This window comes from Anas acuta, chromosome 1 (assembly GCF_963932015.1).
Source record: "Anas acuta chromosome 1, bAnaAcu1.1, whole genome shotgun sequence".
Lineage (NCBI taxonomy): Eukaryota > Metazoa > Chordata > Aves > Anseriformes > Anatidae > Anas > Anas acuta.
The window spans coordinates 27,935,290-28,002,705 of NC_088979.1; the positions used below are offsets into that span (position 1 = coordinate 27,935,290).

At 41.8% G+C, this 67,416-nt stretch overlaps 1 protein-coding gene across 3 annotated transcripts; it reads right to left on the minus strand.

The window, feature by feature from the left end:
- Positions 1 to 1,306: 1,306 nt before the first annotated feature.
- Positions 1,307 to 42,622, minus strand: FAM124A (family with sequence similarity 124 member A). Of its 3 annotated transcripts, none has more exons than XM_068674140.1 (4): positions 42,078 to 42,622; positions 32,821 to 32,852; positions 15,432 to 16,171; positions 1,307 to 4,687 (listed from the first exon to the last, which is right to left on the minus strand). In XM_068674140.1, exons 1-4 carry the CDS (start codon positions 42,155 to 42,157, stop codon positions 4,085 to 4,087), a joined length of 1,455 nt encoding a protein of 484 aa, XP_068530241.1. In that variant the 5' UTR covers positions 42,158 to 42,622; the 3' UTR covers positions 1,307 to 4,084. The 3 variants fall into 3 exon arrangements, with proteins under 3 accessions (XP_068530241.1, XP_068530231.1, XP_068530220.1); XM_068674130.1 differs by having other exon boundaries at positions 1,307 to 4,690; XM_068674119.1 differs by having other exon boundaries at positions 1,307 to 4,888; positions 42,078 to 42,621.
- Between the last annotated feature and the right edge of the window lie 24,794 nt (positions 42,623 to 67,416).

A 67,416-nucleotide genomic window follows, 5' to 3' on the forward strand; every position in this document is an offset into this window, starting at 1 on the left:
ATGGAAATCATTCTTCCTTCCTACGCAGGACTCCTCAAACCACATCCAGACTGCTGTGTACAGTTTTGGGCTTCCCAGTACATAAAAGATATTGACAACCTGGAGAGAGTTCAGAGGGGCTGTAGCCACTGAGATGGTCAGGGAGCTAGAGCTTGTGATGTGCAAGGAGAGGCTGTGGGAGCAATTGAGGTCTTCCACCACCAAAAGGGGGATCAAAGAGAAGACAGAGCTAGAGATTCTCAGCAGTACATAGCAAAACAAGAGATAAAGATCAGGAGTTGGAACATGGGAAACTGTGAGTGCAGAGTAGGAAATAATTCCTCACCATGACTGTGGCTAAACACTAGCATAGGTTGCCCAGAGACACTGTGAAATTGCCATCTTTGGAGGTTTCAAATGTGACTGGGCAAGGCCCTGAACAACCTGATCTGACTTTGAAGCTTTGAGGTTTGAGCCTGCTCTGCTTTGGACTAGAGAACCTCCAGAGGCCTCTTCCAACTTCTGATGTTTCTACAGTTCTATAACTGCCATATAAATATATAAAAAACCCATAACATTAAACCATAAAACCATAAAAACTAAACAAAGCCAAACCTACATAGCTTTGCGTGTACAATGTAATGTTGACATGCAGACAAATCTCATGAGGAGAATAAATATATATATATATAGTAGATAACACCACAGTGATGGAAATAATGGGGAAAAGCTGTTATGAAGACCAACATACATGGAACAAACCAAGATAGGGTTTAAGTATGCAGGGTTACCAGTATTTGTCACAGCTCCTATTGCATCATTCAGCTTTACTGGAGCAAATGATTTACAATAATAAAATGAGAAACAAAAGATCCGGTCTGCAGAGGCAAAGCTGAGTTGAACATAAAAATATTTTTGCTATGTTTATTTTGTAATTATCCCACTGACAGGCACTGCCAAGAGCTGGACAGCTTGTGTCATTGCATTCATTTTGAAGCCTAGTTAAAATAGTCAGCAAGTCTGCAATACCTCATAAATGAGCACATAGAAGGTTCAGCAAAATTGATTTTTTTGTCTCTATTTTATTTAACAGAAGCAACACGTTCTGGGGTGAGAAGAAGAGAAAGCCCAAGAAAAACCTGCAGTTCTCAAATGACATTGTTCATAAGTTAACCAAAATGATATGATACATAAATGTCATGAAATTTGTGCATATTCAGCTCTCTGAAGAGATCAGCCCCTTCCTAAATAATGGAAAGACAAACAATGAATACAACCTTCAGTGAAACACTCTTCAACTTCTGGCTTTCCCTGTTACAGACAAAAAGTACACTATCATCACTGCTTTTCCTGACAATGGTACACTCAGTTATCCCAAAATTTGGTTACAAGCACCATGAATGTAAACAATAAAAACCTTCATTTCTAGCTAAGTATCAGTAAACAGAACAGAAATATTTGAGCACACAACCAACAGGGACACCGTAAATTCAGAGTCCGTGGAAGTTCGTTCAGCTTTCTTCCTGTTAGGATCAATGGGATGAAATCTGGAGTTTAGATGTTTGTGGAGCTGCAGGTTAATACCACACATGCACCTCATGATTGACACTTAAAATTATCTTGTGCTTGTCTGTAGACTTCCAGTACCCACTTCTTGCCATGTCAGGAGATGGCCCCCAGATGCATGTGCTATGCTGAAAGCCATTTCAAAGCCTCCTCTTCATTAAAAACCCCAGTGAGTTTTTGTCAAGAGCTTGAGTGCTGGCCTGATTCCAGGGTCTAACAGATATGTCAGCTGAAAACAGCTCTCTGAAGACTTTTTGATTTCATGTTCAGATCAAATGTTATCTGTTATTAAAATATTTTGAGAAGATTTTTTTTTCCTCTTCCAAATAATAAACACTAAAATTTTAACAGTATTGAACCAACGTTATACTGTTTGTCATATCTGGAAGTGGTTAGTGTTGATGAAATGGCAGTCCAATAAACATGCAATGCTATTTCATCATTTACTACCATAAATGTGACAGAAAAGATGTGGAACCTGGGCTGTCCTGAGCATTGCTGCTCACACAGGGATTTCCAAGCTGCTGGAAACCATGGCTGGTCTGACCTCACAGTGTTTTACACATATTCTGACTATAGAGCAGGTAAACACATGCATACCACGACAAATCCTTCACTGGTGCCACTTCTGGTCCCAGACGTTTTTAAAGAAAATGATTTACCAAAAACTGCAGTAAATCTAAACAGTTATGAGGGCAGGAGAAGGCCGATAATCTCCTGTGTTCTTAGAGCTGAACAGAATTTCCTATTTATACATGGTATTTAGTACAGAAGACAACCCTACCTCTGGTACATGCTACGATAGCATCTCACAAAGAGACTTGGACTTCAGCCTGACGTCTCCTTCTCTATGAGGAGAAAATAACCGAAAAAGAGAAAGCCTTAGGGAGTGGTTTACTGGCTCTGACAGTCCCTCTGGCCCCTTCTGGATTTGGGCTACAAGTTTAATGGAATACTCCCTCCTCCCCTATAAAGCTGTGTTCAGTTTCCCTCAGACTTTCTTCCAGAATTGTTTGTGCAGACTGTGTTTTTACTTAAATCATTACAATGGGCCAGGGGAGCTGTTTCACTTCTTGTAACTACTTTAGAGTACATGTGTGTTAATTTATTTTTTAAAGCAGCAACTCTTCTGAGTAAAAATCCCTGGTAATATAACAAACATTTTTCTTCCCAAATGCATTTTTTTCAATGCTCTCATGGTAGGTCTTCAGCACGTGCACCTGCATATAGATTACATACAGCATTAAGCATATACCTTTTATCAGGGTCACTTTCCTACTGGCTACACCAGAATTGCAGTCAGTGCCACATCTCTGGCACCGAAGTTTTCAGAACTATAATCAATCCATAAATCTGACTTAAATCCTGCTGAAGGTACTTAGCTGCCATATTAATAGCTTTGTACTTACAATTTATTTATTCATTTATTTATTATTATTATTAATAACAATTCAATTGGAGCAAACCAGGTTATGAAGCAGGTGTCTTTTAAAAATATAACTTGAAAAGCCAGTCAAATCTGACTTGTTTTCCCTTTGGATAGATTTATTTGAGAGAAAATGTGTTTTACCCAAAACCAAGTATGCTTGCACTGAAAATATGTAGAATACATTTTTGCATCAATTATTTTTAACAGAAAAAATAACAACCCCTAAAAAAAGCAGGGAGTCGCTATATATTCAGGACTAGTGGTGTAGGAATATATAAAAATGCTGGGTTATGTCTCTTGTTTTGCATTCCAAAAAGGTAAACTCTGTATTGCCTGAGTTGGAAGTAGTAAACATTTTTTACTTAGGTTACCATTGACTGCACGAGTGCTTCAGACTACAGTCACAGCTGGAAAGAATGGGATTCATGTGGAGATGGGTAGAAAATGTTCTGTAAGGTTTCCTGTTTGGCACTTTCCATACCCTGGGCTGTCAAAATAAAGAGATCCAGTGGAGATTCCTCTTCCCTGTGGAAGAAATGGAGCTTCTCCCCCCTCAGTACTGTAAACTCTCAGAGGTCAGAAGGAACCATGTGTGTCCTCACTGAAAATTTGTTTGAGGCTACCGGAGATGTGCTGCTGGGACCTGCTGTCCTCAGAGTTGCCTTTGGAACCTGTAAAAGGGAAAGAAGATCTCTTTCTCCTGGTATCTTTCCATAGTTAAAATAATTTCCCAGAAAAGTTGAAGCAGTTTGGTGTCACAAATTACTCTTCCTTTTCCGCTGAAGAAAATTGTATTATTTTACATCTTTCTGGAATTTCCTTCACCGCCAGTCCAAAGGTCAGTCACAGAAACCATCCACCTTGCACTGCCACAGACAAGCCCCTGTACAGATCACCTCCTCCAGGACAGAGGTTTTGGGCACCAGCTCAGACTGCTTTACAGTACATGGTTTGGGGACACCCATCTCTGAAGGATCTGAGCGCTTTCGTCAAATATTTAGCATGCTCTGCTTCACCACCTTCTTCTTTGTGAGGAAATTTCTGTAAGCTCAGACTAGGCCCACCGTGGTCATCAGAAGAAGAACACATTTGCCCTGGGAGAGAGGAACCTCAGATGTAAAATTCTTCTTCATTGGTTGGTGAAGCTGGGTAAATGCTGCCATAGTCATCCAGAGAACAAGGGGCTGCTCTCGAGGGCTGTTTGGGCTGCCTGGAGAAAGATGCTGACCTAAATGAGCTGGAAGACCATTCAGAGAGAGAAGGCAGCGAACCATCCCCAGGCTCAAAGGTATTGCACATGACAGATACAGGCCTCCCACTGGTAGCAGCTTGTGTAGTCGTACCGAGGGTTTGCTTCTGTGGGGGAAGAGAGGCTTCCAAGTCACTGCAAAATCCATTCAGGGCAGAGTACGCAGAGACCACAGACAGGTCTGAGAAGGACAGCTTCCTCCCCGTGTCTACGTCAGTCTCCTGTGCACCCTCCAAATCATCAATGTTAAGCCTGGGGCTGCACCTCCATGTTTTCAACCTGGTTGCAGGTGACCCAGTACTTGAAAACTGAAACGGTTCACTGAAATGAGCAGTCTCTGAGGTTGGAGAGGTGCTCACCGTGGGCAAGCAGAACAGAGACTTGCTCCGTTGAAATGACCATGAAATGCTGGAAGCACTGCTGGATCTGCGAGTGAAGTCTCCTCCATCACCGTGCCTCAAGTCCTGCTGGGAGAAACCAAGATGATGACCAAGGCCGTTTGCGTGGTGTACCTTGTTTTGACTCTTTTCTTCTGGTTGTTCAGGGACAGGCTGGTGGCTCTGAGGAAGAAAGCCTGGCAAAGTGGTGAGGCGGGAATCTGTTGACACAGATGGATACGGTTGCTTGTTCTGCTTTGCAGACTTCCTACACCAACTGCGTGCTTGCTGCAGCAGGAGAGGGGGGAAAAGAAGATCATATTAATACACAGTTGGCAGCCTTACAACCGCTAAGTCTCCGTTGCTGAGTTGTTACTGCAAATAATTATGAAGCAGACTTCATTCAGTATGCTCACAGCAAATGTTTCACTTCAATAACAAAGAGAAACCACCCTGCCAAAATCCCAAATATTTACATAAGGAGCCTCGAAGACAACAAGAATAAATGGTAGAGGAGCCCTGCCTTGCAGGCTGAATTACACTAGCTCAAAATCCTCCCTTGCTATTGACTTGCTCAGATTCATTCATGTTCTGCCTTCCAACTTTACTGCCACAGAGACATCTAAAGAACAAAAATGAAGAAATCGCAGATGGATGGCACTACCATTCTCATTCCTTATTTCTTCATTACTGTGGTGAACGTTTTTATTTTTTCCTCTGAGACATCAAAAAGCAACTTTAGCAAGCAACTACATTCTGTCATCTCAATGGGAATACACCACTTCTTTCAGCTCTGTCTCATTTTCTCTTTTACATGTGGCTGAGCAGTGTGCTTCAGAATCCACTTGCTCTATAAAATATCTAAGGACAGCTTTATCATAGAATAATTGAATGGCTTGGGTTGGAAGAGACCTCAAAGATCACCTAGTTCCAACCCCCCTGCCATAGGCAGGGATGCCACCCACTAGATCAGGTCGGTGGTTGACCTTTAGACACCTAATTTTCTTTAGACTGCTAGAGTGAAGAGACCTGATGTTTCTGATCTGAATCTGGGCCTGAATCTCACCCCTTGAGCCAGATTCAGCTGTCTACCTGCCAGATATTTGAGCATTTGCACAAGGGTAGCAGCTGTTAGAAATGGAGAGTCAATGTCTTCAAGAAGCAGCTGGAGGTCAGGAGGCCTTCCTATGGGGTTAGACACTCTTGCAGATAACTAAACTGAGCCCCTAGTGTCAGAGCAATGATAACATTTTTCATCATCACACTTATCTAAGCAAGGCTTTTAGAAGTTTGCATTTTTAAAATTTCAATTTAGGTTCTTCTTACGAGAATCCTTCACATAATTCAAAACACTAAATTTCCATTCCAAAAGGGCGAGGAACTAATGGGAAAATGTGGAATAACACACCACTGAGAATAAACAATAATCTCAGCTACGGGACTTGTCAGTCAGAAACAGCAGAGGAGAAAGAATTAAGGATCTTGGCCACTAAAGTGACAAGGCTGCGAGAAACATAATTCTGGGCTGTCTCAAGTTAGTTAAAAAAGTATTAATGTGCTGCATACAACACTGGTAAGGTCTCAGCTGGAACACTTCACATGACTTTTGAAAAAAAAATAAAAATTCAAATTGATAAAGATGAAGCTTGATTGTTTTACGAAATAAGATTACATGGCATGATAGAAAGGGATGAGGCCTGGCAGCCAAGGAGGTCTTGTTGTATACTCTTTCTCTAAAAGAACTCCATACGTTGTTGCTTCTAACATCTCACTAGTGCACATCGTATTGTCTTAGTGACCCAGATCTGTCACAGCCATCTTCTCTTTTTTATTGAAGAGATTTTACAGGGAAAAAAAAAAAAAGATTTTTCACATCTGTAAAAGATTTTTGCTTGTTTGTGATTGCCTAGCTAGAGGTGATTTATAGGACAGCCAATCCCTAGGAACTCACTCAGGCATCATAGTTGAATATATACATTGTGATGTATCCATAATGAGGTATGTTAATCTATAAACTATTTCTGTGTAATAAAATAAGCTGTTTTCTTTAATGCCATAAGGACTTAAATGAATTCATGAATAAATTGACCACAGTACTACAGCAGTTTGATAAACTGATAAGGAATCAATACTGCAAAAGTATCAAATAAAATGAGTTAAATTGTCAGCAAAACATTACCAGAAGTCATGTCTGATGTCTACATGCAACTTTGCTTTATTTATGCAATTGGTGAGTTAATTAATTTAAGAACTCATTCAACAAGATAAAAGACTTGTGTCTATGAAGAAAATACTAGTTGTTTCTTAGCTGAAGACACTTCTGGGTAACCCAGAAATAATAATAAGATATCCTTCAAGTACAAAAGAGATCACCCCATTCAGACAAATTTATAGAAGAAGGTACCCCTCATTGTATTGCTGGTTGCACTAAGCAAGGGTGCTCCTTTTTTTCTGAGCAGTAGCTCTGATATCAGATACACTGCATGGAATCAGGCACTACTCCTGATGAACCAACAGAAGTACCTCATGTTTTTCCTACCTCTCAGAGAAAATATCACAAATTGCCTGATCTTGGTTTGTTTCCATGCTGTCTTTATATTTTAGCAGATTTTGTTGATAACAGAGCAGATCAGGCATCTAGAGAAACCAAGGATGCAAGCAAGTGCAGTCTTCTTGTTTGTGAAAGGGTAGGGTCTGTGGGACCACAAGCACTGGTAACCATTCAGACAAAACTACAAGGAAACACAAGGTTTTGAGGGACAGACCTAACACATGCACAAGAGCATTGGGCAGTATGAAAGCCTCTCCTTTACCTTGAGCAGACCATACCACCTGTCTGTATATGTAAAACAGATCCCACAGAAATCACAAGTAGGATTTAGTTGTCCAGTTAGCACAGTCAGTGGCACCTGGAGAGCAATTCAGTTTTCCCCAGATTGCTGCACCAGGTTAGCTGAATTGCTCTACAGATCCTTGGGCTGTAGTAAGTACCTACCCTTTGAGTACATACATTGACTACAATGAGAACACAGACTGTAGCCCACAGAAAAAAACATCTACAGTTATACACCATCCTGCAGAGATAACTCCCATGTGTTCATTTTGATTTGGTGTGTACAGGAGGTATTCTGCACACCACTAAGAATCTCATGTATTTAAACAATGGTAATAATTTGTTTTTCTTATTTATTGTCAAAAAATACACCTCATTGCTTTCTGCAACTTCCTGAGGAGGCGAAGTGGAGAGGGAGGCACTGCTGTCTTCTCCCTGGGAACCCACGGCAGGACACATGGGAACAGCACAGAGCTGCACCGGGGGAGGCTCAGTCTGGACATTAGGAAACCAATTCGTCTTAACCAATTTGGGAATAAAACACAGACACGAGAATAGCTGTTTTGAGCTGTTTCTAATAGTTACACATACTGTGGGTAGCGCTCCATCTCATGAAATACCAGTAAAAAAGATTACAGAATAATCCCGTATTGTGGGGAACCGGATTACGTGGACTAATGAGACTTTTCTATATCTACATTCTGTGGCTTGTCAGAGATCACAGAGAGGATTCCATGATTTAACAAGGATTCAAACTCAGGCAAAACTTGCTCCTAGCCCTGTGCCAAGCCCACTGACCATACTCCTTCCTTCCACCCCAGAACTGGATATGGATGTTCATGTGATGGATCCTCTTTATTCAGCCTTCTCCCTGCTCTTCAACTCTTCCTTTGGCTCTGAAGTCCCACAGGCTGTATTTTTAATGAATTCTTTTCTTTGTTTAAGTCTCTGCAGCCTTCTCATCATTTGCTTTCTGCATTGCCTTCTACATTGCCTTCTACCTTACCACAGCCTGACCGAGCTGCCTGCATTAGGAGCAAGCATGGTGGAGATGCTGGTGACAACATAGACTATCTAAATGGCTGTGTCACCAACACAGCTTCCACCACACCAGGAAAGTTGGTTTTGGTAAGGACTCCAAATACAGGGGGAGATCTGCCAAGCCCTGCCACAAATACGTGTATCAGAACTGGCTGAGGATTCAATCGATTAGCTCTCTAACAGAACGGGTTTTTTCATCTAGCGCTAATCTGCTCCTCATTTGTAATCTCTGCACAAATCTCTGTGAAGCCAGGAAGGATTTAGAGTCTCTGTGCATTACAATAGGTTGCGGAAGAATTTCATGACAAATATCCAGGAATGCAATAAACAACCTGGGGCGAACAGAGAGGTACTTTCAACTTCACATGGGCTGCCCATACTGGAGAAGAAAAATCCTAAATACTCCTGTAGTCTCTTTTAAGTTATCTGCTTTTTAAGGAAAAGATTATAATTAGTCAAATGGTCCGTACACAACGAGAAATTCAGTTGTTGCATTGCAAACTCAGATTTTGCCAGCATGTGCTCAGGAGCACAATGGTGTTTGTTTAGTGGTATTTAAACCAGTGGGACTGATATAGATAAAAAATTAAAAAACAAAACAAAACAAAATCAACTGGAGAAAAGGTGGCAAAATTTAGTCTTAGCATCACCATAAAAAAGTCTTATTTGTAAGGTACAATATATTCAGAAGGGCAGAATATCACAAGGCAAAATCCACAAATGTGATTTAAAATTGAACTGAAAATATTTGAAAAGTGGCATGTCATGTGTTTACAAAACCAGAATGGATGAGTGTTTTGTAACATTAGATATTCCCTGTCAAGAGATTTTGCTGGATGTGTGGAGCTATCAGAGATCTTACCACACCATGAAAGATAACTGCATTAATGGAGAAGACAAAGAAAAAGTACCTTGGGGTGAAGAAAAAAAATTAAAAATAACCTCCCATTTGAATTACTGACTGACTCAGCTGTATCCCCACCAGAAGCAATCATTAGCACTAAGAAGAATCGAACACCTAAGCCACTAAAGGAAAGGAAAAAAAAAGTGCAAGATTTTGAAAATGGGAGGCCAGCATTTGATTTACAGATTATTTAATTCAGATTAAGGCACTTGACTTGATTGAGTCAATTTTTGCCCCTAAAGAAATTTTTGCAAAGGTGACTTTATATGTCCTTGTTTGTCCTTTATGCTTTCTTGCCTTTCTTCTTTTGTGTTGGTTTGCTCTATCTGCACTATCAATTTAAGCAAGCTTGAAGCTCTTTACTCACCTCCATTTTCCTTCTTGTAGATCAAAGATTTATCTTCCAAAGTGCCCCCCCTTTGCCTGTTTTTGTCTTTCCTCTTCCCCTTCTCTGCTTCCTGGTTTACTTGCTTATTTTTCTCTCTTTTACATATGCTTAACCGTAGTGACACAAGACTGCAATTGTGAGGCCGTGCTTTCTTTCCTTTATTTCCCAGATTTTGAGTAACAAGGACTAGATAATTTAACAGAACGTAAGTCTATATGGATACACTTCTATCATCCACTCTGACCTGAGTTTATCATTTTAAAAATTGTTAAACCATTTCTTTACTGAACCTGTTGACACTTCAAGTAGACAAAAGCGTTTCAGTTTTCTGAAATTTAAGAGACTAAATGCTGTATGCTTCAGGCAGAGCCATACGACAGAGGTGCCACAAAGCCCAATGTTCTTAAAAGGAAGAAGATTGACTAATGCTCCTGGATTATTTATATGTTTTTTCAAGATCATATGAATGTTGAATGACCACCATGGTACCCAAAGTGTAAACTAAGGGAAGGAGAATTAACATTGCTTTGTGTTGGAGATAGGAATTGCAGACCCACATGAGGTCTGGCAGGGTTTAGAAGGTCTTCTGAAGTAAATTTCACCTTGACCACACTGATCTGTGTCCTGAACCTCTGAACAGAAACAGAAGTGGACCCTGAGCCTCTAAGATTTGGCTCTTGTTGGCCAAGATAGGCTTGACATGCAAACCCTTGTATGTGCTGCAGTGGAAAGTAAAACGTTCCTTTATTCTCAGCTGGGGCTGGGAGAATAAAAGGAAGAGCTTAGTCCTAACCTCGGATCTGGTAATAGGTTTGACCCTTAGCAGCTCAATAATGCCCATCCCTGCTGCCCATATATCTAACACAGGGTATTTTCTGCATTTTCAGCGTCCTCTTGTCTTATCTCCTGGCTTCAGTTACGGCCAAGCACTAGTGCTCTCCATGACAGCACTACCTCTACTCCCTTCCCTCAGCCTAAAATATGTTTCAGAATTTGTGGATCATGGAAAAATCTCTCCCTGATTTCTGCATTCATCTATCTTGACTATGAAGTTTGACTACAACAACACCTTTCATGAAGACACGTACATGTTTGAAGCAACCTGAGGAAATAAAGGCACTTTTGTTCTCCTCATGGCCCCAGACAAAAGGGGATGAAGTAATGAGCTCACAAGCCTCACAGACACCTGTATATCCTACACTGAATAAACATAGAGGTTTTCAGCTATAAGCATTTGAATCCCTTCTCTGTATAACGTATCGCTGATGTCTGTGTAGGCTTGTAACCTTCATGCTGTTTTTCATTTTCAGCAATTTTGCACTGCAAATGCCTCTCACAAAATGCAGGTGGGACCCATCTGCACACCCAGACTGCCTTCTGGCAACTCCAAGGACACGTGCAACAATAAGATACCGATCTTGTACATAAATGACTGCAGCTGACCTCATGAAACCATTAGGGGATGAATTTTGGTCAACCATAGATGTGTAATAGTAATTTTGTACACTCTGATGAGTGATGGAGAAATTTCCAAGGTAGCAGAGACCTGAGCTTGCAGGTAACACAGCAGCAGGTTAATGAGATGTAATGGTTGGGGCCACATGCAATGTTTTCTCAGAACCAACGCTTCAGTTAATAAAGCAGGTTTCCTGAATATGCTTATATCACTTATGAACTCAAGATTACAGTTGCCCAGTATAGGTAAGAAAAACATTGGTTGATTGCCTCAGCAAATCGGCTAAAAAATGCCTCTTATTAAAAGCTACAATCAGTTAACATTTGCACCATAATTTCAATAATGTTCTGTAAAGCAACACTAGGCAGAAAATAGCCGCTCCATAAACAATATAGGGTCGTCAGCATAATAAATAGCCTTGCAATGCCAGATCTGACTACATTGCTTCAGGCAGGATTAGCAAAGACTTACGGCAAACTGGACATTTCTTGGCATTTTTTATTTATCTTGGCTTGTTGGTAGTATTATCTGCTTCTTGGTACTGGAGATGGTGGAGGGGGAGGGATTTCAGCAAGAAACTGGTTATTACAGGATGACTGAGGTGCCTGAGCATAGGTGCTTGGTCCATTTTGATATCTCCTAGGGTTGCCTGCTTGGCATTCCTGTAGGTTCTGAGTCTAATCTGCCAGAAGGTCTCTTTTGGGTGTCTCAGGTACCCTTTGGCATCTAAAATGGCAGTAGATTTTATGCTTAAGCACTGAGTAACTACCTAGAGAGATATTAATTGTCTGTTGCCTACCTTCCCCCCAAATATGTCTGCATCCTCACTCCATGCAGAGTGTCTGGGAAATTCTGCCAAAATTATATTTTTATGTTATATTTCCTCATGCTACCCACAGACATTCTCCTAATTTAAAGAACCCATTTGTGCACTTTCTTTCTTCTCTCTGCTCACTACTCCTTGCTTCCCAACCAAGCCAGCCCATCACTTATTATCCTCTCCTGCTTCCCACATTGTACTGCCAGTCATGCAAATTCACTAGCACTCTGTGCTATGTCCAGAGGCAACCAGGAATTTGGACGACACCTATAAAGCTAGCAGTATGTTTCATATACCAAGATATGGTATATTCTTAGCTACTATATTTATGTATTCTTCCCACTGCTCTTAAAAGTGCCTCCACATCTCCTGCTTCTGGGTGTAGCAGTGGTGAAGCAGCATGGGTGTCTTCCTGTTGGGTGTGGACATGCTCTTAAGTCTTCCTTACCATTTCACCTTGGCTGGCACAGAGGTGCACCCCAGAGCTAACTTGCCACCATGGAAAAATTATTGTGACAAAGGAATTTTGAACAGCTTCCAAGCAAATGAAGGACTGAGGTCTATGATATTGAACAGACTTATCCTGCCCATGAATAACTTTATTTTCGCTTGCACTGACTTTATCTCTGCCCCTTGATAGTTCCATTTGCAAAATGCAATTTTGAAGAACATGGATCAACCTGGCTGGCAAGTCTCCCAGTCCCTGTAAGCACACAAGCAAAAACACAGAGGTCACATTTTGTTAGTCTAATCATGGAAGTATCTTCCAATTTCAAACATTAATCACTGCCTGTTATTAACAAGGATATAAATCAACCATTTGGGGCACAATTGGTAATTTTACTCTGTGGAAAGTACAGTACCAATATGCAGTAAATAAAAAAACACCAATGATTGCTAAGCACCCCTGATGTGCAGGCTGGAAACTATGATGAAGTCATTCTTTGGATTTGCATAATTGCAAAGAGGTGAAAGTTGTTACTGATGCTGTGGCATTGATAATGTTGTTAAAAGCACTGTTTCATGAGAAGTCGAAAGGTAGTCCTGTATCTTGCTTTAAAGGGTAGACACTATAATTTGTTTTTAACTCAGAACGAGTTTGAAGAATATAAGGAGTCCATGGATCACCAAATCAAATGCTTTCTATAACCCATACCCCATCACGTAATTCCTTTTCCTTAACTGAGCACCCTGACTCAAGTTAAGGTATTAACCTGTCCGCACCCCCTGGGTGGCTGCCCATCAATATGAACAACTGCCAACTTAAATCCGTTTATCGGCAGCTTTTTGTTCCCATGCCAGAAGAATCACGTAGGTGAAATTGCCTTTTCCTATTTCCTCCTGTTGAGGCTCTGATGTATTTTCAGAGCACAGTCAGAGCTCCCCTCAGACTGACCTTGTCCAGGCTCCCACGGCCCTACTCCTTCAGTTTGCACTGGTAAGGGCAGTCTCTATTCTTCTGCACATGCTGGGAGCCCTTCCCTGCAGCTGCACCTCTTCACATTCACCTTTCTGGAGGCCAGGACTGAGCACAGGTGGGACCCTCGGTACCCTGAGCAATGGTGCAAGCACTGCCCATGCTCCTTAGGAAAATACGAACTCTTAAACACACTGGAGATTGCATTTCCCTTGTCATGGGCAGGTTGCACAGTGATTTGTAGTTGTCTGAGTACAAACAGGACATTTTCCTGATTCTAATTCTGATTGTATAAAATTATTAAGTATGTATACCAGGGCCCAGACTTCATGACTACAATTTCATGTTAGACACAAAGTCTGTTTTTTCTCCATTTTGCTTATATTAAACTTGTATTGCCTCATCCCACTTCCAGAAGGTCTCTTCCAGCCTAGATGATTATATGATTCTATGTGATAATTTCCAGTTCTGTAACCTCAGTCCAATTTACCACTTTGCTCTCCTGTTCAGCATCACCACCCTCACTGAAAACAGAAATGAAAATCAATCACATTTGGAGGCCATACTTAACAGGCTTTCATTCTTCTCTTTTGTGCACATGATAAAAATCTTGTTTTAACTTTGCAAAGCTTACCTCAGCATGTTGTATGGCAATCTCACTTTAACTCTGTACTGCCCAGTGCCTGTTATTTAAGAAAGTTTGCTCTTTGGAAATTGAAGGCCTTATTTACAAGGTCTGTTTGCTTTCTTTTCTTTATATTTTTCTTTCCATTCAATTTACTTGAAATCAGTGCAAAGATCTCATAAATCAAAGTTATATCACATAGGAAACACCTACCTCCCCTCAAAAAAAAAAAAAAAGGAAAAAAAAAACACTAAAAAACCCCACACACATACAGAAAAAAGCACTGGGGAAAAAGGGATATAGATTAAAGTAGGTGCTGTCTAAAGGTATTGTGGTGTCTCTTGAAAGCTTATGTTTACAAGTTATCTCAGCCTGACACAGATACGTCTACAATGCAGTCAGTAATCCTGACAAACTGGTGGCTACCTTGGCAGAAAGGTGGGGAAGCTGAGCTCATGAATGAAATGCACTCCAAAAAAAATAAATAATAATACCCTACTTCAAAATCCGAACAACAGTCTTCTAGAGGTGAGGCTCTGTACTCCTTGTTTCACAAACTAAGCAGCAGTAAATTCCTTCACCTCTGCTGTGAAGGAATGCATGTGAACCTCATTCTGCGTTGCCAGACGTATCCCTTCGCAGAGCAGGGAGCTATTGAAAGCTTGCTGCTTGTTGTCCTGCTCAACTCCCTTGGATGTGGTGTATGCTGATGCACTGCCCAGATATCAGACCTACAGGTGTCCTATCAAATAAATTCTCTTTTTGGACTTGGTTATGAGGACCTGAGAGCAATTTGAGAGGACAGACTGTGGGAGTATATCTCCCAGGCTGCATTTCTTTTCCTTCACCTCCTTTCCTCCACCTTCATCCTGATAATCACTGTGAAAAAGAGAGGTACAGCCTGTCACCTTGTTTTTTCAAACTGGTTATAGAAAATAATGTGTACCATCAGGAATTCTGCTTGTCTCCCATAAAAATCTTGTAACTGAGAGCTATTTTATAAAACTGTCAGTTCCGTGCCCGTATTTCCCATAAAACTACACCCATCAGCCACATTTCTCCACTTGGGCTCGTAATTCCCTCTCCCCTCATTTTTTTAACTAGCCACTTCATCTCAAATCATTCTTTGCATAAACTGAGGTTGAATGATACCTGGATAGCATCTCAACTGCCTTCCTGAGCAGTTGCACACACAGCAAGGGGTTTTGAGTTCTTCAGCAGTAAGTCCTTCCTCTTTCACCTAGAGTAGAGAACTAGAAAAGCCTCCTCTTCTGGTTGCTGTTCTAGGTTAAGGTTTTCTGCACAAAGGCAATAAATGTGCTTCTATTTCTCGGCTCCTGGACTTACCTGCAAGAGGATCCTATTTCCATCGTGGTCTTCGGTCTGCCACCTGCCTTCACTAATTGGGCTGCAAGGGTTGGGCAGGAGAGGAACGAGCTGTCCAACATCCTTCACTCTGAATTCCAGCACTGCTGACTCAGTTGGCACTGGCATTTGGCCCTTTGGAAGTTTTTTTAAAGAAAACTGAATGTCTATCTCCATGTTGGAATAGACAGGGAAAACACAAAAGTCTGCTTTTTTCTGACATACCGGTCTTTTCAGAATTAACTCATACAACTTGAGAATGTCGGTGTAGTTTTCATTCCTGCAGTATATCGTGAAGCGGATAATTTCCTTCCCGTAGTGCACCGGGCGAATGGCCCACAGAGGTGTCTCGGGAGCCAAGGTGTAAAAGTCCTGGCTGCACGGCATGTAAGGGAGGAACTTGCCGTGCACTCGCTCTGTGTGGTGGTAACGCCAAGGTGGCCGCTGAAAGGTTTCGTGGAGCTGCAGGATGGGCTCCTCTCCGTACTCCTCCTGCAGGAACAGAATGACGGCAAGGGCAGGCTGAGGAGCGCCAGCCTTACCTGGCTTCCTGCGCTTCTTGGACACGCGTCTTTCCGAGACTCGAAACAGCTGCAGGTCCGGGTGGATCCAGGCTAGGAGCTTATCGATGGCTTGCTGAAGAGTCTTGGATTCACCTGGGTCGGTGATAATATGCACACTAACGAGGAATGGGTCCTGTATGTCTTCCACAGAAAGTTCACCTGGGAGCGTAAAAAGAAAAACATCCTGTAAGATTTTGAACCCACTCGTTTCCTTGATGGAGAAACAATCTACTCAGACACACTGGGATTTTTTTTCACCTCTCTCAGGCTCACCTACAATAAAGCAAAAATAATGTGCAGTCATAAAGCAACCAAGAAAATAATCAGAAGACAGAGAAGTTTCATCAAACATGCAATAACAATTGCTGCTTCTACTGAGATAGGACCCAAAGGACATTATCCATGGTGTATTTCTATGTTAGAAAAGAGCTGACTCCTACAGCTAAGAGGTAGGAAAGACAAAAATATTGACGTAGAGTTGAGGTGGAAGGGACACTAATGATGTGCAGAACGATTGGAGTGGACAGTGTTCATCCCATCTTGTTTTAATTTGCCACTTGGCTTGGGGCATGGAAATTGCACCGCTGAACTCCACTCTATCACACTGGAGTTTTCCACCAAGTTAAACCGTTCTGTGTCCTGAAGGCAACTGTTTTAATAAATATGGCAAAGTTTAGAGGTAGAGGCAATATCTTTTGTTAGACCAATTGGTACAGCTGGGGAAAAAAAAAACAACAGAGGAGTCTTCAGGCAGACAAGCCCTTCTTCAGGAAAAGATATTACTTCTCCCTACAAATCCTGCACTGTTTATATCCTTAGACAATCATTACTAAAAATACTATTGCTTCAAGGTTTTTATAAGATTAGGGATGACTGGTAAAAGCAGGAAGCACAAAAGTTACACTTACTCAAGGGAAAAAAGAAATCCCCATTTTGCCTTGGGAGCATTCAAAGGGGCTGTGTGTGCTGCTGTCCCTAAAACCTGTTTGACAGCGCAGCAGCAGAGCAATGGCTGGATGGAGGGCAGGGGTGGAATTATCACTTCTGTTCTGCTGGAGCTGCACGCCAAGAGAGAAGCATGTAAAGAGACATCCAAGACAGTTTAATAAATCATGCAGGTAATCGGGGTGTTTTTGCTGAAATGGTTCCCTCTATGCGGTGTTCTGAAACTACCTACATGTCTGAGACCCCAGGCCTGGGCACAAAGCCTAAGTGTGTGAAGACTTAGAAAGGCTTCCCAAGCTTTTCATTGTGCAGACCACATTTAATAGAGGGATTGTCTCACAGGCTGTTCCCCCTCCTATTGGCAATTGTATGAACCTCTCCCTCCTCCATCCTGGCGTCAGAGCAACATTCCTGTGATACTTCAGCAATTGCTTTAATGGAAAAGCAGCACTATACAAGTAGCGTGTTTTAGATGTCTTTTAGTACAGGATAGCTGCAAGACACAGAGAAAAGCTAGATGCAACTGTGCAGCTCTCCAGAGATGTCCAGTAAGCACACCACCAGCCTCAGTTTAGATGCTGCAGAATTATATGGCATGCAGAACAAATAACAAGCTTTTTGCCCAGGGGAGATACAGAAAACCCAAGGAAATTATAAAAAACACCACTGTGGAGTTTTTGTATCTCTGCATGAAATGGGTGATGCAGAGTGACTCTGTCAGTTGGTTAATGGAAGAAAATTGAAGCAAAAGAAAAAAATCTGTGTCAGTAAACAGCAAGAGGCTCCGCTGCGACAATTGTTACTGGTAGGTAATTCTTGGAGATATCCCCTGTGGATAGTCACAGTGTGGGAGAAAGACAAAGGGTATGGGGGGGGAGGCCCTCTCATGGCCTTCTGCATGGGACAGCAGGACAGGAAGGCAAAACAAATTACAGAGGACAGTGATCTAATAAAACCAGAAAGAAAATAATTGCCATAGCTACGCAGCCATTCATTTTTTAAGACTGGCATAGAAGATGTTCAGTTCTTTTCTCCCTCCGTTTCCTTTGTCACACAAATGCTATCAGAGCATGCAACAAGCGGCAGGCTTGATATTTATGCATATAAATGACTGCAGCTTTGAAAGAAGCCTGGGCACAACAATGCGAAGCAAAGAGCCATCGTTGCTGCGGGCTTCTTACTCTGAATCGAAGAAAAAAAATTCCCCGAGCGTGGCTTTTCTGCCCTCCCGTTGCTCAGCGTGGTGCCTGGACACTGAATGGGCTGAAGCATTTTTCATTTTGCAGCCAGCACCAGTATTAGTATGCTGCTGCCTGTGCCCATCAGCACCAGATGCTCAGAGAGCCAGCCTCAGAAGACCACCAAAGCACTGCACAAAACCATAATTAGCAGTTAGGGTTATATATATAACAGTGAAAAGCACTTTTTTTTTTTTTTTCCTTAACTAGAAGCAGCTAACTATGCTGAAGGTGGAAAAGTGTAACAAATCAGTACAGAAAGAGCTTCAGTAACTATATTTTTTGTTAGCAAGGATGCTTTTTCTGCAGTATGGGTGCCACTTTTACACCTTTCATTATGTGGCGTCTGTGCTTGTAAAATGGCAGCCCTTTCTGTTTTGATAAGAAAACCAGAAATTGAAGAGAATCAGAAATGAGAGGTAAGGAGCTGAGATAAACTTCCCCTGAGCTGATGGTAAGCTGCAAATTGTTTCTGTGTTACTAACAAGGCTCTTTGCTTCAACTCACAGGGAAAGGGGAGAAATGGCACCATTTCTCATGACACAGTTCAATTCGCCCTCCGGCAAATTGTCACAGAAGCAAATGAAAGCTCTGCATATGTATTAGCCCTTCTGTGTTAGCGGTTAATCCCACGGAAAATATCAAAATGCTGAGACATCTATTTGGAAATAAGCTCTGCAGTTCTCACAGCTATGACATTTCTTCCCCCTATGACAGAAGGGGATTAATTCTTTTTGACTTAGCAAAGCACCAACATTGCTAAGAGGTAATTGCTATCAAGGTTGAAAGAGCATTTCACAATCCGAGACTTTTTACTCATCTGCTAGGTAGCATTGCCACCAGGAGAGGTTAAAGCTGTTAGCAAACAGCCCAAATGCTGAGGGCTCTCACACTTGATGTCCTAAAGCTGGCAGCAGAAGGTGGCCTGGTATTTTGTGACTGAGCTCCTGATGGGCTGGTATGTGTTGCTTTTATTGTGTTGCTGGTGCAATATTGCTGGGCAGAGAAAAAAAAAGGAAGTCCTGCAAAGCAGCATGGCAGTCTCATCCTGTGCCTCTTCTTCCCCTCCTTTCTCTGCCCAGAAATTGGGATCTTTTCATCAGGAAAAGACATCCTGACCAAAAGCAGTGGGCGCTGTCAAGTCTGTGCCAGCCGCTTCACCGAAATTCAGGCTGCCTTGTCCTGGGGACGGACAGGACTGTGGCCATTTAGTGACACAAATGGGCAACGTGGGAAGCCGTGGGTTAAGGGTGGAGGGTGGGGGGACAGCGGCTGCCCCTGGGAGATGCCGTGAGGTTCAGAGTCTGGTATCTGGGTAACGCCGTCCTTGTTGAAGCTGGCCAGGAATGTAGGGCTTGTGGTGCCAAAGCTGCACGAGCAGATGTAACTTCAGGTCAGTACCCAGCTGCTCAGAAGCCGTATATCCCTAGAAGGAATGGGCAGAGGGTTCCCCACGCCAGCTGGATACTGCTTGGGTAGAGAAATCTCCCTCTTGCATTTGTTTTTTGGCACTAGGACTCCTCCAGCAGAAAGGCTGCTGCGGTTATCAGGCCGCGGCTGGCAGCCTGGCCCCTCTTTTACAAGAAGGCCCAGATTACCTTCCCCCTGGAGAGGTCCTGCATGACGACCTGTCCATTTCTGGGGTAGTGCTCCAAACACTTCCTCATTTCATAAATCTGGACGACATCTGGTTTTCCTGGCTTCACCTTCCTTGGCTGGAATTGCATTAACTGCCCAAATCCGGCCTGTAGCAGAGTTTAGGAGGGAGATGAGCACCCAAAACATCTCTCCTACACCTGTCTTGGTGAATCAAGATGGGGACCTAAAGACCCCTCACGCTCACCAGGAGATATTAATGAAGAGTTACCTACAGGGTTAGGCAAACCTGGAAGGTATGTGAGCTAGGATGGAGACTGGGGCAAAGAGAGATTTTAGTCAGACCGGATCCCAGCCCCAGCTTCTGCATAGGAAAGTGCATTTCCAAACTGAGGGAGCCTCTGTCTAAGCCTCCTACAGCCTGATTGACTGGATCCCTTCATCACTACATCAGTAATATTTCAGGCTGAGAGTAGTCAGAGAGGATCAGAACAAACACACCAAGCTCCAGAATTGCAGCACCCATCAAACAATGCTTCGTTACCAAGAAATAATTGCCAGCAGAAGGTAATGAAAAAACTCAAAACTGAACATTACGGATCAGCATATTTTGTTCATTGCTAATAAATAAAAATATTCGAACTCTGGGAATGTAAAAAACTAAACAAAGAAACGAAACACAACATCTCCTCATATGAATAATGTCAGAAAAAAAAAAAGAAAGAAAAAAAAAAAAGAAAATCGCTATAATATTTCTTAATTGAGTCTTCCTGGGATTTTTGTTGCACAGATAATTTCAGTATTTCCCTATTTCAATTCCATTCCAAAACACAAATAGATGTTGAAATGGTACCGTGTCTCACCGAGCAGGACCTTCACATTTCATTTGATTCTAACCCAAGACTGACCCTTTTAGGTGGGTTAATTGAAAGGCTCTTGGGCAGACAGAGGCTATTTTCACAAACAAGGAGCATTATTCTGTGGGCAGCTGCAACAGACGTGGTTACTGGCCACCCCTGGCAGTAGAACCCACTGCTAGGTCACGCTTTGATGAATTATGCAGCATCAATAATCTTTTGAACAGGCGGGATGTGACAGATTCACCAGCTCCTCCATTCTCTTTTCCCACTGTTTCATGTCATCTGGCAAATGCAGGACTGCAGCATAATGTGTTTCTCAGCATGTCCTGCTTCGCACACCACCTCAAACTCACGAGGGATGCTCAGAAGCGATAAGAAAGGAGATATTCTGCATGGCACTGTGACAAGAAGAGAAACCTCTTTCACACTCCCATCAGAGCAGCATTTTCCTGTGGAGCTGCAGTTGAATGTTCTCTAACAGAGGTAATGGTGCCAGGATGCTCACTCCTCCATCCTTGCTAAGGTAGTATGGAAAATGCATAGCAGACCTGCACTCTGACAAGCAGGGCAAAATGGTCAATCTGCTCCTCCAGACAGGCACATAATGTTAGGCTCTTTGTGCTTTTATCTGGCTGCTGTAGGGCTCAATAAAAGGTATCGAGGAAAACCAAAGCTGGAGAATGAAGCCTGTTATCTGCTCGATGGAGATAAAAAGCTTTCTGATGCATTAATATGAACAGCCTTCCGAGGAGATGTCATTGCCCTTAGTATACAGCATGCAGCCAACCCTGCAGGACTGAATCTTATTAAAAAGTGATACTTGATGCCCACAGAGGCACTGCGTGATCGAGCAAAGCCAATGGCAGATCTCACCGTGGGGTACCTTTGCTGTTAGATGGTGCAGCAGCTGCTGAAACTCCCTGCTGTGCTACAGACCCGATGAACTCATCACCTGCTGTTACAAACCCGATGCCTCCCCACCAGCCCTGACCTACCTAACGGTGTTGTTTCATGCTCAGCTTAAGCTGCTGCTGATAGGGGCCATCTCGCTCTCCCTCCTTCACCCCTCCATGTGCTCCTCACTCTGTTTTGTTGGCCTGGGTACTTTTGTAGCTACATGTCTTAAGCTGAGCGTGCAACTGCACCTTGACTTGCTCTCCTGTTTGTGCTCCTCCTGTCCTTGGTGCCATCTCAGCTGGTCTTCAGAACCGTAAAAAGCCCTCTTTCTCCCTTTCTTCTCTGGGTCTCAACCACTGCAGCCCAGAGTCACCCTGTGGAAGTTTAGGAACCTAATGGATGTCCCTCCAGCAGAAACTGGCGTCCTGGACTCCTTTTGTAGTCAATGCCCAGGGTCAGAATCAAACCTGAGATTAAGCCCACAGTGCTCCACTGTCTGCAAGTGTAGTGGGAGCTAAGTCACTGCATTTCCATCTTCATTCCCTAGCTATGCAACTCACAGGAAAAGGTTGTGGGCCTATGTGCTTATCTTGAAGATCACTCTCGTTCTGGTAGCTTATCTTGCTGTACCACTTTGTCAACAAACAAGACGTGCTTTAGTGATAACCACTACAGAAGAAATACTCTTGAACGATGTGATTACGTCCTCTGAAAGCAACTTTCAGATTCCTTTAGTCAAGCTGATCACTACAAGGTGAACCCTCAGGCGCTCCTTAGCTCACAGATGCACCCTAAGTCCCTGTTTCCCCCAACTCCTCATTCCCAGTGCTTCAGCCTTCTCACTTACTCCCTAACTACCTGGCAGACAAGAAGCAGTTCACACTTGGTGTAAAGATACGTCTGTGTTGTCTGCAAGCTGACTGTCCAGCTGTAGGTTGAGAAAACTAATGGCTTCAACACACATTGCAGCCTTTTTAATCCCTGAAGGCAAAAGGTTTTTTTTCCTCTGCCTTTCTTCCAGTTCTGATGAAACCTGTGGGATGTTAACGTCTCTGAGACCTTTATTTCTCTACCAAAATTTGTCGAATGTGAGCAATGGCCTGAAAAAAATGATTTTTTTTTGAAGAGAAATGGCACAATTGTGTTGCGTTTCTCTTCAAAAACAGGCTAAAAAGAAAGGGACTGGTGTGCTACAGTGTGTTTTTAGCTGTCTAATCCTGCATCCCTCACGCTTCAGCCTTCTCTTTGCAAATCCTGTATTTTCTATCTAGGTTTTATGCTGCCTACAGGCATGTCAAAACAGAGGCTGTGCCTTGCTGTATACTAAGCATCTAGAAAAAAAGACCCCCAACTCCAAGAAAAAAGTGTATGGGATCTTCAGGCAGGCGAACAGATTTTTTTTTGTTAAAAATTCCTTATCAGGTACTTACTCTCTGGGGAGAATTGAGGTCTTATCTCAGTGCTCTCTGCAAGCACCACAGATTTAGCTACAAGCTGGCTGAAAAAGAAGAACCTCAAAGTGCTGATGTGCTCACACATCTCTGGGACAGTCACTACTAAATCGAGACTAGTGGTAAAATGGCAGAAACTGGCAATACTGTTAAATCAGCCCTGCCTGCTTGCTCTTCCACCTATTATGATGGTGCCAGGGCCTTCTAACCATTTTTTCTAAGAGTACTTTGCAGTCCAACTTGTGGTGCTTGCCCTGTACTTAGGTACTCCTGATACCTGGAGCAGTCTGGGGCAAATGTTCACTGAAAAGCTATGTAAGCTACAGTGGGGAAGCTTAGCATATAGTACTATGCTAGGAATTTAGGGGCATTCTCCTGGAGGCCGATTGTTTTAATTTCTCCTCTTCCCTCCCACAGAGTTCACCACAATTCAAGAGCTGTCTTGGGAGTCTTAGCCCAGTCTGTGTGTCCATACCACAAAAGGGATTCATGTGATTTGGCATCTTCCTTACCTGTCTTCACTCTAAAGCCACAATCTACCTCTATTTCCCCATCTAGGGGCTCAAATGGCTCCATCGCACAGCGATTAATTCTCACAGGAGACCCGATACCCATATGAGAAACAGTAAGTGAATTTTTTTTTACACCCTGAATAATATTCCTGATCTGCGGAGAACAGCTGGCAATTGTTATTCTGTATATATCAGAAACAATAAGCAGAAAACCCTCTGGGGAGAAGTCAATCATAGTGGTTAGCTGCTGCTCACCAGGTTTGCCCCAGTGAGTTCAGTGATGCTGTTGGTGCTGCATCGCCCAGGCAAAGCATGGGACTCTACACAGCAGCCTTGGCTGCTGCTAAATTCAGTCCAGTGGAAAAATACAGGAAAAGTGCACTAATTATCAATGCTCAACCATTACATTAATTTGTCTTATTGGTATTTTCTATTGCATGTAGAACTGAAAAAAGTTGCCCCACTTTTTTAAGGGAGAGCAGTATTCCAGATGACTCCAGCTTTCCACGTTAGACAGCTTAAGCTTTGCAAAGATGTAAGTCCTTTCCAATCATAAAGTCTTCCGAAATAAAGATACGGATTGTTTTACTGGGCAAGAACCCAGGTACTGATCTTTGGTATTAGTTTCAGACCTGTGTTTGGAGTTGCAAGGTGTGGTAATTCGGTAAAAGTCCTGTCAGCAATCCCCGATAAATCAGAGGCTGCACTCTACGCATGTCAGCACTCAAACTGCGTCCAGCAACATATAGTTTAAAGTCCTTTGACTGCAAGCATTGCATTTTCTTCAAATCTGTCTCCTATATAAAGCTGAGATTGTAAAAAAATATGTTTTTTTATAAAAGCACAGAAAGAACATGGCATTTGAAAAAAAAAACCACCACAAGAAACTTGTACACTTGAGCAGCTGACAAATTTGGTCTAACAGTGAGCTCCATACCTCACACAATGTACTCTAGTTAACTGAGAGTGTGATTTTATGATTGGCTTAAGACAATTTAAGACTTCACTGCTGGCACTCTTCCCCCTGCTATTCCCAGCTAAGTGTTTCCACTGCTTCCCATGTGTCACATCTAGCTGCGAGTTGAAACAGCTTGCTGAACAGACTGGAAAGAAAGACTCAGACAAGGAATAATCAGGATTGTTCCTTCTGGTGGCAGTCAGAGAACGGATCTGGCCAAAAATGTTAATTCTCAGGAAGGTTTCTTTTAATCAGCTTGCACTCACAAGGAGGTGGCAGGGAAACCGAGCCAGAGCAAAGGCAGGAGCCACCACAAAGCATCTACAGGAGGGACGCATCCCAAATAAACCATGGGATCGAGCCCTGAGGCATGGTCTGGCATTGCCACATTTGTGCCTGTCTATGCAATCACCTGTATCAGCTTCAGAGCAAAGGAGATATTTAGACTGGCATTGTCAACACAGCGAGCATTTAGTAGGAACTGCCTCAACAGCTTCAGCCTGCACAAATGTTTTGCCATTCGACTCGGTGAATCCGATGGCTTTTCCCCTCCTATCATAACTGGTGCCTCTGAACCAGGAGTTGCCTGACAGATTTATTATGGGACAGATTTACTTAGCTTCCCTCTGTGGGCTTTAACAATTCAGACAGATGTCTCAACAATTTTCAGATCATTTTCATCGTTGTAGCAGCTGAATCTGGGAGTGTCAGGATCTTTCCTGCAACCCATTGCTCAGGGTGAAAGACCCACTAAACAGCTGCCTAGCTCCTTGTGGTTTTCTGGGACAGCAGCAGTAACGCTTCCACACAGGGAAATACAATCCACATCACCTCATAAGCCCATTTAACTTTCTCTGAGATCTTTTCTGTAATTTTTTACTAGGACTGTGTGGTAGTCGATAGCTCGGTGTTTATCAAAGCTTCCCTGTGCTTCTGAATCATGTCTGGTAAGGAGAAAGAAGAAAGATTTGCTTATGTGGTTTTGATTATGGCTATGTACGCTAAAAACAGGAGCTAGAAAAAATGTCAGGTTGTCATCCATACCTTTTTTTTTTTTTTTTTCTGTAAAATTTGTCCAGGTTTTATCGGCTGCATCTATGACAGGAAAAAGAATGAACTGGATGTGGTCAGAAAATAATATATAATGGTGATATAAGGAGTAGCAGAAGTAGAGTTCTGATAGCTCTGGTCCAGTAACTGTTTAGGGTAAGCTTACACCCCTTCAATACTGAAATCCCAAGCTAACACTAAGTCAGGAGGAAGCAATTCAATCACGGGACACACAATTGGGTGTGTGCTAAATGATCCCAAAGACTAAAACTCTGGCTTTAACACAAAGCATGGGTTACCCCAAACTAAAGACGTTTAAAGAGGAACTTCAACCTTTACAAGAGGAAGGGCTTGCTTGTGGTTAACAGCACATACTTGACATGCAAAAATCAGGATTTGGTTTCAAGCACCGCTACACAGATGTTTGTGCATGTTCTTCCATGTGACTCTGCCTCAGTTCTTCACTGTCTTCTGTTTCTGGCCACTGGCCATCTTTAATCATGTCATTAAGGGCACGTGTCTTCAAGGGCTTTAGGGTTTTTATATTTCCCCTCTAATACTTATGTTTCTAAATAACCACGCACAGTAAGACCATCCTCAACGCATTATCTCCATATGGAAACAGTGCCTAACCTCATCTTCTGGAAAGGTAAAAGTGCAAACAGCAATGTAAGTTCTGTATCAGCGGCTCTGGCACAGCTCCCAGGCTGTGGTGCAGCAGCAACAGTGCCTAACATTGGAGTAGATAAGACTGTGATGTTGGTGGGGCTATGGGGGTGGCTGGTGTTGTTAAACACAGGAAATTCTATTTAAACATAGGAAAAAGTTGTGGGTTTTTTTGTTTGTTTGTTTGTTTGTTTTTACTGTGAGGGTGGTCAGACAACCACCTCCAGTGATCATCTCCAGCTTAGACCAGACCATTTCAATCTTCCAACCACAGCTTTCTATGATTCAGCACCACGTTTTTCTATCCCATATCCAAGCACTTGCATAGAATCATTTCGGTTGGAAAAGACCTCCCAGATCATCTAGTCCAACCTTTAAAAGGAAGGGGACTTTGATGATGAGCAGTTACACCAACACATTTTACACAGCCAACTACTGCTAGGTGGCACGTAGCATGACTTTTTCCTTCTTCACACAGCTGCAGTGGGCAGCAGCATGCTGCTCTTTATCTCTAGCAGCATGACACAAGCCAGGTAAGATATGCAGCAGATACTCCCTGTATTTCCCGTGGAGCTGCCACTTCAGGTTTCAGCACTCCATAAAACACCTGAATTTGCAGCATTGGCAGATGCTGCAGGCTGACAGCTTTACATGATTTGGGCCCAATTTCCTTTTTCATTTTTCTTTACACTTTGATTCATCTTCTTTTTGTAATAATACCTTCTGGGAATATAACATGATTCTGGCAAACCCACCATAATTTGATTTTGCAATTTTATTTAACAGAGCCTGTTGCCAGCCACTGTAAAATCATCTCAGTTCTCTGTAGAAATAAGAAACAATATACTATGGTGTATCTTCGTATTGCAGTAAAAGAATAGAGTTATATCCTTACACTTACTAAATGACACTGGTTGAAGAAACACACAGAGAATATACACAGTCCAGCAGCACCTGGGACAGAACTGGTTTGAACTAACTGAGCTTAAAGCAGGCAAATACATTACTAATTTTTACCTTTGTAGCAGGTGTTTAATGGTCCTAATCAAACCCACCCCTCTCCTGCTTTTGATTAGTTTCCACCACCTTTAATAGTTAAGTGAAGGCAACCAGATTTCGAAATGAGGCATGAGTAACAGGAATCCATTTCTCCATGTGCTGATGTTGAGGATACCTATAAATCTATGTAATGCTATAAATCCTTAGGCTCCTGTAGCTCCCGTTATCTCTGCTAAATCTATTGTCTTTAGTCAAAAGCTCCACTAGTGCCCATTTTGACCGATGTGATCCCTCCGTCTCTAGAGTGTTTGGTAATAAAAACTCTTCAGAATTATAAATGGGAGAACTTCCGAAGACACTGACTTTGCTTTCCTGTATAAATGACCTGGTCCTCAGGGTGGATATTACACTTTTTTCTATACAGGGATACTGTTTCTCTTCACATTTCCTTCCAACAATGGTTTCAGTCTGAGAACTTGAATAGAGATGGAAGATTTTGATTCTTCTGTGGTAATATCAAGAAATAGAAGCCATGGGGAGAAAAAAAAAAAAAAAAGAATGAAAAACAGAGAAAAAGAGACAAAACAGAAGGATCAAAGGAGAAAGGTATCATTGTTACATGCCTATAGTATGAAAATGGTGTGACAACTGTGCATTGAAAAGCTCTGAGCATGGACAGGACAGATAGCCCAATACTGACTCCCCATGCTCTACCCTGATGAATAATATCTGTACCTGAGAAGCTTTTGCTGGGTCCGCGGGATGAAAACACACTCAAATATTGAATTTCCACTGCTGATGTTGACCCTGGGTGCAGCAACCTCACAGCAGGGTTCAGAGTAGACCTGCTGAAAATGAAAGCAGTCTGGCAGAGCACAGAGTCAGAAAGGAAAGGTAGCACAGCCTTGGGAAACTGCAAAGGATAACCTCAAACTCAGGACAGCACTCATTTTGGGCAACTGTTATTTTTCCTGTTTGGACGCTGTGACTTGACTGCATGCCATTAACTTACTCTAATTGCCTTTAAGGAGAGTTGTGAGGTGTTTAAGTAAGATTGGAAATAAGGCTGAAAGAAAAAGAACACCAATTTTGGTATGTTGTCTTGGATGGGTTAATGGCACATGCGCCAACATGAGGTTTCAAGGCTCTTTTCATAAAAAAGCTCTTTCTGGAGTGCCAGAGATTGATTGTTCCTCACAACCAGACCCAGTATAAAGGGTGTGCCGATGCTTCTTTTTCTTCACAAGGAGTGAAGAAAACTGAAGGAGTAATGAAGGAGAAGGTTACTCATCTGTTGTGGCTCTGTGACATTTTAAAGCACTGATATGAAAGCAGAAAAGGAGAAGGAACAAGTATTGGGACTGGCAAGTGTCATTCAGGAGGTAAAAACTGCTGCCTAAGCCTTCATTAGGGCAGAGTGCTGCAATGCACAGCTTGTGCACAGGGGTAAGAGCCTTGGCTGCTCTCTGCCTCTGGCATCGAGAATAACAGTGAAGATTTCAGTTTTACAGGTGAGGACTCTTGACACTTGTAGAGAAAACAGAGTCCAAACACAGCCCAGGTGAGCTGATACAGGCAATGCCAACAAAACGTTGATCCAATCCCAGAACAGAGCCCTGAGTTTATACTAGCATAGGAAGAGAACACAACCAGAAAATAATTTAAAGGTAAATCTTAATAAAAAAGACACATGCTTGGTAACTCACACGGTTGTAAATTTGTAAATCTGCCAAACAAAACTGTCCTGTGCTTACTTTTTAGAACCCTGGGTTACAAGTATGTGCAACATGGAAATAAAATTTTAATAGCCCTGGCCCTAGGTTTACAGTGGAAGAACACAAACCACCTAAAAACAACCCAGAAGTGCTGAATTACTTCCTACTTGCTAAGGTAAAAGCAGAGGAGCAGGGGAAGGTGACTTCCCAGCTTTCCAACTGCAAAGCAGGTGGGTGACAAGCCTCTTTTACCTCACCGAGCAGCGTGACATGAACCATGGTGTAGCTACATGGTTTTGCTAACTTGAATGCTCTACAATCTGCCATGAGCTTGTGCCTTATCCCATAGGGCCAGCTTCGTGTTCATTTACTGGCTTAGCTGACAGGGTACAAAAGTGTATCCAGGCAGTTCCCTATTGATTTCTTAGCTGAAAAATGTCAGCAGTAAAACAAAGAAATAAACAAACCAACCAACCAAATTAAAAAACACCTATTTTCACAGTTATTTCTAAGACAAGGTGGTTAAATGGGCTCCAGATCTGACTAAGCATGGAATATTTCGCATCTCAAATCACAAAAATCTTGCTTTGAAATCTTTGCTTCTGGCTTGGGTCTTTCCCAAGCTCCACAAACGCAAAGACTGTGCAGAGGAGGATGTAAGCAGGCTCCATCACAGCTCCTCCTCCCCGATTGAAAGTCATCCCTGAAATGCACAGCTCAAAGCAGCTTGAAGATAATTGCAGAGCTGATGTGCAGAGACCATTGCTTATTATGCTGACCGATCCTAATTAATTATTTCTTTGTGATTGCAACTGCCTGTATCCATAAACCGCCGACAGCCTTTATATTTTTGTATTATGAGCTCTGGGTAAAGGTCTCTTCTGTGTTTTAAAGTGCCTAGCACAATTGCCTCTCGTATATGATCAGGGATCCCTAATGGTAATTGAAAACTGTAATTGAAAAGGTAATTGAAAATATGAACAAAAAGCAGCTTATTGCATTTGCTAGATTAATGAAGAGCACACCAACGGGCAAAACATCCTATTAGGGCGAAGCACACCTCCTGCTAAATAACAAAGGGAGAAGTGGGCTATGCACAGGAGGATTCAGAAAAGAAGAATGCCAACATTAATTTCGCACGCACCTTCCATGAAACCACACTGCTGAACCTTTCAAAGCTGTAATGCCTCAAACCCCAGCATCTATCAGGCAGGTTTGCCTGGCCTATTTCCTCTGCTCGGTAAGAAAGGGAAAAGTGGCCCACAGTCACCCTAGCAACAGCCAGAGCTGGCACAGGAGATGGGAGGCTCCATTTCTGCACAGAAATGAACACAGACACTCTGCAAACTTCAGTGATCTTGCCCAAATGTTAGCTGGATGCTGTGGTGAAGAGCATTCTTTGGTTACCCAAAGCTGGCACACAGGGACAAAGAATAAAAGGACTGGGATGCTGCCTAAGATCAAAGGTCCAACCAAAGCACCAGACAAGCCTTTGAGCTGGTGAACGTCTCCCTAGGGAAAAGAAGTCCTGGAAATAAAGCGTGCACAGACTGATCTTTCCATTGCCACAAAGCAGCTGTTGAGATTTCCCTTGACATGGGTGGTGCCTCTTGCCACAAGTCAAGGGTTCCCGTGTGCCTCTGCACTGGTGCAAGGTCCTGCACTTTGCTCAGCTGCTCCTATCACAGCAAGCAATACAGGCAGCTTTGGTTAATTCACCCATCAAATCCTTCCCACCGTCTTCTTTGGCATGTCTGTAGCAAACCTTTGTCCAATTGAGTTTATCCATAACTTCATGATACAGAAATATTCACTTAGTAAATGCTGAAATGGGAGCCTCATTGGCACCAGAGGATAAGACCTCTTGCAAAAACCAAATGAGCCACTGATGCTTCTGGTTCAGATAAGTTCCATTTCATTAGCACAGGAGCTTCAGGTGAAGCAGCTGTAGATAATGGAGACACTGCTTTTTAATTTATGAGAGTTTACTTTATACTGCGTTAAGTCCTAATACCACCATTGACCAGACTGTTTTCTGTACAAGTGACACCACTTCCTGAATCTCTTCCCCAAATAAATGTTCATATCATACTTGTTGTGTTTTTTTTTCTAATCTCTCTTGCACAATAATCTTTTCTTCAAACGCATGATGCACCCCCAACTGCCAGCCTCCAAAACAAAAACATTTATCTTCCACCTAACTTCTTTTACATCAATGTTACTGCTGCTCTCACACTGTCTGACCACACCGACCACAAAAATCCCACACGAAATGGAAAGCTAAATACTGCTACTTGTGAAGCTGCATCAATATAATTTGCCTTGGAAGCAGAAAAGAGAAAGAGAGAGACAGTCCTGTCTCCTGAACTTTTGTGTCTGTGCTGGGATGATAATACATCCTTGTTCTGACAAATTACCAGTGTTGAAATACAACTGTAATCCCCACATATTGTGGGGATTGTATAGCCTTGGTCAGCAAGACAGCAAGGTGACCACACAGCGTGACAAACTATAGCTGCCATACGACTGAACATTACTTGTGCAAACAGCTAATTTAGTAAAAATGAAGACTTAGAAAATTAACGTTACCTTTGTTTTTAAAATATGTGGCAGACACACCAAGTTGTTAACAGATCAAAACCTAATGAGAAATATTTTGCCTACTTGTGCCTTGCCTTCTGAACTTACTTGCCAAATAAGCATGCTTAAGAGGCAAACCCAAACCATCACCCAAAACTGTGATGTGAGGGGAAAAGCACACACCTGGGGTAACCAGTCAAATTCAATACACATTTACTATTTGTGGAAAAAGTCAATCGGCTGGATTTTGCCTTCCAATCATTTCAAGAACTATGCCTGCCAGTGGGAAGCCAGCAGTGTATTTAAACAACAAAGTTTAGGAAAAAGCTGAGCTGAATTCTCTTTTTCTCAGTTGTGTGCACACACACAGAGCAGATGGAGAAAAGTCAGCAAGCTCCCTGCTAGTCACATCAGCTCAGGAGCCAGACATTACGAATACTGTCTGATCCAGCTCTCGCTGAAATCAATAAAAGCTCTCCACTGAAGACCATGGGAGACAGAAAATAACACTCTCCATGCATGGAGAGTGTGTGAATGAAGAAAAACCGACAGCTTTCTTCCCCTCTGATTTTCATGGTGCTTAAAGATCCGGATTATAAAATGCAATTACTCATCTATGAATTCTTGATCTGCTTACTTGGCATAAATAATACTCTAGACTGTGTGTGTACCAGGGAAAGGCATCCTCTTGCCCTTTGATGAGCGCTGTAGATACAGGATGTCCTACAACTAAGAATGGGTAGATAGAGGACTGAAAATTCACTACTTGAAATTGCTTTAAAAAATGCCATTTTGCTTTGGTGGGAAAGAAAACTAATCCAGATACTACGATTCATCTTTTATCAGTAGGATAACCTGAAATTCAGCTAGCATAAACAGAAAGACTGCGACACTCGCTAGAGCATCTATCGCCTTGGAAATCAACAAAAAGCTTCATTGGATTTGTTCTCAATTGCGTCCTTGGCATCAGCGCACAATAAGCATTCAATTATTTCCACATGCCCCAGCTCTAATGACATTCATCATTACAGATTCATTTGGTTGCAGGACCCATGCACATTGGCCAAGCCGTATTTACAGATTTTGTTCTCGTTTTGCCTTGCATTCATATGACCTCTAATATTTATGATTTTACACATGGCTTGTATTTCGGTCACGAATCTCCAATCAGTTTAATTTATATGCTGCTTCTAGACATAGATCCAAGAAGAGAAGGAACGAGGGCTTTATTGTGTCAGTGTGAGCTCCATCATAACATTGGGTTGACGTTAATAAACAGAAACAGTCAGGAAAACAGGAAGATGAGATTTTGTTTCCAAAAAGACTCAAAGTTATACTCACTGCTGGTAGAGGACATGCGGCTGTACTCAGACCTGCAAGACAAAGACTTCAGTTAAATGGGGCTCTACCGTATTACATCTAACAGAGATAACAAAAAAAGGTACCAAAACTAATTCACACTGCATAGTAAATTAAAGTCCATTTAGTATGCTTATTTATTTATTTATTTAATGTTGAGGAAGGCAATAACTGGAACGAGTTTTGAACGTGGCCTCAGAAAAACTGGCATCTTGTGCAAATTTTGAAAACATTTATGTAGGCTAAGTAAAGCAATGAGGGTTTTCTTCCTAGGGATGACAGTGGCTGGTAATGCTGCCTCACTTCAGGCATAAAAATAAAGCTCAGAGGCTCTCTATAAGAAAAGAAAAAGGCCGCTTCAGACAAAGATTAGGAGCAGAAGTCGACTAGATTTTGACCTTGTTCCTCTTCTTTCTTGTCTTACATCATCTAAAAGCTGTTTTGCAGATGTCTTTTTTAATTTATTTTATTTTAAGAGAACTCTATTCACAAAATTTTTATTGTTCTTTGGACAGAAGTGGCAGGAAAGGCCCCAAAAGAGAGGACTGAAAGGTAAACATTTAGATTACAAAGTGTTTTTTGCTTGTTTGTTTGTTTGTTTTAGAAAATCATTTTCCTCTTCAAGACATCTCTCAGCAAAAACACGGGCTAGAGCTTCTACTTCAGCTCATATTGGGTTATCTATGAGAGCTGAGGAGTTTTGAGCACTACTGCAGTTAATTTTGCAGTTGCACATAACCCCAAACTTCTGAAAGCCCTGTTAGGGCTGATTAAAACTCATAAACGTGGCCCGTTCATGTCCTAAAGATTCAGAAACACTTAAGTAAAACAATGCCAAAATAAAATATACTTTATTTATTTTTAATTCATTTCCATTTCTGAGGCCCTGTGTATGACTTCTGAGTGCTTGATTTGGGTCATTCACAGACCCCCCAGCTCCTTTTTCTCTGATTCCCCCAAACAGACCCCACACACCAGAGCCCTCTGCCACTTTCAACCTCTTGCATATATGCCCTGCAGTGCCCTGAACACAACAGGCAAGCTGTTCACGGAGCCACAACACAGTTCTTGGTTCCAAACCTATTATTATTATATCGTATTATATAAACAATTCCAACAAGTGTGCAGGATTTCTTTAAATCAAAAAAATCTGTGAGCCTTGACTCCTAAGATATTTGTCTGGAAAGAGAGAGCATCTAAGCATATTCTCAGGATACCTTGATACTCTACGATCTCAAGCATCCAAGGGAATAAAGGCTATCACCCTCAACAACTAGAGTGGATGCTTTAGGTTCTGATACGAACTTTTCCTCTGCAGAGGAAACAAAGCAATGACAGTCATCCCCATATTTCATACTCCAGTGCTTAGCACTTGGTGTCCTGGACTGCTTCTTTAGGTGAGGAAGAGCACGAGGAACAACCCCCATCTCTTTTTGCCCATCCTGCTGGACCACTGAAAGGTGACACCACCTGAATTTCTTACAATACCTGTATGTGCCTGCTACACAACACCTCCTCCACGAATAAAATGTTCCCCCCCTCAGCCAGACTTCCCCAGGACACTTGTGTAGCAGGGAAAGGTAGAGGTAGCGATGGCATGGGCAGAGGGAGATGTTCTTCTTCTCTCTTCTTCTGGGCCATCTTCACACCACCAGCCCAGCCCTGAGCAGGCTCTGGGGTAGGCAATCCCAGGGGCTGGTGCTGTATGGGGGCATAAAGCTGCAGGGTATGTTCAGCAAGAGTCGTGTGGGTATCCTTTGGCACCACGCATATTTGTAAGGGTGTTAAAACTGTGTAGCAAGCCACTCTTCACAAGCCCAGAGGCAAGCAATACACACCCAGCTGCCTCCAAGCATCCCAAGCAAGGATTCATTTGGTCTGCACTTCTGTTTGAAAACAGCCCCGGGCTTTCCTTGCCTGTATCTGTGTTCAGCAGTTGGCAGCTAATTCCAACGGGTCTGCATTGCTTGTGCTTCAGATAGGAGCGAGGCAACGTTTCGTCTTTTGCTTACTGCAAATAGAAGCAGCTTTCTATTACTCCACACTGTTATTTTATTATCCCAGAGGGCTGCAGGCATATTACAGGGCATGGAGAATTAATGAGTCCTGAACCAAGGAAGTGTCACTCGGCATACAGGCGGGGCATGAAAAATGAGACAAGAAGAAAAATAAAATGATGGGGAGTGTAAAGGGAGGAGACAACAGCGTGCTCAGAGACTAATTGCACAGACGCATTTTAATAGGCTTTAGAAATCTATTGTTTGTTGTTTTTTTTGTAATTCTAATATGGTTCAAATTAATATTTAATTCATGTTTGTTGCATAACTGACATACACAGAATTAAAATAAAAAAAAAAAAAAGGATAATTAAGCTTAAAGGCTTACGTTAACCTCAGATGCTGAAATAAGGACTGCACTCTCCCTGAGCTCTGTCTATAAGGATAAGGAGAGGTCTGAAGTGTGTCTCTCCCTTGCTGTTGTTTAGAGATGAAGCCTACAGAAACCACACTGCTATTGTAAGACCTTTGGCTAAATACCTAAAACCAAATGGGATGAATATGAGCCTCTCTGTGTACTCTGAGTGCCAACCTGCATCACCTCTTGTCCTTCTTCTGACTCCTTCCATTGAACTTCTTTCGTCTTGAATCTACTAGTCCTTAAGAACAAAAATGACAATTAGGAAAATCCTTAATATTTTCAGCACGTTAGCACAAACCATGCAGATTCATGGCGTGCAATGGTAAGTGGTTTACAAAGTAGGAGAAAAAAAAAAAAGGATGTTTTTCCTTATAGTCATCCTTGCAGGATACTGAATTCTAAACTAAGTACAGAAATAAACAACTCCTGGGTTATGTAGACTCTTGACATCAAGCAAGTTTGTTTCCTCCCATTCTTTCCATCCCTGTTTTAAACATCCTGAGCATCAGCTCCTATCAGTTCCCCTGGGAGACGATTCTCCCATTAGGATAATTCAGGACTCTCTGGCTCTAATGGTGAAAGACTGGGGCCATGCTGCTCAGAGGCTCCCAGCCAATTACTTGGTTTTCCAGCCAGCAATTTCCTCCGTGCTACCGACAGATATTACAGTACAGATAAAAGGAAAGAGACGTTCAGGAGAGAAACTGAACAAATGGGGGGCTGTTCCCTTTATGGGCGCATAATGAGAGAAAAAAACGATCATAAGGGGTATCGGAGCAGTGGGAGGTACTGGAAATTAGGGCAAGGAATTTGTGCTTTAACGGTCAGCCCACCAGCAAAGAGGAGCTGTGAGCATGTCAAGAGGCATTAAAGCAGGAATGCAGAAGCTTGAGATAAATGTGGGACCTAGATTCCCACTAGAGCTGTTGCAGGATCAGGACGGTGCATTATCGGAGAGCCTTAGTCAATCACAAGCACAAAGGATCCTGAGCAGTCCTCTGAGATCAGCCTGCATTATTCATTGATGATGATTAATACAGAGCCTCAAAATACCCAAGAGGGGGAAACAGCTCACTCGATACGAGTAGCTGCTAGCACAACTTGCAATTTCTGAGTACAATACATAAAGACACCCTAAACCCATCTCTTTATGGAAGAAGCACTGCTGTGTGAGGTCTCTGAATCACAAAAACAACCCAGGTACTTCAGCATCTCCCTCTGCTTGGGTTACTAGGGTCTGATGATCAGCCGTGGCGCAGCATCTCATTAGCAGTGCCACATCGGTGACATCTAGGGTAATAAATGTGATCAGGATAACTATGTGGGACTGAGGCCAACTGAGGTGAAACAATCTGCACCTGTACCATTAAAACCGCTTCCTTCCAAAAACAGCCTGGCAAGAAACAACATTAAGTCCTCCACAAAAAGTCACTACTATGTATAGGTTACTAGCTCTTCTGTTGTCTACTCCCTTAGCTTGCTTAGGACCAGTGGTATTGTACCTGATGTACTCACATTTTCCCCTGTCTTCTCTGCCTACAGTTGTTTCATATTTCACTGTTTCATATAAGAGCTGTATTGAGCAGCTTCTTTGCCTTCCCTCCCCCAGAAAGCCCTCCACAGGGCACACAGGAGGATTTTAGAGCAGTTAGAGCACAACGTGTGAGACAGATTTAGGTTTGTAGCTCTGCCTTGGGCTTCTTCTCACCGAATTCCTGTGGGTCAGATTGCAATCTGCTTCACTAATATCAATCCGACACAAACCCATTACCTTCGCTGTACTTCTACTTGTGTAATCAAGACAACTGCAACGAAATAACTCAGGGAAAGCTCATCTCAAAACACCTTGCTCTGGATTCCCAGCAGAGTGATGAAGTCGGAGGATGGATTCCCACAGCCCAGCTGTCACCACCACACTCAAGAGCTTATTCCCCATACCTAGATTTGAGGCTGAACATCGCAGACATCACTACTGTCATCCCCATTGTTGTTGTATCAGGATGAAGTGTTGCTTCTGACCTTCCACAAGGCACCTGATGAGGTGGGACCGTGGTGTTTTGGTTAGCACCTCCGCCTTGGCACCCCATTCACCACACCGTGCTCCCAGGGGGGTGGATGCACCAGGATGCTGATAGCACACACCTGCCTCCATGTAGCGTCCCCTCCTGGGGTCCTGTTCCTCTCAGCCACAAACAGCTGACAGAAAGCTCATTCCTGCTGAGACCTAACCATCGTGGTTATCAGTCAAAAGGGATTTACAGTCTGTTTCAATCTTGCTTTCAGCGCCCAGCCCTAGTGCAACACACCAGTAGGTCTGCCTACCCAAAGGTTCAATGAAACAGCTTCACTCCAATGGTCAAATCTGATCAGAAAGGGCTCCTCAGTCCCAATTCATGACCAAAAAAATCAACTTTATGTTGTTTGAACGACAAATCATAGATAAATTGTATAGCTTGAGGTGTCTAGAATGACGTATATCTAGGAAGTGAAAGTTTCAAGGAAAAAAAAAAAGGGAAAAATGAAAAAAGCCCCAAGGTTAAAAAAAAAATAAAAATAACAACCTCAAAATAGGTTTCAGCTTCAGTGATTTGTATTCCTGAGAGTTTCGCATAAATGAATGAAATCTGTGACAAGCGATGACTTGTCATACTGCAGGACTACCACACAGATGACAAAGTCATAAGTGTTGGAACCCTTTAAGCTAGAAGCATATGACAATGACATGGAAACAACATCTCCTCACCCCAGACAAATGGCTCGTCTACTCATTTCATAATCTAAGCAGCCCAATCTGACTGAGGAGATGTGTACTACAATATTCTTAATACTTGTAAGTGGGGTACACCCTCTTTTTTAAAAAGCTGTCCTGTGTCCCATTAACAACTGTATTTTCTGAGTCTCACACAGGTTACAGAATTGCAACAAACAAGAAAAGGAGTTTTTATCTGCTTAACAGATAAGTAAAAGGAGGCTCAAAGAGTTTGTGACTTAGCCAGGGTCACGCATGCAGCTAAGGACAGAGCCACAAGGAAAAATAATGAATGTGTATAGCACAACCAAGAAGTTTTGACAATCTTTGTAGAAATTAATTTGGGGAAGATAGCCACAGGGAGGAGACAAAAAGGACGGATTAAATCCCCCACATAATAACTACAACTAAATAGTAGTGGATTTTGCTAAATACACATTAAAAATAGTTGCTGTGTGATACAGTGTCCTAACCCTATGCAATTTTTTGTTTCTCTGTTTTGAAAGGGATTTCTCCATACACCTTTGAACTTTCCTTGGCAGTTTACTGCTACCAAAAAATATATAGTTTTCCTTCTTCCTAGAATTCATCAAATACTCAGCATTGAACTACTAGTGGATATGGTTTGCATCATTAATAAAATGTTAATATTGAGGTTTTTAACTTATACAGAAAAAAACCACCCTTCTACTTCAATACTTCTGTGTATTGAGAAGGGAAGATTTCAAGTCTTCAGTTGCTCAAAAAAAAGATGAATAAAATTTTTGAAGTACATGAGGAAAGGCTCAAATTGCAAATTCAAGTCATTTAAGTTGAAAGTTATAACTTGTCAAAACTTTAAATGACTTTTAAGTGAGGAAGGCAAAAAATGAAGGGCTTAGGCAAAGTTTGACACTGTTAGCAAGCTAATGATTAGAGTGTGAACCTCTTAAGGCATCGTCTCTTAGAGATGTCTAAGGGAACATGTGCAGTTCTGCTGGGAATTGTCACAAATAGTGAAATCATCATTAATGACAGCTATCTCACTGAACTGTTATGTTCAGTTAAGGCACATACTATTAATAAAAAGGAGGAAGAATTCCTATAGAAGCAATCCTCAAATACAGCTAACTGGGCCTAACAAAAATCTAGGAATCAAAAATTTAAGACTTTAGGTCTGAGAAACTACCACTTTTCTACATTCATTATGCTTCCCTCTGGATATCAGTCTTCAATGAATTCAACCAATGCTTCTCCACTGGCATCAGTGACAGCAAGAACCTGTCTCATTGCTTCAATTCGGTGTGCCCAACAACTTCTACATTTGTTTTAGTTTGCCACTTTGGGTGTTTCAGACGCCCCCCAAACTTAGCTCTGCTATTCTGAGTAAGGATAGTGAAATAACAGCATTTGCGTGGCTTGTAAAACCAAGGAAATTCAACAATGCACTTTTCTACAACTCGTTTTAAGCAGCTTAGTATGATTTTTTTTTCTAGCCTTTTTGCTTTTTGCTATGATTGATCTACAGTTTTAAACATAAGTAATTTTCCTCCTTTTAAATAATTTCTTCTACTTGTCTTCCACTGTGTTGGCTTTCTAATCAATGTCCACCTCCCCTCCCCAAAAGACCATTTTCTTCCTAAAATTTCTGGTTTTATAGTACCAAAACACTACAAAAAATGTTAGAGCAGAAAACTCTCAGTCTCCCATACTTGTGGGCTAAAAGATTTCAGTAGCAGATGAAATAAGGGTTTTACACAAGAAAGCTCAAAGATACATTCCCCAAGAAGACACACATAGTACAGGCAATGTCTCTTAGACCCAGCATGGTCAAACTCTTTCAAATCTCATTAATAAACAGCCAATATAAACTAATTGGCTTATACGTTCTACTCACTCTATTTAGGTACTTGACAACAACAGCTCAATCCATTCTGATTGGATTCAGTCACTTAAAATACACTGTTTTTGTTCTGCAGCTCTTTGCCAACCCTATTTACCGAGGCAAATGCAGTACGAGGAAGATGTTTTCCAGCAGATTAGGAAAATGAAGGCTTAAAACTGTAACCGAGCTTTCCTGGAGCACAGACCTTCGCCTGCACTTGCAGGTGGGCGCTGCAGCAAAACCGTAAGAAGCAGACGGGGTACTTGATGTACGAGGCTGGCTGGTTGTTACAAACAGCTTCCATGGCACATACTCCACACGCTGTTACGTGCAGTTATCGGGATGACAGCGGCTCGCAGCGCCTGGCTTTACTGCAGGCACTGCATGCTATTGTTCCCTGAGTGACAGAAAGGGAGCACCCGATGTAAACCTCTTACTGAATCACTTTGACACTTGTCTGTCCTTATACTTTCACAGGATGGTGGCTGAACTTCCAAATAGTTCTTTCTTTCTTTCTTTTTTAACCGTTGAATTATTAGAGAAAGAGGCAAACAGCTCAACTCAGCAACGTCTAGGATGGGGCTGAGACAAGGCAAAAAGCAGATCGGCTGGTAAGAAGAAAAGGCAAGTGCTGTGAGCAGTTGGCTTGGTGAGAAAACTGAAATATAAACATTGTGAAAGAGACATACGCAACGTGTTTATCAGACCAAATAGCTGCTAACCAGAGCTAAAAATAATAATCGAAAGGCAGAGACCTATTGCTTTTCCAAATAAACTCCTGTGGTTATCAATTGCCATATGCCCTCGTTAAAGTTCCTCAGACTCTTCTGCTAAGCTTCACCTTCCAGTGTCGGGCCGGTGACAGGGACACTTTGTAAAATCCTCAGCCTTAACACCTCACCAACACCAGACGTAAGGGGCTGTCGTGCTCATCACTGAGATCTGAAGGCTAACATCACCAGCTGGGGCAAATCCTTCCCCGCATCCCTCCCAAGGAAATGCAGATTTCTCTATTCTGGGTAAGCACAGCAAATTGAGAGTGACTTGACCCATCGAGGATGTTTTGAGCTTTGAACCAGCCATGAATTCAGTGATTAGTTAGTCTTCCTTTCACCCACATCCCCTAAAGATGTTATCCCAAGAGCTAGAAAGAAGACACAGATTTTTTTCCGTCCCATGAAACATTTTAAAACTTTCACCGCCAGGTGTGTCTGCAATACTACAACTATGTAAGGTGATGGAGAAAGCCCTCAGCTTCTCAGAGCACAGAAGAGTTAAAAAAAAAAAAGAAGTAATTTGAATTAATAGTTGGTAAATGAAAGATAGTCGTATTTCATGCCTGCTTTGTTTGTTTGTTTGTTTGTTTGTTTTTTTAATTTATAGCACTGCAACTTCAGTTTGGGTGCCGTGCACCTGACACCACTTTGCAAAGAGTTAGCTCTACGGTTTTGTTATGCTCTCAGCCTCATGCACCAGCACAGCGCTCTGGCACCCCAGTGGGTGCTGTTATTTACCGGCATCGCTTTGAGAGCAGGATACACCCCTGGGGGTGTGCACACCCTCATGCCCGTGCAAACTAGGGACCAAGTGAGACCCACCAGCCAAGGAGCTGGGACAAATGTAGCTGGAAAGCAGGGAGGGAAGTAGGGAGGGTGGGAGCTGAGCAGGGGATCCCATGGGTGATCCCTGCTCTCTGGAGTCATCCATCCAGCTGGCCAACAGTGCTCGCTGGGGCACGGAGCCAGGTAAAACCATCACTGCCTGACTTTAGCGAGGCACTTACAGGTCGGACGCCTACCGGCCAAGCTGGGGGCACTTTGTATGGTGAGCAACGCGACAACACTAACCCCAAATCTGGGGCACCCACAAATCGAAGCCCATCCTCAACGTGAACTACCCCAGGCTGGGGCAGCACCAAGCCCTCAACAAGTCACCCCCGGGCCCTGCCCGCAGCTTTGTTACCTTCCCCCAAGGTGCACAACGAGGATGATGAGGATGGGAAAGCTTTTTCCCAATCACCCCAAGGAGGTTGGGGTGACCGAGGGCTTTCCCAGCCAGGAGAAATGGACCCCCGGAGCATCCCCCCCCCCCCCGGGCGGTGGGGCTGAAGGACAGAGGGACGGGCACACACTCTCTCTGCCCCCCCCCGAGCCTCTCCCCGCTTCCTTCCCTTCCCAACCCCGTCCCTGCCAGCCCTCCCCCGCTCACCCTCCCGTCTCGGCTCCCGAGTCCCCGCAGTCCTCCTCGCCGCCGGGCTCCTGCTGCTGCTGCTGCTGCTGCTGCTCCATGGCGGCGGCGCCGCGGCTCCGTCCATGCCGCTCCGCTCCTCACCGCTCCGCTGCGGGAGGGAGGCGGCGGCGGCAGGCTCCGCACCGCCCCTGCACGGGGGTCGGGGCCGAGCCTTTCCCTCCCCGGCCCCCCCCTGCACGCAGCCCGGCCTCCTGCCGCTATGGGGGGCTCCCGGGGGCGGCCTCGCAGTTGTGGGTTGAGCCCTGCGGCCTGACGGCGCTTGGGAAGTGACCCCCAGCAGGGTGCCCAGGGCAGGCACCCTGTGGTAATCGCCCAGGGGGAGCCCCCCCAGCCTCTCTGGGCAGCCTGGGCCAGTGCTCAGCCGCCCGCCCAGCACAGAAGTGCTGCCTGGTGCTCAGAGGGAGCCTCCTGCCTGCCCCTTGGTGCCCACTGCCCCTGGCCTGGCGCTGGGCACCCCTGAACAGAGCCTGGCTGCGGCCTCTTTGCCCCCTCCCTGCTTGTGTCTCCACCACATCAGCCTCACACAACGTCAGAATCCGCCTTCCTGTGCCCCCTGAAATCTAGATACCGTATGATAATTACAAAATAAATCTGCCCCAGAACTGAGGAACTTCTCCCACTGATGTGCTGTGGAAAATGTCGGCTTTGATGAATGGGAATTTTCTCTTCAAAAATCTCAAGCAACCGTCTAATTTCTGCCAGCTGCTGGAGGTAGCTATTTGCACAACGTGATCAAAAGTTAAAAGTCAGGGGGTTTTTTGTTTGTTGGTTTGCCTGTTTTTTATACTTTTGTTCCATTGCCTTCCAGGAAAGAAGGAAAAATGGTCAAAATCTCAAAATCAAAAGAATACTTGACAGGACCAGAAGGTAGAAATACATCACACAAGCCAGGAGTAAGACAAGCTAAACTGCTTTAGTTTTCACTAGTACTTGTTTGGCTACGTCTACATTGTACAGCATTGGTGTCCTTTCTTTTAAGACATGTCCATGATTGCCAGTGGCACCGTAAACTGTGTATAACCATACAGTAGCTCAAATCAAAAGCAGCATTTAATATTGTTTAAAAGGCTCATAATGGATGTAGCTCATGCAACAGTTGTCTCTAATAGTTTATGGCCATGGTTGTCTAAAATAATCTGTATCCGGGTGTGAGTGCCGTAAAACGAGAGGGAACAGCCTGGGAACAGCTGCAAAGGTGGTGTCAGCACACTGTAGGAACAACGAGCATTTTCCAAATCCAGCAATGCTTGTCCTGGCACTGGCGAATGCCCACTGCTCTACCAAAGGGTGCCACAGGACTCGAGCACAGTCCTGCAGCCTCTTGGCATCACAGGTTGGTCCAACATGTGTCTCCAGAAGTCTTTAGGAGAGTCTTTCAATCTGTACTACTCATCAACTACTAGAAAAAATCATACTGTTGTATAGGAAACGGTATTTTATCTGCTCTGAATATGACTTGTTTTGCATGCATGACATTTTGAAAGCAGTAAAAATGATTCTTCAGTTTTTATAGAGGATTTCACATAAGTATTTCAATAAATATAATGCTTTAAGTGTGGAACGAGCCCCTTTAATTAGAACCCCTATTCCATCTCTCCCTCAGCGGTTACTAAAAGGTAGTTTGGACAAATTTGTAGAAAGTGCTCATACAAAACTGTCCTGTGCAGGCACATACAAGTACTGAAGAACTTAAGGAAACAAACTTTTCTGTCCTTCATAACTGATATACTGACATTTAAATCAATGCATTCACTTACACAACACTCCATGCATACAATTTCTTTTAGGATTGAGACCAGAATGCTGCGCTTTCAGCTTGTTAATACTTGAATCATCATATTCAGGTAAAAGGCATTAACGTGTTTACAGACATTGTGTGTGGTTAAATGATTGAGCCAGGGCAAGAGAGTGGCAAACCTGAGAGGAAGCTTCAGTATATCTTAATTTCCAGCTTGAACATGTTTTGGGAGCAGCTAGATATTTATTATCCAGCAACTGCAGTGGTGATGGGAGACCCTGAACCCCCGAAGGGCCTATTCAGAAGGTATTTATTTACATTCTGTATTACCAGGATGGGACAGACCTTGATGTCTCTTAGTCTGCAGACATGTATTTATCTAGTTAGTGTAACTGCCTTTAAAAGCAGGTCACTTCCACTCACTTTTAAGTGTGGTTTCAAAGTGAAATAAATTGACTCTAGCCACCATTGAACTGATTTAAGATGTAACCAAACCTCCTTAAATATTTAGAAATAGATTTAGTTAAATGGATATATTTCTGTATGTTAAATTTTAGGTGGTCAGCTAATAGATCTTTTCCATTTCTGACTTTTATTATTCTAGTTAGTAATGTTTAAGCACTGGCATATGAGAGGATCTGGAATAGATTTTATGCTGCATTTAAGATTAATTTATTCCATCTGTCCCAGGGAGGGAAAAAAGAAACATTCTAAGGAAATATATAATTAAGATAGTAAGTAAAGCTACCACAAACTCTAGGCTCTCTTATTTATACATTTTCTTCATTTAACTCTGTTTTATTCTGGTCTTTCACATAATTATGGTGAAAAGAAGACTTCTCTGCATTAAATTCCAAGCATTTCAGAGATTTTAATGAACGAGGTGTTAAGTCTTAGCCTTTAGCTAGCTTTTCTCTGCTACCAGCACTTCACATTAGGTCTTCTGTATGGTTTGATGAAAAGAGAGTTTGAGTTTTAATTTCTTTCTTACACTTTTGAGGCTGTAATAATGGTGTAAAGATAAGGATAATAATAAAAATATTCCCACGTTAAATTTCCCCAAATTTCAAGCCTTTCATTAAATAACATTTAGTAGCAGTGCTCACAATGTAGCAGGAGAAATCTGCAAGGAAGACAAAAAATTAACTCCCTCTCTTGTCAAAAATGAATTAACACCAAGGACCTGCAAACCTCCTCCTCATCCATCACACACTGGTCTGAGTAGCTGAGAGCAGGCTGCAGGAGAGGGCCGGCTGCTGCTAGATGAAGGCAGAGCAGAAAGCTGAAAGCCGAAAACTGAAACCGTGTCAGATCTTACATGCACTAAAACAGGAGGCAAAAGCATCGATTTCCCTGACGGATCTACACCTGGGTTCAGATTTCAATCTCTTTTCTACTCTCTATCTGTCGGGCTATCATCTGTCCTGCACGAGCCGTGAGGATGGAGCGTGTGACGAAAAGCATGAGTCCAAAAAGGATTTCCTCTAGCCCAAAAAGGAGAAAGCAAAAAAGAGGTGGTTGTTCTGTTTGTATGGATGTCCTACTGATCAAGGTATCACATACGGGATATTTCTAGCCTCCCACATTTCTTTCTATAGTGGCAGAGCTTCACTGTAAGGTAGGAAGAGAGGAGAAAAACGTGTCCCTTCTCATATAACTTAAGTTCTGGTGGAAGGTGACTCTGCTAGGAAAAAAAAGTCCTCAATTAAGTTCTTTTCATGCTGCATTTTGGATTTCCCTCTCTTTTTTTCTCTCTCTCTGGTGCAATTCCAGAAGAGAAGTGACAGATGCCACAGCAGTTCCTTTTCATTCCAGACTAAAACTTTTCAAAACATCCCATATCCACGCTGTCCCCATCCTCTGCTATCTCATTCTGTGGGCAGAATCCTGACCCTCCTGTGGGGTTCTGGGCTCTGATCCTGGCACCTTCCCTCCCATTCTAGGTGCTGCAATGAGGAACTTCTCGGTTTACAGGGCCTGGCTGTTTTAGAAAGATTTTTCTCCTTCAGTGGCTCCAAAGGAAATTATCACTCTGCAGATCAAGATTTTGTTATCATTCAGCACTGGACTTAGCACACTTGGTTATGGATTAAAAAAACATAAAGACGATTGCTGTTTTGGAAGGAAGGGGAGTTACGGCTTGGCATGTGGTTCGGTCTTCATGCTAGGTCAGCCCTAAAAGGCTGACTTTCAGACTGGTAAATGCTGCCAAAATATTTGTGGCAGTTTCTCACATAGGCTGTTGGGTCGTTGGTTTTTTTAAAAGGTTATGGTGAGGTCAGGTCCATTTGTGGTAGGTCTCAAGCCAGACCCCCAACCTCCTAAAATTCTACAATTTTTGAGGTAAAATACAGCTATGCAATAAAAAGCTGTTTCTTCAAAGCACCAAGCAAGGGTTTTCAGTGGAGTTTAAGGGAGTTTGGTTCCCAGGTCCCACTATTCTAAAATTCATTTGAAAACCCTAGCATGCACACTCCCACTAAAGTTCACGGTACAGCACAGCAAATATGTATTTTATAAGCAAATTGCTCTCTTTTTTTTTACTTGAATTCTAGTACATTAAAATTTTTATTGAAAAGTTGTAGCACTCAGTAACAACTCCTATAAAAACTTGAGTATTTGGAGTCCTTTTCTGTATCATCCCAAAGCCTGGGACGCAACGCGAGTACAAGGGGCTTGCTGCCCATAGGCACAAAGACCAGCACCCCATTTAAACACCCCTAATGTGGCAGCCTGGTGTACAAGGGCTACCTGCCACAGCTCTGCAAAGGGGTGTGGAGATCACACAGGTGAGTTTCCCTTTTTTTCTGGTCACCATCTTCTGTAAAGAAGCATCGAGCTCAAAGCATGAACAGGAACTGTCAGAGACCATGGGTGTTACACTGCACCTCTCCTTTGGTGCCCCACAACAGCGTGCATCACCACAGTCCTGACAAGGCTGTATGGGATTGCCACTGGGCTGGAGAGGTACTTTTACGATCTCAGTGGCTGGAAAGTCCTACGAATTTGCACATATTTCCAGGTGCTCTTTGCCTGCTTGGCCGGCAGCTGCTCTCATCTGTCCTGGCTTATGGAGAGAGACTGTAGTTGCCTCATGTGGACTTGTTGAGTTGGGGAGGGGGAAAACATTTTAGCCAGAGAGAGGGTTAAGTGATGCTCAAGCATTTACCTCATTTCTTCTTTGATGGAAGTGCTAGAATGTATTAACTCACATCCATTACAGCACAGCAGAAATATTTCCATTGTCACGTCTAAAGGAGTGCTAGCAAGTGTCGTGTTGTGCCACGTATGTGAGAAGATTGCCAGGAGAGCAGACAGCGGACCTTCTGTCCGTTTTATGAGGTCAACGAGACAGTCCTGGCTTCTGGCGAGTACCTAGAGCCCGTCACAAATACTCAGTGTCACTGCTCTACGAGGAATGATGATAATGTTCACAAAAGCACTCCTATGATGGTAACCATGACAACTTCCATTAAACAAAGTTTTTCGCGAAATAGTGTGTTTTACAAGGCAGAAGAAACATTTACTTTCAAGTACCAGTCTTGTACCCAGTGGTGTTCAAAGAGGAAGAATTAAACCCCTATGGCAGTAGTAGTAAATATTATAGCAGCTTTTATGTGTAGACTCTTTTGAGGGGAAAAAATGATCTTCTTTTTTTCCTTTTTTCTTTTTTTTTTTTTTTTCCACCGCAGCTGGTTGTGACAGTAAAACATTTTACTCTGGAAAGCGGCAGCTACACTTAAAACACTGTTGAATCTCCAAGGGAGATTTTATTTCTGAATTGCTTTACCACATTTGTAAAAATCCAGTTTTGAATTACCTGTGGCATAAATTTTTAATCAGGAGATTGGTAATCAGCTGGGCTTATTGGGTTTCAATATTTTTATTAAAACTCTTCGTTCTGTAGTTGTGGGATTTACCAACTGGCTTTTCAAGCAAACGTCAGGAGTGGCTGTTTAATGCATAATCTAAGCCAGGGTAAACATCACAAAGTAGATCACAGAAATAAAACTTAAATAATTTTTGCTAGAAGATGCTTGTTTCTGTTTCCACTTCTGAGATCCATAAACAAGGGTAGGTTTACTGCTGCAGAGGGAAATGGCAAAGTCCCATTTACACTGGCTGGTTGCAGGAGCTCCTGTGTCCAGTGGCTGTGTCTCACTGGCTGTACAGGCTTTCTTTCCCCTTCCTCATTAGGCTGAGGCTATAACCACTCGTTTTACTGGTGTGGTGGGAGAAGGAATGTTAAAATATCCCTTCTCTCACACTGGAAGCAGCCTTGTATGCACGATGCCTCTGCCTGTGCTGAGAATATTGTGAGGCAGTGATGCCAAAAATGTTTTGCTTCAGAGGTATCGTTTCTGGTCATCAGCGTGGGGAGAGGCAGAAGGGAGGGAGAAATCCTGCTTGATATAAATGTCAGCTTCTGTTAAAATTTGGCAAGGAATGAAGCATCACTGGGACTTAAAAGGAGGAGAAACACTGTCCAAGGTATGGGCCAGGCACTTTTCTAAGGTTCTCTCACAGCAGGCAGATCACTGAGCAGATGTAAAGCATCGCAGAGGACAAACAGTTTTCTGGCTGATCCATTGGTACAACGGGTGGCCTTTTCTGAGAGCTGATGGATCAAATTAAAGGTCTCAACCAAACCTGCGAATTGCATCCAATGACCTGCAGAACTGGGGTGTCTCATGCTTTTGTTAACATCAGTGCTCCTCAGCAGCTAATACGCTGCTAAAATGAGGCTGCATAGATTTTACCCTTCTCTCCTGTCCCTAACCAGCAGGTACACCTCTTCGTCTCCAAACTACCTGGAGAATTTCAAGGAGATGGTCTGAATGAAAACCAGCCCAGCAAGAGAAAAAAGTGGCTCATCTTCAGCCAAATTATTTTCCTGAGGAGACTCACCTTCTGCTTGCACAAAGGCCAGAGACAAGACAACAAGGAGGGACTGGACAGCCAGTATTGCATGGCTCCTCCAGGGAAGGGTCAGGACCATTGCAGCCCTGACTCATTTTGACTCCAGCTGCTGCTCTCAAACTGCACTGAAAGCGTTGCAGAAGTGTAACTGGGCTATATAAAAGCATTGAGGGCAGAAACTTGGCCCAGAATCCATTAGCAGCAAGGATTATCAGGAAAACATTAGGACGCTATTTCTTTGGTCTACAAGCTTTAACTGAAAATTACATAACTTCTTTTGGCTTGCATAAATCAACTTAAAAAAAAAAAAAAAAAAGAAAAAAAGCTTTGATGTTTAAGAAATCCAGACATATAATAGCTGGTTTTGGTATTTTGTGAGAAGTTCATAAAATGGCTTAAGACTATTAGTATTTGTTGCTGTAAACTCATACTGCAGCTTGGAAGCCATCTGCTTATCTCCTTGGTTTATTGCCACCCTTCCACCTTAGAGTTTTGGATGGCTGCCCATCACTGGAGTGTTTGAATGCCTTCCCTTGGAATAACTGTGCCTCCAGGAACCCCTGGCTGCTCTTCAACCTTCTTTTATTAGAGACTATAAGAATAGTTGTACGAGGTCATGTCCAAGACCCATCTAGCCCAGTATCTGTCTCATTCAGTGGCCAAAAGCAGACGTTTTAGAAAAGCATAATGACAATGGACATTTCTGATGATACCTTGCTGATCTATCTGGAGATGCAACATCGATATTTAAGACCAGGGATCAGAAGAACCTGCACACTGGATCAAAGCAGGGCTTTGCTTTTCCCACCCTCTTATCTAGTTTTGGTAACAGTTTGACTATTAGAATACATGGCTGATTTTGTCTGTGCTGCTTAGCTAGTGGTGGGGAAATATCTTAATGAAATAGGAAAGCTGTCTTGACAGCAGTTATGCTCTAAATTAATTTTCTTTAGAAAATGTCCAGTGTCCAACTCTTGAAGTTGCTAATTGCATCCATAAGCTTCAAGCTATGTGATGCACAGACCAAAGCCCAGCTGCTCACAAGCATGAAGAAACCAAGCTGCTGGTGGTGGGTGCACTGCAGTAGGAAATCCCATGTCCCAGGAGAATGCAGGACCACAGCAACCACCAACCAGGTCACCACGTGTCATAGCCATCACAGTGTCTGGAGGACAGAGACAGATAAGGTGCTTAACTGCATTTGCTGAGAAGTGCAAGTGAGAAAGAAGTCTTCAGGCTTAAAAAACCCACTGGCTCTCAAAGATGAAGGAAAAATGCCTAACTGTTGTTGTACACACTGTTCTATCTGGTATAACAGATTTATTGGGAAAACAGTTACTTCCACAGCCTAACAGGTAAAATACCCATAGGCTGAACCTGGAAATTATTGTACAATTGAAAGTGTTTGCTCTACTAGGCAGGATCAGCTTTTGCAAGACAGATGGAAATAAAACAGGGAAATTTCTTTCTTAGCTTACTCTTTTTCTTACTCTTACTGTTGATTACAGGTTTTTTTCCCTGAGTTGGGCTGACTAACTCACTAGCAAATATATCCTTGGCTGATCTTTGGGAGAACTGAAGTGGGCAGGAAAGGGACAACTTGAGGAAAAGGATTCCAAGAGCTATTCTCAAGGCACCTAACATGCAGCAGCTGAAAGAAAGAAAATAACACGTGCAAGACACTCTTAATCCAAATCCCAGTAATGGAGTTACATGATAGGCTGCAGCCTCTTGCCTCTTAATTTATAAAGGATCAAGTGGTATTAGAGCCAGTCAGTCATGCATCATAAAGTGCTCATCACAGCACGTCAGCATGTAAAAAAAAAAAGCAACTCCACATAGAATGGGGAATAAAATCATCATCTCTCCTTTAACTAACCATTCAAGGAAAAGCTGATCATCACGCTCTTGTCTGTGAGTGAGGAATGTTGTTTATGCTCAGAGAAATGGTGTGTGACTTCCATAAAGTGATTTAGACATGGATTCTGGGCTAAACAGAAATGCATGAAAACAATGAAACAGTAACCTTCATTGTCTGAAAATGTACTGTTAATCTTAACACTAAAGCAACGCTGTTCCTTATTTTGAATCTACTCAGTAAATGGCACTAATAATTAAAATGTTAAATTTCATTTTGAACATATGCATCCTTTATACCCTCATACATATGTGTGTATGTTGGCATTTCTGGGACTATTTACTGTGGCCTATTACTGCGTAGTATTTTATAGAACTGCACTGTGTTTTTTGGATAAGCACATAGGACAATATTCTGTATTTGCAAGACCGATCTTATAAATAGCTGTTTTCCATGATAATGCTACAGCTGTGAGTGCTACAAAAAAAAAAAAAACTTAAGAAATATTTAAGAGCCAAAAAAAATGTATTTGGGCAGAAAACTTGTAAAAATTTCATTCCAAGTCTGTCAAAGGAAGAAACAAAATATATGATTTTAAAGCACTTGCTTTTGTTCAAAGAACGTGAAAAGTTTTACTAGTTACTTCTGCTTGCCCAGAAGTTGCTCCCTTAACTGCTCTCCAGAAGTTCTGTGGCTGGAGTTATAATTCAGATGCCAAGTTTTTTTGACTTGGGATTTATCAAATAAAATCTGATGCTACATTTCAACAATCTGTTTTAAGCTTATCCATTCAGTGTTAGGTATTTACATCTGTGTTTAGGTTCCCAGGTGAAAATCACAAGATTTTCAGAGCTCACTGTCCATTGGCAATGCAGATACTCAGCATTCTTTAAAAACTGTATCTCTTTTTGCTCTGAATAAGACCCATTAGTTCAAATTTATGTTGCAGAGGATAAAGAAGGTCTAAAGCATGTAAGAAAGGATGGAATGATTATAAGAAAAGTGCAGAGGATCTTCTTAACCCATCTAAGGTTAAAACATCCCTTCATTTTGCTCCCATTTTCATATAAATTAACATTTTTTTGACCTTTCTTTTTCTTCTCATTTCCCTAAGGAGATTATTTTTCTAGAAGTATTTTTCTTTTATTTTTTTTTCCTTTTTCTCCCTTTTTCACTGCTGCAGTTTAACCTTCTTAAGCTCATTTTCAGAGTCCCTGGTTCTTGTTCTTGTTCTTCTTGTTCTTGTTCTTGTACTTCTTCTTCTTCTTCTTCTTCTTCTTCTTCTTCTTCTTCTTCTTCTTCTTCTTCTTCTTCTTCTTCTTCTTCTTCTTCTTCTTCTTCTTCTTCTTCTTCTTCTTCTTCTTCTTCTTCTTCTTCTTCTTCTTCTTCTTCTTTCTCCTCCTCCTCCTCCTCCTCCTGCTCCTCCTGCTCCTCCTCTACTTCTTTTCCTCAAAAATCCACTCTTCTTCATAGTGCTCCCAAGAACCCACAGTGACAATGCCTCTTCCTGTGAGTTCCAGCATCTTCCTATTGTCCTTAGACAGTCAGATGAAGTTTGGAGAATACTCAGTCAAGGCAGTGCAGGAACAGAGAAAAATCTCTACTGCTATAAACATGGGCTGTGCAATCTCCTTCCAGTCTCACTCTTCATGAGTCTGTGTTGAATGTACAAGGAGAAAGACAGATTTTTGCCAGGCAGATCTGTCACAAGCCCAGAGTAAAAGCACAGGATAGTGGAAATGTCTCCAGTTGGTGAAAAGATCAAAGGGAATGATTTGTCTGAAAGAAAATTTTGAAAGATAAAAACAAAGATTGTCTGTGCATGAATACTGGGGGCAGTTCCTTGTGTGAAGATCTGTGTGCAGCTTCATTTTGTATTCCAGGAGAACACCAAACAGGTATCGAACAGAATGAATTTCTCTTAATTTTAGGCACTCTTGAGCACTGTTTGGTGAGGAGTTTAGGTGACCTAGTCAACCACCTTCCTTAGTCACTGAAAAAATACAGGCACCCTCTGGTGATTCACATCACATGGAGTTTTTCTACATTGCTAGGGAAGAAGCCTACACGTGGGTGGCAGGGAAACTGTGTCCAGGCTAATAACAGTATTTTCCTATGTAGACAGATGCCTACAAATTCCTCATTCTTGAAGGAGCTTTATAACACTAACTAATAAACCGTAGTTAATGTAACTCTCTTAGCTTGCTGGCTATTTCTGCCAGGCAAACATTTCTTGTGGGATAAGATCATTTATCTGGGGTAGAAAAGTTTCCTTTAGTAACTATTAGAGTTACTGTGGTTGCTGTATCGTGAGATCAGCCACATGAAGAAAATGTTTATTGGATTGTTTGAGTGATTGCTTCCTTTCTTGCATTTTTGGCAAAGCTTTTGGGCACTGGAAGAAGTAAATGGACCAAAAAAGTTTTATTCACCTCCCCACCCACATTGTCAGCCATGATTATATCAGCCATGATACAATACCACATGTTTAAACATTCTGTAAGAAAGGAAGAATTTTAATGGGTGATAATGGTGCGAGCTTATGGTATAGCTTGTGACTAATTTTGCAATGACTGTGGAAAGGGTATTAGATGGCTCAGGGAAGTGAGTGTGGGCGCTGGATCATTTCACCAGCCAACAACAAAATAAAATACCGGTGGTTCACAGTCTGATAACTACACAGTGATTTATCTGCTCTAGGTTCCTCTTCCAGTGCAAGTGACAGAAGGCCACAGCCATATCTAACCACCTTGAAGGGGAGGCAAAAGGCTGGATACGCAGGGAGGCCAGCACAGCAGGTATCTGGATAAAGCCAGGCCTTGCTGGGGCACTGAGAAGATCCTGGGGTTTGCTGAGGTATATGACTAATGCTTACACAGTGCTATGATGATATGAAGTGCTGTAAGGATGTTGTCTTTGTTGTTTTGCATGCGTTAGTAAATATAAAGGGCAATGAGTCCTGCTGGTAATCTGATCTCTTTATTAGCTAAGCACAAGCTCTACTTTCAACAGCATCCTCTGCAGCAGAGTATTTATTTAGTCTATAGTAGAGAGACGCTGCTATTTGCTTTTCTCACTATTTGTACAGATCTGGTTATAAGAGGAAACTTTCCCATGTTATCCATTGCATTGCTTTTTGAACTATTTTTAGGGCTGTTCCTCAGTTCCAGTATGGATTTCCTTTCTATCTCCATGCAGCTAAGAAATGCACTAGGAGTAGCCCTAGACCCTCTGCATCACAATCTAGCAAAAAGCCCTTGCACAGAAAGGACTTTCCTTGATTTTGAACACCCTGCCAGGGGGACAGGGGTATTGCTGAAGCAGTTCCAGTAAGGCCCTTGCCCACAGGCTGCCTGCCTCCTCCATCCATCTCACCGTGCTGCCCTGGGGATGTGGTGTCACAGGACCAGGGCTGTGCTCCCACCTGGCCTCCAACATAACAGAGATTTTTGGAGAATACTTGCAGGCTGAAGATTTGTAGGTCCAATTGCTGAAGTTGAGGTGCCCAGGTTAGGAAACTTCTCTCTCTGGGCTTCCTTTAAAGTCAGTGAGGATAAGTAGGTGCTCTGAATTAACACAAAATTACTTTGCTCCTTTCCACTTACTATGATGAACATTTTTTTTTTTTTTTTGTGAGAAGACGAGTTCTTCACCTAATTTCATTGCTTGGAGACAGTGAAATTAGCAATACATTTGTGTAATTGCAAGGCAGACTTCTTCCTGTGGTAGTGCAGCCCAGCAGGCAGCTCAGCATCACCCCGCTCCTCGCTCAAATCTTCCCATGTGGAATGGGGGGAACATCGGTAAGATAAAAGTGCGAGAACTCCTGGGTTGAGATAAGGACAGTTCACTAGGGAAAGCAAAAACTGTGTGCACAAGCAAAGCAGAACAAGGAATTAATTCACTGCTTCCCATCGGCAAGTAGGTTTTTAGCTACTCCCAGCAAAGCAGGGCACAGCACACATAACAGTTTACTGGGAAGACAAAAGCCATCACTCCCCCTTTACTCCTTCTCCCTCCCCATCTCTTATTGCTGAGCATGCTGCCACGTGCTATGGGACATCTCCTTGGCCAGTTTGGGCCACCTGTCCTGGCTGTGTCCCCTCCCGGCTCCTGGTGCCCCCCAGGCTCCCCGCAGGCAGGGCAGCACGAGGAGCAGAACCGTCCAGGCTCTGTGTGAGCCCTGCTCTGCCACAACCAAACACCACTGGGTTATCAGCAGTGTTTTCATCACGAATCCCAAACACAGCGTTGTGTGAGCATCTACCAAGAAAATGAACTCCATCCCAGCCAAAATCATGGCACTTACCTTGAACCATAAAATTGTTGTCATTAAGACCTCAATAGCAATGACTAAAGAAGCTGTTTGATCGGATGCTGAGTTGTGTCTGTATTACTTTTACATACTATTGCTGTATAATCTTTTGTGTATCTTCATGGGCCACAGATCAGTTCCAGCACAGTAGCCAGGGTGGACAGAAAGGAGTTGCAAAGAAGGCAAATGTTGAGTGATGAGATGCTACTTGTGTTTATCTGAATTACGTTTTACAATAAAATCTCTAGAGTTGGCATGCTTCAGGACTCCTGGAAGCACTCAGTTTACAGTTAAACTCTCCAGCAACTCAAGAGCTCTTTTATAAGAAATCTCTCTTTAAAGGATGGATTCCTTTTTCCATTTTCTACATGGAGGCAAGAGGAGAAAGGGACTGCTTGGAGATCATCTGAAATCCCCTCTAGCTTTTTCCACTTATTGTGAGCCCAGGCCTGTGTGCTGAAAACTACTAAGTGCTTCCTTTCACACTCCGCAATTAAATGTCCTTAATGTGATCTGGTGCTGGTGGAGGTCCATGTATGTGGAAGGGAGACATCAAGAGGGATGTTTACATGGGGGTGTGGAGCACAGTACTGAGATTCCCCAGGCATGCAGACTTGCCTGTTCAAGTCCCAAATCACACTGACTGAATTCACCTAGACAAGGGACGTGAAAATGGGTGTGGTGCCATGGGATCACAGACTGCTCTCGGATATGATCTGTATTGTATCCAGATAGCTTCCTTCCACCTCCACAGTACATCTGTTGTAGAAAGGGTGTATAGATGTGACATCAAACATGACAGCTTTTTGGGGAACAGGAAGGATGAGAAAGTACTTGGAGACAAATTCAGTCAGCAGGGCAGGACAGAGCTCTGCAGGCTTGCCATTGAGATCACACACTTGAGGAATGAGTGAAATAAGCCATTATATAGCAGGAACAATGGCCAAGGAGGATGGTATACCATTCATTCCGGTACTGACTTTGTACAGCTAACCTAAAAGACAGCTTGGAAGCAGGCTGTTAGAAACTAGGAAAAAAAAAAACTCTGAAAAAATGGTGACAAGGAGCAGAAAGAAAATGGGAAGAAAACTCCTACACCTAGGATGAGTGCCACAAGAAGTTTCACACATTAGGGACTTCTCTGGGTATGTGCAAGTCAATTGGGATGAGTTCTCACTTCCAGGGAGACCTCATTCTGATGCCTCCGTATGTTCTCATTCTTCTACTTATGTAAAGCCTGCAGAGTGTGGCAGTTCACATCTTTCGTTAGACCAAGTTCTCTTTTTTTTCTTTCATTTATATATATATATATATATATATATATATATATATATATGTATGTATTTGTGAAAAATTCTCTGTCCTCATCCAGAAAAACCTATTGAAATTTCTATGAATTGGGAGTACTTTGTAGGACAGATGCCTATGGTCATGAAAATGCGAGGAGAGACTGACAGTTTTTATTTCCAGAAAGATGCCTCTAGCCATTGTTGTCATTGGTGTTCTCTTCTCTTTGACAACAAGGGCAAATACAATCCTTGGTCTAGCTCCTGGGCACAGAGCAGTCTTCCTGCATCAGCACCCTCCAGTGGCTTCATGCCATTAAGCTAATTGTATGAGACGTTGGAACCAGTGCAAATTTCTCAGCCTTTGACTTATATTTTTGATGGGTAAATGTATATTAAACTGTGTAAAATTGAGCAATCTAAAATTTTTTTCTGTGGGCAACCTTATTAGTAATTAGATTAAGGGACAGATTGTGAATCTACTGAATATGGTGAATATCTTTAGGCAGCAGCTGGCTCATTAATGGCAGAAAATATTTTAGCAGTTTGACCATAAAATGAATGTTCACATGACTGTGTTATAACTATCTATTAAAATAAAACTCAATTTGAATAGTAATTCAAATTTTAGCCATCAGACTGGCATTCTTGCCTCTTCCCATACACTGTGCTCCACTTTGTTTATTTTCCACTGACAAAATCACAGGAGTCTGCAAATCACAAAAATTGAAAATGGTTAGTAGTACAAAAGGTAGATATTTATTATTTACATTTTTACATTCAATAAGCACTGTCTGTTCCACAGAAGGCAATGATGAAATACTGACATCATTCTGCATTCCACGTTGATCCCATTATCTATGAGACTTCTGTTTCTTTTCTCCAAATAGATTTCATGTTCGATGGCACTTCTTAAAGCGACACGGGCAACCTGAAATGTGTTTGGTTTCAGAAGTGAATTCACAGTATTCTCAGATAATAGAGTCCTGCCAATTGGTGTTTTTATTGTCTTGTTTATTTTTGGTTTCAACTATAGCACCTTCTCTTCCTCATTACCACGTGAAAGATAGATATGGGCTGAATACTGTTAGTTCAGGCTATTGTCCTGTAATGCTGAAGTTGAGGAGATCTTAGCCAGAAACTCCAGCTGGTGCAGGACCACACCCTAACCCATACAGCATATGACAGTATATTCCACAAGGAGTGTAGAGGAACAAAATGCACAAAGAAACCATGCCCAAGCCCAAGATTTTCCATCCCTTTCAATTAAAATAATCTCCAGTGTTACTTGTGGTAACCAAACAAACAGTTTTCCAGGAAAAGTATTTTTTTTTTTTACAATCTATTTTTAAAGTTCAAACGTACTACGTTTAGACATTAAGTGGTTTGTACCACTGAGATAACGTGTGTAGTGTGGACTAGCTCACAAATGCGATATTTTCCTTTTTGTAATTATTAGTATCGCTTATTACAATGGATTGTTTCACAGCAATGGTACATATTCCCCTTACTGCCGCAGTCCACAGAAAGGACACCCAATAAAACCAAGCACGACTATGAAATATCGACTCAAATGAAGAGAATGGATTTATGACAGCTAGAATAATGAGACCACAACCCTAATCCCAAGTTAAATCCAAGAAAGAAGAGCTGTCTGTGAAGCCCTTTAGAGTGCTGGCTTTGCTGTCTTTGTTATATACAAATCATTTTCAAATGGCAGTGTGAAATTCCCAGGTATGTTATGAAGAAAACAAATCTATAGATGTTTTCTTTCCTAACCTGTAGTGATCTGTGCTAGTGTTAACCAAATCCTAGACTAGAATAAATGTGTGTGAATCCATTGAATTAGCTTGTCTATATCAGCTCAGGGCCTTGACTCTTAAGAGCTGGTTGAAATGGGACCAAGGCACCATGGAATCATGACCAGCCTGTGGCTGTCCACACTGATTATGTGCTTTTCATCACTTTTAGCTAATATTAAATAGCACTCCATCAAACAATGCCTGGCACAAGTTGGGTGACACAACAGGCTAGAGGTCTTTCCAGTTGGCATTAAGGACAAAGGCAGACATTCTGGGGTAAAAGGAGAATTTATTCAGATAGGCATAATCCATTGCATGTTGGTTGGCCTCACAGGCAGCAGGTACACATATGCAGGTACACCTTTGACTGTACCTGCATACGTGTAGTCTCACATGCCACTGGTTTGGCATGCAAACCATCTAATCTAAACTGTTCTGTAATGTAATAGCACTACAGAAATAATAATTGTAGTATTGCGTGTCAGAATAACCATAGAGATAACAATGTGGATTACACAAGAGTTTTTCATTTTTATTCAAAAACTAATCAAAGAACAAAAAGTGAGTAACACCCCTCTGCCTCCAGCTCTTTCTCTAGGCTTATAAAAGTAAGAACTAAAGAAGCTTGAACACCAAAAATTCATGTTCTCTAAGCAGATTTCCATAAACTGTATTTTCTGTTTGCTTTGTCTAAATATTGAAGTGATTTTGTTGTTTGCTAAAGCAGTAGAGTTTTCAGCATCTGCTTTGACTCTCAGGAGTAAAAATATCCCCCATTGATTTAATTGATAATGGCTAACGGCCAACATGAGTTTTCTTCAAAAGTGAATTCTGAGTTCATAATCACTAGTATTCAGCAGCTCATATCCCACCACTAATAGCTACTTGCCAGGCAGCAAATGATCCCATGAGAGCCGTATGTCCTAAACACCTTGAATTCTGAACATAAAAGTTCACAATGAACTGCTTGGAAATAAGATATATAAAGTATCTATCCACAGGAGGTATTTGGTGAGTAATTTCTGATGTCAAACAACAATTGAAAACTCACTTTTCATTCACATGGTGCTTGCAACCAGAAATGTTGTAGGAAACTCAGAATATATTTCCACTGATGATGTTATCAGGAGTGTTGGGAGCCAAGTCCTGTGCTGGGGAGCTTTGTGTTGTTGAAGGACGCAGCCTTTAAGAGGCTTTGCAGCCTCATATATATACCACTGGTGACTACCTCCTGTGTTGAGACTGACTCCAGTGACCCCATTCCTTTCCCTTTGCTTGTCCATGGTCGATCTCAATATTTTAATAAAGGTTTACATAGCCCTGGTAGCCTGTACAGTTTTATCTGAGATACCTGGGAGGTTTATGCACTTTTATACTTCTATGTAAGAATCAGTGAGCTACAGAAATGCCTAAACCCAGCTAATTATTACTTGCATATCTAACTGAGTGTAGATAAACTGTTCGTCTGGAAACTCGGATATACAATTAAATGGTCAGGAATCTCACAGAATAACTCTGGAGGTCAAGGCTTCCATCTAGTGGTAAAACCTAAAGGTGCAAAAGTAGCTGTTCGAGGGAACGAGGACTGGTGAGATCCTTGCGAACACCCTGATGAGCATACAGACCGAGTAGCATATGGGAGAAAAGCAAGAAAATAAAAGGAGGAAAAACTAAAAAAAGCAACCAGGCAACCTACTACATCACTGAGGTTCAGAAGGAGGTGCGTAGCTCAGGCAGGAAGGGAATATAGGTCACTGGAGTGGGCATTGCCTTTTATTTAAAAGCAGGCATGATATTCTGAATAAATATTGGCTGTAGGGTGCACTGAATGAGCCCTAAGTGTGAAACATTGCATCAGGCATGGCAGAAAGCAAAGGCTGATCTCTGTATGTTAATCTGTATTTTCAGATTTCTTTTTCAGAAGAGAAAAAAAAAAAAAAGTGACCGTCATAGAGGGTGAGAAGAATGACATTTTCCAGGTTGAGGTCATCCTGCCAAAAGCTCTCGATAATCTTTTTCCCCTCACATGGTTTAGAGCTGTAATCTGGCTCATAATTACTTCTGCAAGGATATGCCAAAGAGATGGAACAAATAGAGCCTTTCTTGGAAACTGCAATGACTTTATAGGCTGCACTGCAACACGCAGTGAACTCCATAACAAAAGAGGTTTTTGACCTTGCAGAGACTGCTTGTGCAATATTAGCCTGCCTCTTTCCCCCTGCTCGTTGCCTCCCCCAAACAAACAATCAAAAATAAAACAAACAAGCCACAGCAGTACAATTCTTGATATCCACGGGCACACATCCAGACATGCTGTGCAGGAATCTGAGTGTATATTTCATAAGCACATCAATAGCCATAACCATATTCACTAGGCAAAAAATGAGAAACATTGACACTTGTGTGATAAAAGATAGTGTTCTGCACAGTGTTGAAATCTATACAAGGTGAACAGAACTGAAATAAATTGAAATATCAACTCAGTTCCTGCTGTTTCGTGTATTAAAACAATTGGATTTCTCTGTACGCAGGAAGAATTATGGATGATTGATCTCACCTCATTATTTCCACTGCAGGAAATTCTTCAGGATGCTCCAGTTGTACCTGCTTAATTCTAGTGAATGTATGAAAGATCCACCACAAAGTCCTTGCTGACAGTGTTTTGATTCGGAAATACAGTGATCTTTGCTTTCTGCCAGCACTGACCCCCATCTGATCTGCTATTCTGTCCTGTACACTTAGGTGACTACCACAGCTTCTTGGAGGTGCTTTTTATTAATAGCAGTTTTAGAAAATTTCACAAGAGGAAAGCTGGTTACCTCAGTCCTTTCCATTCTGGTGGTTCACACAGAATCACAGAATCACAGAATTTCTAGGTTGGAAGAGACCTCAAGATCATCGAGTCCGACCTCTGACCTAACGCTAATGCTGATACCCAGACTAGATGCCTGCAAGACTCAGCTGTTTCAGCTCATCTGAGTTACTCAACTATCTCCTTCCATTTAAGTTTCCCTAGCCTTATGCCTGATTATCTCAAATAAAAAAAAAATATTTAGAATCTCCATATTTTGCTCATCTTGGGATCACAGTGTTGGGCTTTATTTCAAGGTATAGGCATGGATCTCCTTGTTCCTTTACTTGCAGACTTTGCAATTTTCATAGAATCATTAAATTATTGCATGGGTTGGATTGGCAGGGACCTTAAAGATCATCTAATTTTAATGAGTAGCTTACGCTGGAAAGCATCATTCGGCTTTGCAGATTACTGTAAACACCTGTTAAGCTGCAAACCCAGTTCAATATATATGCTTACCAGCATCTATGCCTCTTTTTGGCTTTCTGACCTGATTGAAATCTCAAACAAGTACCTTTCTTGAGCCTTTTCAGGTTGCTTAAAAACATGGGTAGATAGAGATTTAGATATTTTTGTCTTACTTCCTCAGTTTTTTACTAGTGAGCCACCTCAGAGCTTCCTATAATTTATCAATCCACTTAAAGCAGCATCTACTCAAGGGACACCTCAAGCATCCACTTCTTATTGCTTTGTGTAATGTTTTTGAATCCAGGTATTCCAGCAGCTCTATGCCTTGTCCACCAGCCTGGTGGTGGATCTCTTTACAACTTCTGTGCAGCTACTGCTTTTTTCTTCATATTTAGATCCCACATAGTGGGTTAATTATTGTGGAAGACAAGTGATTGATTGAAAATCCCTGGGAGGATATAAATGAGTTATCTTTGCCCCTGTAAACAGCCACAGCTCTGAGGAGTGTGATTTGACTGTTCACTGTGGGTGTAGGAAATGCTTTCTGAGGTTTAGCTTGAATGTGGCAGGTGAGACTGGATAGCCACTTCTTCCTCTCCTTTCCTCACCTTTCCGCTGTGCCTCACTGCATACAGACTGGCAGGGCTGTTTACAAGGGAAGTGGGAAGCCAGGTGAGAAATAAGCAGGCAGAAGATCAAACTAGCCAAGGAGAAATGGAAACAGTATTTCCAGTCAAAAATGGCAAATGAGCAAGAGCAATGTGGAATCTTAATTCTCCTGCTGCTTTACTAAGCACTCAGGGAGAGGCAAAGAAAAAAACTGCTCTTGCCAGTCCTGGAAAATCATCATCCTCCTGGATGTTTTGGTTGTTGCATTTAGAGGGAACAGCTTGCTCCCAGTAAAACCTTTTCTAGCCCAATGGTGTATGGAGTGACAGCAACGTTTTTTAGAGCAGACAGATGGCAGTGTGCGCTCCCAGTCGTGATGGTGCTGCAGGACTCAGTTCTTGTAGGGTGTCATGGCAAGTTTAGCTGACTTTGTGCACTGAGAGGGTCCTGACTGTCTCCTTGTATTTGTTAACATGACCAGAGTTGCACAAGTTAGAAACTGTTTTTGCAGATGCTGAATGGGCCACACTAAGAATTAAGGTTAAGGAATACAAAGTAAAGAGAATAATTCCTTTTTATTAATTAAGTCATGTCAACAGGGACAGGATCATGGCATTGTGTGTTAGACCATATCTTACACAGATATATATGTTTTTTTCTCCCCAGAGACCTTGTGGTCTGAGCAGAAAAATAGTTAATGTTCTCAAAAACACTACTGAGAAGTGCTCAAGATATATTTCTTCTATTTCTTTCTATCCTCCCCAGTGTTTGTATCCTATCTCCCTTGTACTAAGTCCCCCTTTCTAAGATCACCCAGTCAAAGTGTTCCTTTTTGCTGCTCTGGTTTAAGTCGTCTTTACCCTGATTCATTGGACTAGCAGAGTAGGGAGGAGATAGAAACATGAATCCAAGGGTGTCTACAAAAGAGTCTATGAGTATCCTGTGTGAACCTTACGCAAAGATGACTGATATGGTCTGGCTAACCAAAAGATTCAGACTGTCCCCTGTCACAAATCCTCCGATGGGCTTCCTTTGTGGGAAGGAATAATAGTGTATTAGAATTTAATTGGAATGAGAAACAGATGATCCAGTTAAAGATCAAGACAGGTCATTTAAATGTTTGTCTTCTATAAACTAATTTGAAGAACTGTTGCCTACAACATCCATTCTTCTTTGAGCTATCATGAATGAATCTTAACTATTTATCATCCTCTCCTGGCAAAGACTTTATCAATGGGTGATGGATGTGACGGGCAGCAAGCTAGACATCACAATAACTCTTCAGCCATCTTTGGGACAAAAGACTCAAGAGGCGAGAGAAAAACTAATTCAACAAAGACTAACAAAGCTTAGAAAGTTCCTAACAATGTTTCTCCTAAAAGGACATGAATTCTCTCAATGAAACAAGCAAGGACAACTGGTTGTCCCTTGACCCTGTGTGACAGAAGACAAGACAAAGTTCCCTTGTCAAGCTTGTCACAGAGATGGAGTTTTTAATGACAGCAGGGTTATTTGAGGAAACAAAGGGAAGGAGAAGGCTAGATAGAGCAGCGGGTAAGTGTGGTAACCTTTCACCCTCTGAAAATGCTGCCAGGCAACAGAGATAGGGGTGCAAAGCAGGGGGAGTTTCACTAGAGTGGATTTTATTGCTTTGTCATAGGATGTGCACAAAATGTTTCCAAATGGCAATGCCAGGATAAGTTAAAATATACAAGAAAAAAGACTGATGTCTCATTTGCATAAACATTTCTTAAGCTTTTCTCTGTACATAAATAGTGGCATTTATTTATATTCTCATACTACCTGGTGGAAATGCCATCATTCTTTTGGTTAGTTGCAATCAGTGCTTTTGCTGCAACAAACTTATTCAGTGAATTAAAATGTCACATGCAGTGAAAATTCATGGAGAATATATAGGGTGCAAGTCAAATGGAAATACCTGGATTCAAATCTAAATTGGATGGGAAGATTATGCTCCAGATTTACAAAAAATTCTATTCATCTTCTGCCAGAAGCCTTGGTTTTCTGACTCAGCTGGTTTTGCAGTTCAGTGTTGCCCTGGTGACAGCACAGTTCAAGCACGTATTCTTGGAAAAAAAAAAAGACAATCATTAAATCTGGCATGGGCAAGGCATCTAAATTTCACTGCATTTACATCTAAACCAATTCAAATGAACATCTTCATCTTCATTTTGGGGAACTGATTTTTCTGCTTTCATGGCTGAGAGAAGCAATAGTAGCTCTTTTGAATGTATGGTATGAGAACTGTGCTCACATCCCATACTTTGGGAACTTCCTGAAAGAGTGAAAACATCAATCAGTTCCAGATAACAGTTTTGAAGAGGCAGAACTCCTTGAAACCATTACTTTAATGGACTGACAAAGCAGAAGAAACAACCATTCCAGAGGATTCTTCTTTACTTGGTAACATAGTCTGTTCCTCCATCTTCCCTTTTAGTCAAAGAGAGGTAGGAGTCCCACAGTATTGTGCCTCTGATATTTCTTATCAACCCCCCAAAATCACTTGACCTGTGATTTGGGAATGCCCCACCATCTAATATTTTCAAGTACGTACAGTCTTTGAAACAGTTAAGTGCCATGATAACTACTATAAGCAGGTATCAAATGTTGAGATATTTTTTTTTTCTTAAGTATTGAGTAGTGACATCAGCATTCCTGATTATTTTATTTTATTTTATTTTATTTTATTTTATTTTATTTTATTTTATTTTATTTTATTTTATTTTATTTTATTTTAATTTCTTATTTCTCTTAAATCTTTAGGAGACTGTGGGTTTTTTTTTGTTTCTTTATAGAACATAAAGTAAACATAAAAAGTGTTTAATAGTAGAGGACTGGGGAACAAAGTGAAGCAGTAGATATGTATGGTGATGAGTAGCTGTTCATGCTTTTCCTCTGTTTTGGACTGTTTCAGTTAGCTCTCTCCAAGACAATCTGCTCTTTTATGAAGCTATACAGACATAGCCAGATTTTAACAGAGATTAACAGCTGTACTTTAGTTTCTGAACTGTCTAAAATAACACAAGGCTCAATAATCTCGCTATCCATTCATGTATTTTAGAAGTACTGATTTTTATTTATTCATTGCTTACTTGTTTAAAAGCAGGAAAGTGTTTTTCTTTTATAGGTTTTTATATATTTTTAAATGCCCAAAATTTATTATCCTGAATGAGATAGAATTGCTTGATACAACTCTATGACAGAGAAAAAATATCTTGTCATCTACAGTTTGACAAAGGTTTCCTTCTTTGGCATCAGAACATTATTTTGTTTCAAGAAAGATTTGACATTCCTTTGTATCAGTCATTTTGATCATAGAATCATAGATTTGAGTGAAATCATCATCTGAGTCAAGCAAGATTTGTATACATGATATGTTGTTCTGGAGATAACCATACATTTTTACAAATGAGTTATTGTAAAAAACAAAAACAACAAAAAACCTTACAAATGTGTGATTTTATGATTTAATCCACTCATTAATCAGGAACACTTGCTATCAATCTATTTTATTTTAATTGCATCTGTATACACATTTGATTTTATGGGGTTTTGTTCAACTGCACTGTTAATATAGTTACACAGAACACATATATTGGATTTTCTAATTGCATTTTCTTACCCAGTCATGATGGTTCAGGAGCTGCCAGTATGCCAGGTGTAGATAATAAAGGCAATTTTGTGTGTTATTGAGTGGTGATCTGTGGCAATTAGATCACTATGTTAACTACAAAGCCAAACAGAAATTGAAAGCAGTAATAGAAAGAAGTCACTTAAAAATACTGAACAAGTAAAGTCAGAATCAAGCAGTCAAATGAACAGTAAGGTATGGGCATTGTCTTGTCAAAGTTAGTAATCTTAGAAGCTGTTAAATATTTAGTGTGGTCTATGTGATCTGCTTCTCACAAACTCCTTCTATAGGAGGTCTTTATGATCTAATAGCTGCCTGTGAATTTGGTACTTTGAATTAACAGAGTAAATATTCTTCTCTAACCATAATTGTCATTTGATAAGTGTCCTTGTGCAGAAGAAAATCATTCTGGAATAAGACCGCATTTTTTTAATTATCAGCCAGATTAGATATGGTAACATATTCTGTTCCCAGTGGTGAGATGGGAAGAGACCTGTGATCTGTGGTGGCTGAATTATAATTGCCCTGCTATTTACTTAAATGGAAGCACTCACAGATACAAGGGGACTTGAGTTTGACTTTAAATAAATAAAGCGCTATTCAGGAAACATGTTTGAACACAAATGCCCTATAGGAAGGTATCTTGAAAAGAAGTAGGACATTCCTCTGCTTATAAAACACACTAGAGACATTTGTGACCTTTAAAGGTATCCATAATTTTGCCCTCTAACTTTCTAAATCCATGGAGCTATTTAAATTACAGTAGAGACTCTGAAGAAAACAGATTAATGTTAATTTTTACAATCAGAAAGGAAGATTGTGTATTCCCACTGCTCATAACCAGTGCACAGAATAAAATATTCATGTCTGAAATAATTGTAAATGACCCTTTATTACACCGAATGAAATTCTGGTATATAATGCAGCTATTATATTGACTCATGCATTTATTAATTCTTTCTTATTTTAAAACTACAATGAAAAATGGGAACCATGCATACATTGACACATAATGAATGTGGCCCAGCAAGCTTTTTTTAAAAAAAAAGGAATGAAATGTACTTGAAAGTGAGAACCCTCTTAAGAGCTTGAAAATTTTACTTATTTATTTCTTTTTAATCAATGAGATGTCATCATATGCTTTAAGCACTTTGTTGAAGGAGGACAGGAAAATCTATGGCCTATATGGAATGTTTTTCAAATCACAGTGTATGTCATCGTTTTTACTCTTCACAGTACATAATGTACCTTCTTTTTCTCTTTTACAAACAGAAGCCTTTTTTTTTTTCATATTTTTTCATTTGCCTTATAGCTTTTCATGAGTCCAGTTGAGCTTAGAAATCAGTCACTATTGAAAGACAATGTCTGATCCTATAAGCAGGTGCTTTGTGGAATTCCCATTGCCCTTACTGACTAGAGTCATTGCCAATAACTCCTTGAGCTTCCACCGATTTTATTCATTTTGTTTGTTTGTTTGTTTGTTTTTTGGATAAAGTGAGTACAAGAGTACAAGGTCATTTATAGACTGCCTCTCTAAGGCTCGTTGGTATTGTGTCATGTCTACAAACATAGACCCAAACACCAAATCAAGTCATTGATGACCAGAATTTTTCTCCAACTCAGACGTAATTTTCAGAGAGATCTCATCTCTTTTCATAGTTCTAATGGTCCACACTAGCATAAATTCAACTTCATTTATTACCTAGCTGTAGGATAGAACGGGACATGGTGAGAAAATCAATAATGGAATACCTCTGTACAGGTACGAGGTCTTAAGCAGATGAATACATCTGAACAATCTTTAGGCTGCTCTCAACTGCAGCAGGAAACATATCTATGCTAGTATTAAAAGGAT

Bases quoted from the DNA above. Each gene is read 5' to 3' on its own strand.
- FAM124A (XM_068674119.1), bottom strand. From the start codon at position 42,157: ATGGAGCAGCAGCAGCAGCAGCAGCAGCAGGAGCCCGGCGGCGAGGAG. The intron at 16,172-32,820 runs GTGAGTATAACT...TTACGCTCCCAG, and splicing joins CCGCATGTCCTCTACCAGCA to GTGAACTTTCTGTGGAAGAC. The intron at 4,889-15,431 runs GTAAGTCCAGGA...CTCCTGCTGCAG, and splicing joins GAAATAGGATCCTCTTGCAG to CAAGCACGCAGTTGGTGTAG.